The sequence below is a fragment of the Ambystoma mexicanum genome, chromosome 5p (assembly GCF_040938575.1).
Source record: "Ambystoma mexicanum isolate Mex_15411 chromosome 5p, UKY_AmexF1_1, whole genome shotgun sequence".
Classification (NCBI taxonomy): Eukaryota; Metazoa; Chordata; class Amphibia; order Caudata; family Ambystomatidae; genus Ambystoma; species Ambystoma mexicanum.
In genome coordinates this window covers 487,712,790-487,784,878 of record NC_090930.1, presented here as the reverse complement: position 1 = coordinate 487,784,878, position 72,089 = coordinate 487,712,790, and positions in this window count along the sequence as shown.

The window sequence follows — 72,089 nt, the reverse complement described above, 5'->3', positions numbered from 1 at the left end:
AAGGTTACGGACCACAGGAAAGGTCATGGGAACCGAGTGACCACGTTCATGCACCCCGATTAGTGAAGAAATTCCACCGAAATTTCCCAAACAAACCAAAACCACAGGGAAGAACGACTTTAGAGAGGCCTTGGGGGGGAGTGCTGTCATGATGCCTACCCCCGGGGACCCAGACCAAGTCCAGCAACCCCGGAAGCAGGCATCAAGTTATTCCAAGCAAGCCCAACAACCCCTGCTAGGGGCTATTTGGGTGCAGTCCTGGTGTCTATGGTGCCAGGCTCATATGGAGAGTCAGTCCTGGTGCCATAGGTGCCAGGCTCATAGATTAAAACTTACCTGATGCAGACCATGCTGCAAACCTACCTGATGCAGACCATGCTGCAAGAGATCCAAGCCAAAAGAGGCTTGGAAGGGACTACTTTACCTAGGGACTATTTTTTACTCGGGTGGGGCTGGGGAGGAATACTTACCTGGGACTACTCTGGAGGCTATTTAAACCATGCCCGAAGAGCAGCACACGCTTCTTGTTATTCTGCATCCAGCAACGTAACGCTCACTGTGCCTGCAAGTCTGCATCCAGTCTTCTGCCACGCCCGCCTCGAGTCTGGAGCTCCTAGGAAAAGGGGGAAAGAAGGAGAAAAGGTTAGAACAAGAGCAATATCTTTGATCCTTACCTGAGTTCCCAATCCACTGTGCCTTCAAGCTGGAAGAAAGAAGTTATTTTATGTGCGTCGCCTCGCCTGCTGCAGCGCCGCGCTGAACTTACCGGCCTTCGCAGCATCTTCACTATCCACCGCATCCTGCATATTCCCGCTGCACTCCGGCACCTACGGGGAACACAAGAACAACAAGGTGAGCCAAGGGAATAAACAGAGGCAATATTAGTTACCCCCATAGACTTACCTGATTTTACCGCCGCGGTACTATTCCTCTTCACGGGTCGGCGCAGCCTCCATCGCATCCTCGCCGTACCCCGACCCCCAAGGGGAAACAAAAGGACAGCAAGGTGAAACCAAGGGACAAACAAGGGGAATCCTTCTCACCACAATAGACTTACCTAATTTTACCACCAGAGGCATTATTCCCCGAGACTTCATAATTTCTCTCAGCACCTGAATAAGGGAGAAAGCAACAGGTTACATATTGACATTATTCTATCGAACTGTGTTGGATAATACAAATCCTTATCTGAATGTTACCGGCTGCCACGAGGAACTCTTCGCTAGGGTCAAGCTGCAACCTGCAAGGAATCGGACAAGAGTGAAAGTCAGACATTTAAACTCTTACAGACTACATACTTACGGCGTCTCGCCGGAAATCTCAGAGTCAATATTGTTCTGGAACTCGCCAATTCCTTCAAACCAGTGAAGCAACTGGATATCTACGTGCCCCTGCGCTCAATGCAGGATGGAGAGCTCATCTTTCCAAACCATCAGGTGAGACTATAAGAGGGGACATCAAAGGTGATCAGTGGGGAGAACAGCGGGGGTGGGGGGTTTACGGTCAACTCCACGGGTGGTTAATTCCCTTTCTCCATTTGCAGAAGAATACTCCTACGGGCCAAGCAAACGAAGCTAGGTGGGCCAGTCCAGTCCGTCATCTCGGCACTACGCGTCACATTGGTGGAGACTGCAGCTGTCCAGTTCAGATCGACGCCCCTGTGGGAGCCAGGTGAGCGTAACACTTATGGTTGGCAGTGGACAATGTATCTCCTTTCTTGTAGCTGGCAATTAGATCGGAAGTTTTCCAAGTCTCTGGGATTTTCCGGGTATTAACAACCACGGAAAACAGTATATATAAAATACATGACCATAAGGGGACGTTCTCTTTGAATATAAAGTAAGTCAATGAATTGGGGCCCCCAGTTCTCGAGGAGCTGGCCTTAGCTATTTTATCATCCACAGTATTCACTGAGAAAATCAGGGGCCACAGTTTATCAGATGCCACATAATTCGCTGTGTTCAAATGAGACCCTTCTCTGTACAATTTCCCAAGATAAGTAGCCCAAACCTCCTCATTAATGCGACTAAATTGGAGGGAACATTGAGACTTTTCTAAGTTTTTAATCAGACTACAGAAATTCAGTTAGCTCCCCTCTTCCAAGGAATATTGCATAGCCTCATTATCGTTTTGGAATAGCAAATATCTATAAGATTTGATCACATTCTTTAATTTTTGTTTTAGATTTTTAGTCTTAGCAATTTTAGCCTCCTGTCAAGCTTGTCCATACTTCTTTACCCATCTAATCTCTTTTCAAGAAGCCCTTTTCATATGTTGTACAGCATAATCAAAATTGTGAGGATGCGGTCTAACGGATGGGCACATGATGTTACCTTTCCCCATTGAGGCCATAGACCTCAAAACATAGCTATTGAAGTTCAGAGTATTATATGTATTCCATTTTCCCTCTAAAGGGGAGCTCACATAGTCCCATGAGAGGATCATATTAAACATTGCTATATTCTTATCATTCCAACCAACTCAATTGCCCTGCTGATTTACTAGTAGTGATGCCTTATATAAATCTGCACCAGCTTCAATTTTGTTCCACATAAAAGAGGCCACAAGCAAAGCGTGGTCCCTAAAGTTGTTATGTTAGACTTCAAAGGAGCAGTTCAAGTTGTAAACCTGATAGGATACAAATATATAGTCAATACATGAGAAGGAGATATACCCAAACCATTTGGCCTGCTCCTGTTCAAGCCCTTCAATGGGCACACAAAGAAGATGAAGCCCCCAGGTTTCCATAAAACCACGCCACTTCAAACCTTGTAGTCTTTTCCGTCTGGCGTTCGAGTGGCCAGATAGATAAACCCTCTACCCCCCTTTTTATAACTTGAGGCAGGGACTTCTAAGTATTGATCACGTTCGGATGCAGGGGAAATAGAGCAGTCTGTGATGAAATCACCAATCATTAACATTGGGGCCCCTGAGAATTCAGGAAGCCAAGCTTGCAGCTTTGAGTTCAGGAGGTCTAAACAGGTGTCAAGATCCCCTTCCGGGTTCCAATAGATGTTAATCACCAGTATAAAAATCACTGGCATCTCATTGACTGATTTCAAGATCGCAGCTAGAATGCCCTTACAGACAATGCATTGGCTAACAATGGAAAGACCCAATCCTTGTTTAATAGCGACCAAAAGGTCTCCAGCCAGACAACCCCTGCTTTCTTGTGTGGCTGGTGCATGTGCTAACTATAAACATTGGAACATCGGAGGATCTATCAACCAGGTGTCTTGCAAACAAAAAATGTAAGCTGAATGTAAAATTTTGCATAGTGAGACATTGGAGCATAGAGCAGAAACTCCACGTGCATTCCAGCCAATTAATAACATGTCATTATCTGTTGACTCTGTAGCAACGCTAAAGTGACCGTTGATATTTTTAAGCTGTGAGATGGTGTCGCTAAGTGTAGAAGCAAGCCATCTCCAATTTGGAGCTTCATAACCATCTAGAGAGACTTGTGGTGATCCTCCCGCAAACGTCTCCCCTCTCAACATCTTCCCGCTCCCCACTAAGGTTTCCCAAGAACTATCGACTGTACCCCCTTTGTCAGTATAGTGATAGGGCCTAAGATCATACCCCATTTATTGGATATTTTCGGCCTCACTCATTAGGATACTATTTACCATTGTTCAGGGGATCACTAGACGAACAAAGTCGTAGCGTTCTCGATGTGTGAAATCAACAAGTTTGATGTTGTTCCTTGTGATTAACCTAAGAGCTGTGATTTCCCCAAGCAGGGATAACACGGTCATCCTATTTAGGGAATTCAGTCCCCCTTTATTAAACATGTAATTGAGAGTTAAGCTCAAGTCCTGGGGGAAAACCAGGTCTCTTAAGCAGGAGTCAGCTATACTGTTCCTAACAGGATTGGCAATATGCCTCTCATATTTGTTGGCTCAGATATAATGGAGCTCTTCCTTATCGGGAACTGGCAAATTGTTAGAGTCCCAAGTTAAGGAATTATTATGCCGATTAAGAATGATTGGATTGTTTAGTGTTAAGGCCAAAGGCCACCTCATAGTATTAATCGATTCAAAATTCCCTATCCCTTGAGAAGGGGTGGGCGTAAGCTCAGTCAGCCCTGGCGTATCAAAAGCAGTCAACTGATTTTGTAAATCAAGACTTTTAGTTGTTGCCCCTAGGGCAATATTCCCCAGAGGCCCTGGGTTAATTGGAGGGTTTGATCATTTTAACCTCTCTTGTGAGTTCATTCTTAACGGAAAGGACTTTCTCAGGCCCTCATTTGCCTGTGTCATTTTTTGTGTTTCTTCTAGTACAGATTCTTTAATAAGGTCTCTGATTTCCGACACGCTCAGGGATGGTCCCTTTTTATTCTCAACAGTTAGCCCAGCCTTATGAGGGGCCCACGCGTCTGGCTGATGGGGCAACATAGCCCATGTAGGTCCTCCTCCAATCAAAGTACCCCGTTTCTTGTTCTGATTTAATATTTTGAAAGTAGAGGTTTCGGGTAAATAGCCTTTAATACTTTTCTCCATATTTCTTTTACCCTTCTGCTTGAGGACATCTGCCAATCTAATATCAGAAATTAAATACGCCCCTGTTGGGGCTGCACTGTTCCCAGCGCCCTTCTTAGATGGTTTGTCTCCCAGGGCCTCCACAAAGGGAGCTTGGCCACCTTATTTTACAGAGGAGTAACTTAAATGGGGAATCTCAAACTTCTACTGAATTGTCCTGACCATAGTCCAATATATCTGTTTGTGCTAATTTTCTCAAAAAATGTCTTTGATGATTTGTTAAGGCCTTTTTGTTATTATAAGTTAGAAGGAGTCCAGCCATTAGTCCATGATCTACTATATGAGGCAGTATAACTTTCCTCAGGTTTGGTTATGTCTAAACTCTTTCTAGCAAGTAGGGCAGGTTCCTTTGCTAAATCAATCATAGTCGACATGTGGGTGCAAATGTCCCTGAGATTAGCGATGGCTGAAACACATCTGTTTTCGTCTATCAAGACCGGGGAGCTGGCAAAACGTTGGGCATTAGATATACTATAATCTTGTTCATCCATAGGGTCTTGATGGGTTGACAAAGCCAGGAGTGAGATTACTCATGTACCAAAAATAGGAGGGGAGTTTAGGTAAGAGCCGTAATTCACATCAAAGGGATCATTCCCCCTTGTGGCTACACCCGTAATCTGGTTCTCTATCTCCTGAGGGAGAGTCCCCAGATCAATCACTGATGTAGGTTGTTCCGGTTGATTGGAGCCTATTTCAATAGTGTGCTCCTTAACCCCATTGAGGCTCCGCAACTCCCCCTGAAGGTCTAACAGTGCCATTGATTTAACCAGAGATGGGGGCAGAGGGAGTGCATGGCCCGGCCCATGGTATTCCACCGGTTCAAAAAAACAAACAGGGCAGAAAGTATATCAGCAATTGTAGGCCGCCTAGAAGGGCCAATTAGTGGAGTTATGGGAGGATCCATTGTGATTTGTTTTCTTTGTCATGGTGTTGGGAGGGAACAAGAAAGTCAAGCCTCTAGAATGCACAAGGACACGGATGTGATAAACCAATGCTAAGAAATGAACAAAACTAGTTGCTACATGCTCCCAAAACCCCCAAACAGCGAAACAGCACTCGAGGTACACTTGCTGGATGTGCATGCAGATGCGCATGCCCGGTTCACTTATACTGCTTCCGTGAACGGGGGCGGGGTTACCATGGCAACATTGGTGAAACAAAAACTGAAGCAGCATGAAGTAAAGAAAGAAAGTAACTGGGTATTATAATCAGTCCAGGGATTCTAGACACTAGGGCTGCGGCTAGCAGATGATATAGGGATCCTTAATACCTGTAAAGAAATGAGTCCAGGTTTAATAAATGCAGCAAAAGAGCCCTCCAGCGTCCTACAGCAAAGTCCAGCACAGCGAAACAGTACTCGACGTGCATATGCTGGATGCGCGCGCGCATGACTGGTTCACTTATACTGCTTCCAGGATTGTGGGCGGGGTTACTGTGGCAATGCCGGTGAAACAAAATCCGAAGCAGCCTGCTGGATAGCGCTCCATACGGATGCACACAGCATGTCAGCGTCGTTATGCCTACAATCCACAGCTTATCCTGCCAATCAGCCCACTGTCCTCGCCGTTCTACCTGACTCTCCCATAAGCTTTGTCCTGTTGAGAGGGCATACATTCATCAACTTCCATGGGAAATTACGTTTCTGTAATTGTCATGAGAGATTTGCCACGATTGGTGAACAACGTCATTGTGGACGCTATTGAAGAGATATGCACCGTTTCCTGTCACTGCATTACTATAAAAGCACCATATTGTGTCACCCGCATGACTTTAAAAGTGAGTGCTCCTAATGTCAGCTAGAATGCTTATAGTGTGAAAAGTTAAGGAACAATGAACTGTTGAATTCTCCATGAACTGCTGAACTTTAGAAACAATGAACGTCGAACTATGGCAGAACTACGACACAAAGAGCCCTATGGCAGAGGTAAGCATTGCAGATCGTTTAAAAATAAACAAATCTGAAAAAGCTATATTTTGTACTTGTTACATTGCCTACACCATGGAACCTACCCACATGCCATATTTCAGGTTTGTAGCATGTTGGGAGTATGCTGAACATTTCGAGCAGACACACACACATACCAGAGCATTACAGACTGCTTAAGAGAAAATTTGAAAAATGTATATTTTATATTTTTTACATTATCTACACCATGGAACCTACCCACATGCCAGATTTTAGGTGTGTAATATGTTGGAAAGTATGCTGAATATTTCGAATAGACACACACACATATCCAAGCATTGCAGACCGCAAAAATAAGAAAAATGTATCTTTTATACTTTTTACAATGTCTACACCATGGAACCTACCAACATGCCAAATGTCATATTTGTAGCATGCTGGGAAGTATGCTGAACATATTAAACAGACACACACGCACACATATTCTAGCATTGCAGACTGCAAAAACTTTAAAAATTGACATTTTATACTTTTTACATTGTCTACACCCAAATGCCATATTTCAGCTTTGTAGCATGTTGGGACGTATGCTGAACATTTCAAACTGGCACACACACACATATCCAAGCATTTTAGACAGCTTAAAAAAAAGAAACAATTAGAAAAATGTATATTTTATATTTTCTACATGTACACGATGGAACCTACCCTCATGCCGAATTACCGCTGTAGACACACACACATACTTATGCACACATTGCAGACTGCAACAATTAGAAACATTATATTTATACTTTTTTTTACATTGTCTACACCATGGAACCTACCCACATGCCACATTTTAGATTTGCAGCATGTTGGGAAGTATGCTGAACATTTCAACCATACATACACATGGATCCTAGCATTGCAGACCACTTAAAAAACTCGAAGTATAGCCCAAGGGTGGGATCCATAATGCAAGTATGTCCCCCATGATGAAGGGTGAAGGGGAGTTTTTAAAAAAATGGCCTTCTGTCGTCCCCTGAGAAGTGTCCTACACACGGCTGCATGCCTCATCAACGGTCAATGCAGATACGACCACATCACCCTATCCATCATCAACCTTCACTGACTCCCACTGGATGCACCAATCACCTTCGGGGGGAGTCTTGCTGCATCAACAGTTGCCCTCAAGTCATACAGCTACATCATGGAAAAAATCATCATCTCTGGCGGACAGCGCACCACCAGATGCCAGGACACATGCAGACTAGAAATCTGTAGCTGCAAAAAGGATAGGACCAGAAATCAAGCCTTCTCTGCCTATGGCCCAAGGCTCTGGAACCTCCTATTTGTCAGCATCAGACTCGCCCCCCGCTCTTACAATTCAGTAAAGAACCCATGACCCATTTCTTCAAAGAGTCTCTCCTCCTCAACACCCAGGCCATCAACACGCCCCTGTGTCACCTGACTTGCTAGATGCTGCCCGCGCCTCCTGCCACCCTGTACAGCTGTACCCGTCCTCTGTGCACCTCTGTATCCTTCCCCCCACTGTATATCTGTTCTAGTGTTCCCTCTGAAAAGGGATCTGTTATGCATCTGTACTGTTTTATACCTCTGTAAAGTGCTGTGTTGTGTATCTGTATTGTTGTATACCTCTGTAAAGCACTCTGTTGCTTCTCAAAGCCAGGTCCCTGCCCAATAAACATAATAATAATAATAATAATAATAATAATAATAATAATAATAATAATAATCTGCCTGGCGTGGTTGCTTGAAATTGGCTACTTCCCAGTAAACTTGTAGCAACGTAATGAGGAAGGAGGTTTGTGTGTTCAAAATCAGCCAGGCCATGTCTGTCAGGTGTGGCCCTGTGAAGGATTTAGTAGCATGCTCTTCCCCCCACCATACTAAGGCAATGAGCAAGGGTAGTGGGAGGAAGTGACTGTTAGAGGGTGGGGGTCAGGTAAATGGTTGATCACCTGGGCCACATCACTGTGCAGCCCCAGTGAACTCAATGGAGCGGCTTGACAGTAGGGTTCTCCACGTGGCGCTCCCTTGATGAGTGGGATGGCCGCACTGCGAGACCTGCTGGTGGCAATCACCAGGTAGTCATGCAGCTCCCTGTCTCATTGGCCAATTTGCAGACCATACGAAATGTACAAGCCATACCAGCTCCCAGGGACATAACATGAAAACATATGTACTACACATCTTTAGACAGTTTCCCAGATTAGATTGTATTTGTCCATCTCATCTTCCATCAATAATAATCTCATGCAGTTCTGTTGTTTGGCAATAAGCAATGGTTGTAAACTTTTTAAAAGACCTACCGAGTACTTTCACATTTCAAATTTGGCGCAATATATGGACCACAATTGTCCATATCTTTTGTACTTTCAGATTTAAGCATGGTCAGAGATGTGTTATAATAACTAGGTCTGAGAAAAACAAATAACACTGCATGACTAGAGTGTGGCTTGGAATATCCCTTTTATCATGTTTGCTTGATCAATTGATGGGGGATTATTTGATAATACATTTTAAAGATGGGCCTTATTACGTTATCATATTAGTGCTACAGTTTCTTCTGGATCTGTAAAATGTGCACACCAGAATGTTAGCGATGGTGGCTCTTTTGTGACAGCTGCTAGCAAACAAAGTTGAATTGACTTCTGTCAGTTTCCCGAATGTTTTAGTTTGCAAGTGTCCGTCTTCAACATATATGGTAAGGTCTTGAAAGACTATAGTATTGGCATTAATTGTTCTCATGAATTCTATACCAAATTTGTTCATGTTTAGGTATTCTGCGAATCTGTCAAAGCTTTCGTTTGAACCATTCCATATTAGGAGTATGTCGTGAATGTATCGTTTCCAGAGTTTGATGCCACTGCACAATGGATTTATATTGTAGACATGTTGATGTTCAAAGTAACCCATACATAAATTGGCCAATGAAAGAGCCTACTTGGCTCCCATGGCTACTCCTTCGTTCTGGGTATAGTAACAATACTTAAATAGGAAAGAATGGTTACATAATGTGAAATTTAAGAATGCCTTGATCATGTCAACATTCTCCCTGTTCGATGCTGAGAAATTACAATAAGTAGCACTAATATGATTTTCGAAGAAGAGTATGATCTCCTTATGCACAGATTCCAACAGCGAGGGTACTCACAGGACAGTGTGCGCATAACTAGAGATAAGGTGATTCAGACTAACAGAGAGAACATGATCACAGCCCCCTAGAGAAGGACTAAACAGCATTTAACGGGGGTTACATTTGTGAACAAATACTCACATGAGAGTAATGTGATGTATAGTATGGTACTTATGAATTGGCATCTATTACAACTAGACACAGACCTGAAGAACTGCATTGAGGACAAACCTAGCTTTATTTACACATGTGTACCTACAATTAGAAAATAAATCTGTCCATAATATCTTAATCCAAATACTTACAAGGCAGTGGCACCAATTGGCTTAAACCGATGCTCAAAGGTTTCCATAAATGTAGAAAATGCGGTATCTGAAAATGTGCTCACCATAATACTACTGTATTCACATGTAATGGGGGTATCCAAATGGACATCCATGAGTTCATTAATTGTAGATCCAAGTACATAGTCTATGGAATTATCTGTATTTGTAACAAGGTATATATTGGCAGCACCATATGAGAACTTTGCGTACAGATCAGACAGCAGTTTTCCAGCCTCAACAGCCAGAACCCCAAACTTCCGCTAGCAAACCATTGGCAAGAAAACCACCAGATGGGTAATCAAGCAGACATCCAATTCATTGGACTTCAGAAAGCTGCATGTGGAAGAAGAGGTGGTGATGTGGAGATGTGTCTCAGGCAACTAGAAACAAAGACGATTTGTAGATTATGATGTATTACACACAGTCTCAATAAGGACCATGAGCTGCATGTCTTTCTTTGATTATATTCCCCCTTATCATGTCCTTTGACACACTGGTCCTTTCAGAATCTTTTCTTCAACTTCACACCAACCTCATGAATGTGACCCATCTGTTTCAGTACACATTGTTAAGTGGATGGAACATGTGATGTGGTGGAACAGAAGAACTACGTCGAAGAAACGGGTTAAGAGGGTAAAATGGATGAAGTTGGTGGATGAACGGACGACGTATGTGGATGAACAGATGACATATGCGGATGGGACGGGCAAAACTGGGTATATGAATTGGGTCAGGAGTTGGATGGATGATGCATTGAGAACAGATAACATGGAAATGAGCAGACTGAATGATGAAGCGATAACATGTATAGATCGGACAATGTGCATTGATTAGAAGGAATACATAGAAATGATCGTACTGACTGTTTGCTTAGAACTGAGTGAGTACATACAATGGATGGAATGCATGGAATAGACAGAGAGCACGGAATGGACCCTTACAAAAATGATTCGAGAGCATGGAACGATCTGTAGTGCATAAAACAACCAAAGTACATAGAATGGTTGGAGTGCATAGAATGGTTGGAGTGCATAGAATGGTGGGAGTGCATAGAATGGTGGGAGTGCATAGACTGGTGGGAGTGCATGGAACGGCCGAAGTGCATGGAACTACTGGAGTGTGCTCGATCTCAAGATAAACTACCTTATCACATCTCCACACTTACTCTCTTCTCTAGACCACCACTCAACTAGAATACAGCGATACTATGACACCATTCGGTATAGCTGTTCTCATACCATCACTTGCCTCATACCCCCCATCATCCTATCTAAACACAGCTGGTTTCACACCCTCCAGCCTAGGCATTCTCCTCAGGCCTAACGCAGCCAGAACTGGTCTGGATAACAACCTGCCAGAACAAACACATACTATTGATCTCCCAACCACCAGACCTACCGCTAAGAAGCAGCTATCACAGGAATGCAACACCGCTGCACACATATCCGGTGCTCACACGCACCTTATGACTCTCTCTCTCTACTGACTTGAACTTCGGTTCCCGAGGGCGTTCAACCTACCAGCGTCTTGAGATCATACCAATGATACATAAGGCGCTATATAAATGCAAAATAACATAACATAACATAACATTGTCAAAATTCTGAATTGACGGAACAAATTTTGAATCTGTTATATGTATAATGTTCAACCAAACAATGTCCACAGGACTTCAGAGAAGTCTTATCAATATGGCTAATAATGGCAAGGGATAATCATGGAGCAAAATATTGATATGCAATTCAGCATTTACATTTTTGCTTTGATTGCCCTCAACACCAATGATCGAATGATTTCCAATTGTAATCGGCGTGTTATTTTGTGTCAAGATTTTGAATATCCACGGTGTCTCATGGCGGGATCATCCAAGACAGAACAGGTTGAACCAAGTGCTATACTTAGCAAGTAAAATATTGACAATTTTGGAATGTAGACCAATATTTATTTTTGCCTACCAGTATTGACCAACCGATATCATAGGTAGGACACCAATGCACTTATTAGTTCTCACATATTGATGGTGTGTAACCGTTCCGAACAATTAAAAAACTGCCAATTTACTCACTAAAATGATTTCATGCGATTCTTCCGCACATCGCGCATGACATATCTCTGTTTAGTAATTGCGTCAATAGACTAGGCTTTTCTCTGCTATTCAATTTACTTAATTCTTTCTCATTGTATAGGTGCTCCCAAAATAATGATTTCAAGTAATTCATGTGACTCCTCCGCCTAGCGCTCCTTTACATTTGCCGATTCATGAAAAGGCAGCCTCATTACTTCATGACACCAGACTTTTGATGATGACAGAGCACTGCCGTAAAGCTTTACACATAACACCTACTTTTTTGCAACATTTACCGCATTTAAGGCGCTGTCAAAATGGCGTCTGTGCTGATACGCAGACAGGCACTGGACGAATGCAGAGGCCACTACCAAGGAGGTGCAGACCGAGGATCTTAGACATCAGCATTACGCAAGGTAAACAATTCCCTCACTAATCTCACCACTTGTGTTTTCCCTTTTCTCCAGTAGGATTACCTACAACATACATTTTCCAGGATGACATCCGTATCATACCTATTTGTTCGTGCTCAAAATAAAAAATCTACCAGATAATTTCAGGGTGATTCAAATAATACTAATCATAGCAATAAGGTGTCTCTTTTTGCAAGGCATGGATTAAATTGTAGGTCTTTTCATAAACCGCATATCATTCACTTTCACAACCACTGAGGATTATCCCCAATACAATCACTTGCATATTTCTCACGCAACCAGGCACTACACCACTCGAATCAAGGGTAAGTGGCTACATACATGGGGTTCAAAAGGACTGTGAATACTATAGCACCATGTGTCTGGTAAATCCTGCTCTGAGGAACGTGGACATTCAATGTCCCGGGTGAAATGTATTGTGCCTTTAGGAAATGAGTAATTCTATGTTGCTGCATTCCAGCAAATGGACAAGTAGTAAGTCTAGTGTCCATGTAACAAGGACAAATACTACTTGGTGCAGCATACACTGTGCAATTCATTGTGTAATAATTTTAAAAAAAACTATTAAGTATCTATAAATGACGATTGTGATAGGTAACACCACGAGTACTTATAACATGTTGCATGTCCAACATGTCCAACTATCCAACTGGTGCTCGGGACATCTTGTGGAACAATCTGAGCAATAATCGACTTTTGCATAAAGGATGAGCCATGATTGGCAGTATAAAGTTGTTCTAGGATATGATGAATGCTTATGCATTTAATTGATGACCAATCAACTAATATAGTTTTAATTTTGTATTGTTTCATTTCTCTTTTCTCTTATTTTTCACTCTGTCTTACCACATGCTCCCATCCTCTTTTATTCTGATGAATAAAATGTTCCTACTATCTAATGAATGTCTTGTTTTTCTTTCTTCACAATATTGGATGACAACTGAATCTTGCATAATTTATCTTTATCTTATTATGATTGTTGTCTATATTTGAATGTGCATTCTCAGTATTCAATTAATTATTCATTCCAATATTGTTAGCATACTTAGAGAAACCATTTGCCTTGAAAAAGACCAGATAGGTTGAAACATGTGTTGCCTATTTATTAGGGCAGGACTACAAAATGCACAATAAATCAAATTGAATCAGTTAATATCTCATACGTATTGACTTATTATATCTGATAAGAATTCATTATCTACTAACTAGGTGACGCGGATGTGATACTGGCACAAATTATGTTTTATGCTTTACAGTCTTAGGCATGTGTTAGCCTAATTAGTGCCGGAATCCGCAGCTGTCTCAGGTTTGGACTTGAGGAACTATCTTTTTCTTCTAAGTGCACCCACTAATCGGTTTTGATCCCATTCTACATTTACCAATTAAAATGATATACATTGTACATCTACCACTATTCCTGAGTCTACAGCCGCCACACTCAGCATTCAAGTAATTCTTGGAAAAATATACTTCTGATGTGACAATTCCAAGCTATTTATTTGTTTCAGTGCATAGCAACCACACATTCTGTTGAAGTGGCATGTAGGCTTCAATTTAAATATTTATCATCATGATTTTTAAATTTAAATTTAAATTTTATATTTGCCTTTTACATCTTTAATATTGTTATTACTTTTATATAGGTGGAGGCTGGAACTTCAACAACACACTACTCTTTTGCAGAAACTGTTCTGGAGGATGAGGTATGACAAGTGATAATTTATTGTTATTATCTTATTATTTGATTTTTCTATTTGCAATACCATCTACAAATTGAAAAGCATTAGCAATGTTTGTGTCACAGAAACAAAGGCCACAATGAAATTATAACAGTATATTACTTTATTTATACTGAGGTCATGTATACACTGATAGTTTGGTTCAATGTGAGGCTTCTCTAAAAATGTACATTGCATCTTTTACAAAAGGTTCACATTGTTCAATGTGTTCATTAGCATGTCTGTCTTTACGTAGGTGACCATAGGTGACAACGATGGAAGTACAGACCGTTAACATGAGGAAACCCCAGACACTACCAACATCCACATGGTGAGGATGAGTGACTTGCACATAAACCTACATTCTCTCCTTGGATGCAGTTCAGTTTATAATCCAAATGTACATTGTCCATTTAACAATGGTGTTAATATATGTATCAATTAAAAGATAGAGATTGTACATGTACCAGTATTCCATAGTCAACATCAACCGCACTCAACATTCAAGTATTTTTTTGCTTACAATCCTTGGATGCGACTATTCAAGAAATGTAAGTGTTTCAGTGTATAGCAACCCTTAATTCTGTCTAAGTGTAATGTAAGCTTCAATGTAAACATTATTCATCATTATTTTAAGGTTTTTTTTATTGTTTTTTATTGTTTTTAGATTTTACCTTTACTTCTTTATTGATATTAATTTGATATAGGGTAAGGCTGGAACTTCAACAACGCACTATTCTTATACTGCAACTGTTCTGGAGGATGAGGTATGACAACATGAACTAAATTAAACTTTATTGTTAGACTGTCTGCTAGTTGCAAAGCATTATCTCAACTACCTGAGTAAGTAATGACACTAGTAAAGGTACATTCCTAAAAACATAATTTGTTACTGAATGATAGACACTTCCACTTACTATATGAATGGACTATGTTTTTGTTCATAAACATTATCAGCTTTCATAAAAATCTAATGGCTATACAGTAAATATTTAATGGATGATTTCATTAATATGTTTTGCAGGATTATCACACACCAACTCCCTGCAACATCTCTGAAGGGTATCTGGTACAGTTTCGAATCAGTCTTTTTAAAATGTTACACACACAGTGTTCTACTATATGTCCATACTAATGCAAACCTAGTAATCATCTGAGTAACCATATATTTTTATAAATTATAAACTGATATTTTTATGTGAAAAATCCTTAGATGAACTGTCTCAAGCTGTAGTTTGTGAGATCAATGATTGTTAAACATTGTAATATTAAAATAATCTCATCATTTTTGTAAATAGTATTATGTTTAAGGAATGTACTACTGAAGTGGTTGAAATTGAAGATACCCATGGCCCAGAGTTATACACAAGATATCAATACATTTGAAGTCATCAACGTGTATAACATTCACGTAATATTTTACATTTGTATAATGATTACAATAATGCAATCTGTTGTATATATGAATCTTGCAGTTCAAAAATTAAATAAGATATTTGATACAATTTCTTTTCAGCTTGGTCTTGAGGTCAGAAAATCAGAATCTAATGTTCCAAGGAAAATATAGAAAACTAGAATAAGTACATTTTTTTAAATGCTATAAAAATTAATTGTTTAGGATCTATTATTTTGAGTTTGCATTTTGATGGTGTGATTGCATATTATGTATGTCTACAAAGCAGTAAACATGTTTCCTTTCATCCATTACAAACCAAGGAAGAAGAGGAACATGAAGGCGCAGACGACAAACCAAACTAATGAAGCGGCTTGCCAAATCAATGTCAATTGTGAGCAGCTACTTTTTGATGCTCATCATGCTCCTATCAAAATTCATGGCCTTGATGCAAATGTTCAGTGTCCGAAGTTTGAAAGTTATGTCACCAGTGAACCATGTAAAGTAACTATGGATCATTGCTACAGCAAAATAAGACAATACAAAGATACAGAAATAACAGATCCTTTTTTACATCTTGCTTGCAGAACCGCTGACACAATCCACACGTTCTAAAACACTAAAGTCTAAGAAAGAGAAAAAGATCAGTCTTTCACCAATACATTTGGAAAATCCTGAAACATCACAAACCGAAATAAATCAGGCAACTTCACAAGTGATCCACAATTGTGCTCTTCATCAGGACTTCACTCTTCCGAATATTGATGACTGATCCACCACCATTGAATCTCAAACTATGGTAGTGCAGGACGACTGTCTGTTGCGGGTACCAAAATACATTGTATTTAACTGTTGCCTGATCGAAATTATTAAAATGATATGGTGTGATCATGAATTACATCGTAGGGTTTGTGGGGAGCCATTGCTTAACTTTACTTGTGTAGTTAAAGGCAGACATGTAAAGATCAAGGGAAGCTGTGTACAGAACCATAACAAATTTACATGGTCTGCTCAACCTATATTTGGAGAAATGCCTGCAGGAAATTTTCTTTGTTCAGCTGCTTTGCTGTTTAGCGGATCAAAGTTCATCAAAATGTCAAGTTTCTGTACATTTGTGGGACTTGAGTTCCTTAAAAAAAAACAATACTACATATATCAGAAGAAATTCTTGTACGCGGCTATTAGCCAGTCATGGACACAGGAACTAATATATTTTGATTATGCTTTCCTTTGAAAAAGGCTCAGGCTTGGGGGTGATGGACAGTGTGACAGTCCTGGTTTTTCAGCTAAATACTGCACTTGCCACTTCCAAGAAATGAAAACTAAACGATTGTGAGTTCACTCGTGATGCAAGTATCTGTATGTAGATCTTCGGTTGCACTGGAAAAATATGGGTTCATTAAATCCATTGAACTTCTGCAATCTCCAGGAATGCAAACAGGCCTGATAGCCACTGACAGGCACGTTTTAATAGCCAAAGCCATGCAAGAGCAGTTCCCACCCATAGAGCATCAGTATGATGTATGGCACGGTGCAAAATAAATTTCTAAAAATGTCACAGCTGCTGAAAAAAAGGGCTACAGAAAACATTTTAATTTGGTCACATTCTATCAGCAACCATCTTTGGTGAAGCTCACAAACTTGTCATGGATCATCAGATATGCTGCTGGAAAATGGCATTCATTGATGCACCATAGTTCAAATAAACACTTGTGGCAAGAAAACAAACATTTCCACGAATGTGTACATGGACCATTAAGTGAGGAGCATGAGCGTAAGAAAAGGTGGTTAGTGGCAGGCTCCCCTGCTCACACAGCACTCGAGAAGATTGTCAATGACAAAACACTTTCACGAGACATGTGGGCACTCATCGAATTCTACAGGAGATATGGAGGTGTTCCATAATATGTGCCTAAAGTACAAGCCCTAAAGGTTGCATTTTTCAATAGACGGTATGAGGGCCAGAACAAGACTAGCTGTACTTACACATAATGAGAACATTGGCAGGGAACAATCAAAAACTGCCTGAACATTCAGGGATCTTTGTTACAACAAGGAGTTTACAAAAAGAAGCAAACAATGGGTGTCAAAGCCAATCTTCCAGCCGATGGATTTCAATTTTTTAAAAGATCTGACATTGAATGTGCTGACCATACAAACGCATAGAATAGCTCCTGACTTTGTTCCCAGGGCCCAGTCTATGCCACAGAACATTGCCAAAGAGGTTTGCCCCCCCCAAACATGACCTTTTTGAAAAGATGACTACAAGATTGAAATGACGTGTGTCTCTCTTCACAATTCTTTTTTTTTCCATTAAGTTTTTATTATTTTTCAAAGGGATACATCAGTGATGAACAAAAGAATAATGTCACATGCAAAAAAGGATTGATACAATCACTTAAAGCCTTACGCTTAACAAAAAACATGTTTCTTATAGTGAATATGCCACTTAATCCCCAGGTTCCCACCCCCACCCTATCTCTTATTCCTGCAGAACCAATCATATAAAAACAACATCAAACAGCATTTTCTCTTTACATTATCGTTGCAATGTACAGGCGTACTTAACTCTATGTAGTGACACATATCAGGTGTCTTTTTGGCAAACCAACAAAATGAATCTTGTAGATAACCAGTTTAGCACACATCGTTTCAAGAAACATATTTGGAGCGAAACTCAGACCATTCTACGTCAATGGAGGTACGATCCCCATGAACAGCTGCAGTTAAATTATCCATATGGCACACATTCCGTGAGACATTGATCCATTCAGTCTTAGTTGGGAGGGTGGCCCTCTTCCAGGGGGTCATGAGACATGCCCTTGTGGCCAAGAGTAGGCTATTTATCATCTTCGGTAATTTGGAAATGCTATCATCTTTCTCCACTAAACTTAACAAAATCATAAGCGGGTCCTTCCCCCTTTCTTCCCCATCCAGCTCCTTGATCCAACTGAGGAACTTGTTCCAGTACGCCTGCACAGCCATACACTCCCACCACATATGGCAGTAATCAACTTTATTCCCACATCCCCGCCGACCGTAAGGACTACTATTTAACTACTATTTAATACATTTTGTTAAGCCTGACCGGGTTGTATTGCCATCTGTATAAAAGTTTAATACCGTGTATTACCATGTAATTTATACTGGCAGAATATGGACGTTTTCACAGTCCTCCTGCATATTTGGAGCCATAAATGTGGGGGGCGATCCCACTTCAGGTCTGTTTCCCACTTGCTTTTCAATTTGTGAGAAGGGGCTTTATTCACTTCAACTAGGGCTGTGTACATTGCTCTTATGAGACCCCTGGAATCCTCACCAGTATCTAGGATCTTTTCAAATGGAGTAAGTTCTCTTTGCAGCTCTTTCTTCATATCTTTCTTGTCATAACCTCTTTTAGTCTCAAATATTGGAATATTGGGAGCGGGCCTATTCTGAGCGCTTCTTCGAGCTCCTGTATAGTTATGAAGATGATTTTTCTCCATAGCTTCCCTGCCCTCTCCAGCCCACCTTCATACCAGGATTGAAACCCCTCCAGATTTGGGATGGCGTCCTGGATCCCCAGTACCCACAGATGCCATAGGGGAGAGGGCCATGTCGTGATCCCTTCCATTTCTTTGCCCGGTTTCCACACCACCCAAAAGCGTTCCGAAAATGGGGTGGTTTTTAATTCTGTTAAGTAGTCTTGCTCTGGGTACCCATAGCCACTCACCAACATTGGAAGGTCAGAGATGGTGATTATCTAAGCCTACCCAATGCAATTTCACTTGTTGTCTGAGATGTGGAATCAATATATGTAGTTGGGCGGCCTCGTAATACATCTGCAGGTCTGGGAGGCCGACCCCTCCATTATCTTTGCGAAGATGGAATAATGCTCTGGGGTCTCTGGGCTTCTTATTTTGCCATAAAAAGTTCAGGAGGGTCTTTCTGATATCTGTGAAGTATGCTCTGGGGAGCTGAATGGGGATCATTTGGAACAAATAGAGTATTTTCGGTAGGATCGTCATTTTGATGGCATTCAGGCGGCCCATCCACGAGATAGTGAGTCTGGACCATCTCTCAATATCTCTCTCCATGGTCAATGTCATCGGGGGGAAGTTGGCCTCATATAGGTCCTTGAGCTCTCTAGTAACATTGATACCCATGTATCGAAGTGTGGTCAGGCTAATTCTCATACCTAGTGGTGCAAAACACTCCACTTCAGCATCTCTGCTTTTATTGATTGGGAGGAGAACAGATTTCCCTGTGTTGATCTTAAGGCCCGCCAGTCAGCCATATGTTTCAATTATGTTTATTGCTACGGGGATGGACGCCAGGGGATTCATGACGTGTAGGAGTATATCATCTGCATACAGGCCTAGTTTGTATTCACATGCACCTATGGTAATTCCCCCACCCTTCTTTCCATCTGTAGTTTCTGGGCAAGCGGTTTGAGTGACAAGACAAAGAGGATTGCTGACAGTGGGCAGCCCTGCCTTGTACCTCTCCTCAGCTCAAACCATCTGGAATAGACACATCATTCACCACTACTGAGGTCTTCAGGGAGGAGTACAATGCCCAAATACCTCAACAGAGTCTTGATCCCAGGACTATCATTGTGAGAACCCTCTCCAGGAAACCCAAGCAACCCTGTCAAATGCTTTCTCGGCGTCTATTGATAAAAGCGTTGGGTCGCATCCCCCCTTCTGTGCCTCATGTATCAGATGGAGTGTCTTTCTCATTGTGTCCACTCCCTGTCTCCCCACTACAAAGCCAACCTGGTCGGGGTGCATCAGTATTGGTAGGTGCGTTTCTACCCGAGACGCTATGATTCCCGCATATATTTTGACATCAATGTTAAGGAGTGAGATGGGGCGATACGATCCACAATACTTGGGATCTCTACCTTCCTTTGGGATGACTGTGAGGAGGGCTTGGGAAAAGGTCGGGGGTGCCCGTCCTGTTTCAAGAATGTCATTGAAAAGGAAAACTAGAAAAGGGGCGAGGAGCCTTGAGAACGTTTAAAAAAATCCTTGAGTGAAGCCATCATCTCCCAGGGCTTTCCCTGTCTTGAGGCGTTTGATAGCGTCTAGTACTTCATCCCCAGTGATGGGCATGTCAAGGGCCTCTGCTTCCGCATTGGACAGCGAGGGGAGATGCGACTCATGGAGATAGGTGTCTATGTCCTGTATTGGGGGGGTGGGTCATTAGTATACAGGTGTTCATGGAAGGCAGCAAATGCCTCCTGGGTTCCTTCAGGGGAAGTTTCGGTTATGGGTGTGTGGGTTTGATCTATGCTTTCTATCATGTCCACCCACCTCTCCGATATCTGTGTGCATAGACGAGCTGCTAGGATAGCGTCGGCTTTATCACCTTTTTCATAATATTTTTGTTTAAAAAACTGTAGGGTCAGGGCAGTTTTCCCCAGTTCAAGCGCTTTCAGCTCCTCCATGAGCGCTCTAGCCTTAGAAAGATGTCCGTACCTCCCATTTGGAGATACCTGCGCAAGTTTCTCCTCCAGGCCTATTTTCTCCCTGAGGTCCCTTTCCCAGAGGGCACGCTCCCTTTTCTTACGGGTCTCCTCCATGATGAGGATGCCCCTCCATGTGACCTTGGCTGCCTCCCATACCGGCACCTTTGAAACTTCACCTGAGTCGTTGCTATTGAAAAACTGCTTGATTTCATTTTCCATCTCCTCCCTAAAGACTGTATCGGCCCACAAGGATTCATTACATCTCCACTTTGAGTTCTGGGGTGTGAGGTTGTCCAGTTCAGGTCCACCGAGACCATGTTGTGGTCCGACCACGCAATGGGGTGACTTTCAGAGGTGTGGAGTATCTCCGAAAAAAACGGCTGGGATGAATATATAAACGATTCTCGTGAGTGTGTCGTGTGTCGTGTGGGATGGAGTGAAAGGTGATGCCCCTGCTCTCTTGGGTGTTGTTCCCTTCAACTATCGCGAAGGCCATGCAACTCCAGGGTCATTTTGATTTCAGCCTCCACCAGTGCCTGGGGAGGGTTCTGTGCCTCATTCTTTTTTGCCCGTCTAGTATATTATTCATCCAGGTATTAAAGTCAACCCCTATGACAAGATGGCCCTGTGACATACAAAGTATCTTCTCAGCAGTTCTCTGAAGAAATCTCTTCTGCCCCTTATTAGGAGCATAAACCGTAGCTAGTATGATAATCGGATTTATAATGGACCCCATGACCAGAAGTGCTCTACGCTCCGTGTCAACCCAAGAATTCATAACCGTCATGTGGAGTCCCTTCCGGATTAGAATCCCCACTCCCGCCTTCTTGCAAATACCAGAACTCCAGAAAGTGCCCCCTATAGTACCACTTGGAATTGCTTTCTCACTGCCTCTTTGATACTGTGTCTCTTGAAGGAAAAGAATATCAATGTTGGACCTCCGAAATTCGCTAGCAACCATGGATCTCTTAGTGGGTGAATTAAAGCCTTTAATGTTGAGTGTGCATACGCAAAGTGTGTTTGCTCTGTGTTTCCCTTTTATTTCTGCCATTTAATGTGTATTTGTGAGGTATACATGCCTATGTGCCCAGCTTGTGTACCTGGCTCTGCCTGTGTTTTCCGACATTGCTTTACAAAATGATCCATGACAGATTATGGTAGGGTTAATGTCAGGTTTCTGTCAAGCCTCTCAGTACGTTCCCCATGTGCCCTCCCTCCTCCCTCCACTATTCAAAAACCCGAATACCTTGAGGCGCCCAGTCTCTCCCAGTTCTCTTCACCAGGGTAGTTTGAGTCACCAGCGGGATCCTCACGCCTGATCCCTTCATTTCAAAGTGCTTTTTCGGGTGCCCCATATATTCACGCTTAATCATATACATTTGTACCACAACAATATTAGATGGCTGCTCAATTGTTATGAGCAGCCAGTAGAGGCCCTAGCGTCCTATTCTGTCAATGCCCTGATTGGCTCAACACTCCATCTACTACCGGCAACAAGACCAGAGGCGGAAGCCGGCTGCATCCCCTAGCCGCGACCTCAAGGGCCTATCTGAGGCTGTCCCCCATTTTACATCACATCCAGGAATGGCAGGAGCCCAGCGCCGCCAGCCCCAGCCCTCACCATGAGCACCAGACGCAACGCGCAGAGCGCTTACTGATACCTTCGCCCAGGCAGGCTGAAACATCCAGTAAGGAGAGATCATCAATAATACTCAGTTTGTCGGCATTTCGCTTGCTATTGCTTCTAGCAAATATAGTATTTGCAAGTGCTGGATGTCCCTGAGCCGCATCACACACTCCGTGTGCATATTCAAAGATGGCCGCTCAATTCGTAGCAGCCAGTAGAGGCTCTAGCGTCCTATTCTGAGAACGCCCTGATTGGCTCAACACTCCATCTACTACCGGCAACATGACCGGAGGCGGAAGCCGGCCGTGACCTCAAGGGCCTGTCTGCTCCTTATTCTTCCCGTCCAAGTAAGTTCGATCTAAACCATCCCGCCCCTCCTCACCACCGTCCTCTCGGCATAGCTAACGACCAGAGACTAATATCATAATTGCCAGGCATCAGGACTATGAGTAATATAACTACATATTAAGAAAATGTATTGATGCTGCCGCTCGATCCCAACTGAACTATCCACCTCAGCCATCACGCCACTCACTGTTTCCTCTGATCGTTGTCTTAATAGCTCAGTGACTCAGATCTCCTGCAGACGGTACGCCTTTAGCACTGCATAACACTCTGCTACAGTCAATGATTATTTGCATGTCATTTTAGGGTCTGCCTTATCCTGTTGTAGTGCAAACCGCATTAGCAACCTAGTATAGCAGTTCGAATGACAACTAGTCACCTATTAGACAATGGGTTTTATGCATTAAATGCCTTCTTTACTAACTAAAGCACATAAATTGTCGCACAGCACATTGCCAGTTGCCCATGTTCCTCTCACCATGCGCCCTGATATCAACCATTTGGTATAGATATGATTATTTGTACCCTATCATCTACTGTTAGTTAACATTCTGCCTACATCTGCCAAAGTTTCTTTCTCCAGAAATACACACCCTATTGACTTACAGTGCCTAACACTATCACTAGGGCACAATTATGCGTGATTGGCTATCCCTCATCATGTTCCCTTTCACCATCATTGCAAACCATATACCTTGCACAGAGAAATATTATGTGAATTATAAAGATGGCCTCACTAAACTAGCATGTCCTCGCCATCACCCCATCCCTTGCCCTACCCCCTTCCTGCCCACACAAACACCCTTCCCTCACCACTCTAATGGCGAAAATACCAGAAGCCCCATTTCTTGGGGACTCTGCCAAATAAGTCCTCTAGTACACTTCAAACAAGAATGCCCACAGACTCACGAATCTGCAGTGGAAAACCCTTCCACTATTCCCATTCTGGGGATTACTAGAAATAATCGCCTAAGATCGCGTACTAGATACCATGATCAGAGATACCCACCTAACATAAACACACTCAGCAAATTATCGCCTATTGTAATCACTCGCCTTAGAAAAATTATTACCAATGACCTACCATGCCCAACTACAACAGTTACTGTTACACCACCTACTCCCAGACAGAAACCTCTCTCGAACTATAATGGCGCTCTCGTTAATGCACGGTCCCTAGGAGTACATGCCATTGAAATACACAACCTCATTATTGATCTTAATTTAGACTTCCTGGTAATCACAGAATCCTGGCTCCACCAAGCCTTCGGACCATTACTTTCCCCAGCAATCCCTCCAGACAACACCATATTTAGGACAGACAGATCCCACTCACATGGCAGCGGAGTAGCTATCATATCCAAAAAAGACCTCAATTTCAGACACTGTCCTTTTGAAGACATCACTGTCTACGAATTACTACTAGTCAAATTCGCCCCCAATGACAAAACTACTATCAACATTATAGTAACCTATAGAGCCCTCAACTTGAATAGTAGCCCAGAAATAGATCTACTGCTATTACTAACCCCAATTATTAAACCTAAAACCAAATGCATCCTCTTAGGAGACTTCAATTTAGGATTTATGGACCCTCTAGACACCAAAGCAGAAGCTCTACACTCGGCATTAAAGGACATGAACTTTATGCAAATAGTGGATGCCTGACTCACGTCAAAGGAAGAACTCTGGATTGGATCGTAACCTTGAACACTAACATAACCATAGATTCCGTTACCCCCCTCATCTGGACAGACCATCATAATATTAAATTTACAATTAATGTCAATGAACCTCCCCTCCCCACAATCACTACTACTCAATCCTATGAAACTAGGAACCGTCGTAAGCTTACACCGGACAACCTCATGCCACTGCTTAATGAAGACTTTAAGACCATATCAATTACCAGTGAAAATCCTTGCCACTTGGCTGATACCTACCACAACTGCCTCACCTTGACTGTGAACGCAGTAGCCCCCCTCACTAAAAGAATGGAAAAACGTTTGTGCTCTTGGTTTAATGATGACATAGCGACCCTCAGAAGAACCAAACGTGCGTTAGAACATGCACACATAAAACACCCTACAATAGACTATGGAAATGCCTTCCAACTGGCTAACACCACCTACAAAAAAGCCATTGTCACACAGAAAGCTAATGCCTACAATACCCGAATCAGCAACGCTGCCTCTGATTCCAAAGAACTCTTTTCCATTTTGAGAAAATTGGAAAATCCAACACCCATTATTAATGCCACCAACTCCCTCAAAGAATGGTGCACCACCATTCAAGATGCACTGACCGCTAAGACCTATCTCCTGCAAAATTAAATCACTACCAAAAGACAACTATTATCAGATAACCTCTACCCACCAACCTTAATCCAACCACTAAAACCAACTCCAATCCCATATTCCACTTCTCTCCTGTCTCCCAAGAGTTGGTGCTTAATACTATAACCAAACCCAAAGCATCTAATTGCAAAGGAGACTCTGTCCCAGCACTTGTAGTCAAATCATGTGCCCTATCCCTCACACCCATCATAACCAATTTTGTTAACGCCTCATTCAAAACAAATATGGTACAAGCCAGTATCAACGAAGCATGGATTACACCATTGTTAAAAAAAAACACCCTGGATCCTACGGTACCCACTAACTACCGACCAATAACAACGGTACCTTTCTTGCTCAAAATCATAGATAAAATAGCCTATAAGCAAGTCCAAGCACATCTAGAAGACAACCAACTTCTTGGCACCAGACAATCAGGCTTTAGACCAAACCACAGCATGGAAACGGCGCTCTTAGATTTAAAAATCCAGATGGATACCATTAGAGATACAGGCAAACTTTGCATTCTCCTGCTCTTGGACCTATCTGCAGCGTTTGATCTTGCAGACCATGACAAACTCTGTTCCACCTTATCAAAAGACTTCAATATTTCCACTGATGCCACTATGTGGAATAAATCTTTCCTGGCAGAACGAACTACTAGAGTCGTCATAGGTAAAGAAGCAGCAGGCCCTATCCCAGTCCCCATTGGAGTACCTCAAGGGTCATGCCTCTCTCCTACACTCTATAATGCTTATACTAAGCTCCTCTTTGCAGCTCTAGATTATATGGGTGTCATTTATACCAACTTTGCTGATGACACTCAGATCCTTATACCACTTTCAGGTAATTACTCTCAAGACACCTTAACCATCAACAATATCTATGCCATAATTCAGAACTGGATGGCATTAAACAGCCTGTGCCTCAATGATGAGAAGACAAAGATTCTCATTGTGGGCTCCCAATCTAAATTAAGCACACTCCACCCAGACTACTCGACCATTAACATTGATGGTACAATGATCCCTGTCTCTAAGCAAGTTAAAATATTAGGATTGTACCTGGATGCCAACCTTACAATGACTAAACACATCAAACTAATAGCCCTAAGCCGCCAATTTCTGACCACAACTAACTGCATTACTTTGGCCAGAGCATTAATATTATCCAAACTAGACTACTGTAATGTACTGTGACTCGGGACCTCGACCACTAATCTTAACAAATTGCAACTAATCCAGAACAAAGCCTTAAGAGCTGCCCTAGGATTGAAAAAATCTGATCACATCTCTAAAACCAGAAGAGATGCTCACTGGCTTCCCATCAAGGCTAGAATCCTCTTCAAGACTCTGTGTATCATATTCAAATGCCACCATAACAAAGCTCCCACTTATCTGAACAACTCCATTGCCAAAAAAGAATCAGTCAGAACACTAAGATCAAATAACCAACTCCTACTAGGGCTGCCCCGCTTCAAGAATACTAGAGCAGGAGGGAGTAGTTTCCAATACTTAGCGCCGAAACACTGGAACACCATCCCGCTTAGTATCAAAATGAAGAAACACTATCTGGTTTTAAAAAACTGTTAAAATCCTGGTTATTTAACCAGTATTGATAGATCAGATACAGCCCGCCTTTCTGAACAGTGTGATTAATCTGTGATTAGTAATCTCTCCTCATGAATGCAATTGTACATGTGTGTTTGAAAAAGTTGTCTGTAACCTCGCCGTGATACCTCAGGGTCCTGGGTGAGTAATAAATGTAATAAATAAATAAATAAATAAATAAATAAATAAATAAATACCTCAAGCAATATAGTCATTTAGAACAGAAACAATGGATACCATTCCCGATGTGGTACCCCTTTCACCGGTGGTGGGCGCTCGCCCATTCCACCGTCGAAGCTCATCTCGCCCAAAGTTGGCACGGTTTGCAGGCGTTATATCATCACGATGTGTTGGGCGAAGGCGTGTTGAGCTTGAGAAACTTTCTAGCTCCTGGCACTCTCCTCCTTCTCGACCTGTTAGTCTGCCAACCTTCACTCTTTCCTGATTGGGATGGGTCATCAGGGGCAGCTTCCTCACATCTCACTAACTCCCTTATGGCGTTATCAATTTGTGAGTCCATTATGAGTTTTTGTCTCTGGCCGTCAACCTCGAACATGATCGAAAATGGGTAGCCCCATCTATACCGCACTCCTTTCTCCTTCAGCCATGTGGAGAGGGGTGAGCACCGCCGTCTCTTTGCAAGGGTTAGTGCTGAGAGGTATTGAAATTGAAATATATTGACTCGGGCTGCGTCCAGCGATAACGTACCACTCGTTTTGACTTTTTCCAGGATTTTTTGCCTGTCAGGGTAGTTGTGAAAGCAGACCAATATGGATCTTGAACCTCCCGCCGGTCCCCCGGCCCTGTGAAGCCTTTCGATTTTAGTGGCTTCGATGGAGTTGTCTTTAAAGAGTTACTTCAGGACTTGATGGACAGTATTCTTCAAGCCTCCTTCGGTCTCTCCTTCTCTCTCAGGTATCCCAAAGAACCGAAAGTTATTCCTCCTTTCCCTATTTTCGAAGTTGTCCATCTTCAACACAAGATCTGCTTCACGACGTTCTATTTCACCCAGGCGGACATCTATCTGTATTTCATGGGTGTCAAGGGACGACTGATTATGCTCCACCTCTGTGAGCCGATCTTCCATCTTATCCAGTCGATTGGTGATCTTATCTACCTTATTGCCAATGTCAGTGGGCATGCCTCTTATTCCCTCCAGGAGCACTGCAACGTCTCCTTTAGTGGCCGTCGAATTTTGATTATCGGCCGCCATTAGTAAAACAGATATAGGGAGATTGTTGATGCTACCACCAAGAAATGCAAACCTGTGCATCTTATTCTTGTACTCCATACGCTGCCACTATTTCCTTAGACGTGGATGTCCTAGTGTGCCCACTGCAGGTCTGAAGCACAGTGGATATATTGATTGTCAGGAGAAGGAGACTGTAAGCAATACTGAGTGACTAGAACTTTTCGTGGAGTTGGTCCTGTTGTTGTCCACGTAGCGCCCAGGATGCTGCATTTAGAGGGGCTAGGTGTGTGTTCTCAGATTCAAATCACGGTATTCCTCGATTTGGCAGCTTCTATGCGTGGTCTCTGAGAGCAGTCAGCAACTTCCCCCAGGTTGGGAGTCGCACACCTGCCACATATGCCTCAGAGTCTTTCAGGCCCAGGCTATCAGTGCACCACATTGTCCATGCTGCGCTATTGTGTTGGGTCGTGGATGGTGGTATTCGTTGCCCCACTAAGATGCTTCCAAGATTCAGGATTGCTTGTTCATTCATACACCTACTGTGTATCCGCGATTAGATGACAGGGGGGAGGAAGATCTCCTATGCCTCAGCTGGGTGTGTCGCCTTGATTTGTGAAAAGCAGTCGCCGTTGTCCACTCGACCTGCGTTCAAGCGTGCTCGAGGGGGTAGGGGTGAGTCTAGGGGTGAATTGGTACACGTGGGGCCATACACCCTCCCTTCACTTTCTGGGCACTATGAGGTACCAGCTGTTATTCCGTGTCGCTGAATGTTTTAACCCCAGTTGGAGTGAGAAGCAGCCCTTTGGCTGCCTGCGTGGTACTCTCATATTTATCAGATCCAGTGCACACCTTTATTTAGAGCTCAAACTGTCCAAGCACAAACTCCTGGGCTGTAGACCAATAGTTTGAATGGACCGCAATCTGAAATTTCCTCCCAGGGCAGCCGTGCATTCACCTAAGCAGACACCAAGCATACCTGAAAAAAGGGGGAGGCAACTGAGCACTGAGGACCACATGAAGCACCATCCAGGGCTGGCTGGGGCCCACTGTCCCAAACTCCTGAACCAGGGACTGGTCGCAGTGGCTGATACAGTTCTGCTTCTATTTTCTCCCCCCGGCTAGTCTTCAGGCCAAGTTTAATGCAGCCGGTATGGTGCCGGCAGTGGCCATCATTGCCGCAGCGCAGCGCTACGTAAAATAGACCTCAGGAGGGCCGTGCTGTTTGGAGGAAGCTGAGGCACTGTGGAGGTAGGGGGGACCACGGTGCTGGCTCCGAATGTCTCAACCAGATTGGGGGGACTCGGTGGGGACATTAGTGGAGCCGCAAGAGGCAATGATAGTTCGGGCAGAGGAGGCGTCATCACTATTTGCCTGTGTCTTTCATCCATATTAGCCCCGCCAGTTGGCCCGGATCTCGATCCAGGCGATCAAGACTTGCCTTAAAAGCTCTCTCCGTGTTCTGTCACTCGCTCCTTTTCACCTCTGTCCCGCCGTAATGTGGCCGACAGGCACCCGCTGAGTCCGATCTCCAAGGCTGACGAGTACGCACTACTCGCTACCAGACAGGGCCGGCCAGTGCAGGCAGTCAATCTCAGACCAGGAGAGGCTGATATTGTCCAGATTTTCGGCCAGTCAACCCACCACAGTGTCAACAGCTCAGGGGGGTTGAGGTGGTCATCAACTTTTGGGTAGGTGGGGGGCACAATCACCAAAACTGGGGTCAGGGGCACGGAGAGACTCTAACACATGTCTCTCATCCGTGCACCCCCTGGTGGCCAATCCACAATTCTTTTTTTAATGTAAATAAAGCCTGTTTGAACCATTTACACATTGTTTGGAAAAATATGTAGTCTACCAAGTTGCACAGAGGTGGTGGCGGCTCTCTCTCTTCGAATGGTTCCTCCCTTTGTAAGTGCCTCATGGCCACCATCAGGCTTCAGCTGCACCTCCTTTAATTCCAGAATGTGCGCAAACCGTTTCTCAGCTCTACCACTTTACGTCTTTCCCTTAGCTGCAAATCAACCCACTGCCTCTGTGACTGGTGGCCTGACCCCTTGGGAATGTTACATCATCCCAGGCTCTTCCTCCCAGTCAATTCCAGCACTCCTCCACCGCCTACTGCACTGCCCTGTGGGTCCTTGCTTGGTGGATCCACATCTCACTCTTGTCAGTCACTTGTACTTGCAATTAACCTGAGGTTCTCCGCATTGGCTCCCCTTAGTACTTCCCTCCCAGACCCCCCTCCAGCACTTGTTCACTACTGTGCTCCTCCTTCCATTCCCATCCACTGCACTACTCCTAATTGCACTTCCAAGTCTGAATACAACAAGATACAGTCATGGTGGACCTCTAATGATCTCTGTTTTATTGCTACGAAGACTGAGATCATTCCTATCGGGACTGATTACACCCTGCGGTCGGGCCACTCTCAATGTGTTATTCTACCTTTCCTTCCTCTGAAGCCAGAAGTCTTGGGGTGTTGTTCCACTCTTCTCTTTCCTTCACCCCTCATACCACTTTCACCTTAATAACCTCATTAGAGGGATTCTCACCTTTCCTCAACTTTCCCCAGAAGCTCAATGTCTCTATAGCTCTAGCCCTCTCCTGGCTGGACTACTGCTGCAACCTATTACTTAATCTACCCTCTAGCTCTCTATTACCCCTCAAACTAATCTGGAATAGGGCTGCATGACTTATCCTTGGCCTCAAGCACACAGACTGTATCTCTCCAGCCCTTGAATCTCTACGCTGTCTTGAGGTTGCTGCAAGGATCAAGTTCACATCCCTCTGCATAATACCCAAGGCTGTCTAGGGTATGGGGCCTGTGGTCTGGGGACACAATACCTGTCACTGGCCCTTACTAAATACTCTCCTTCCATATCCCTTCGATCCTCTGACTCCAACTCCAACTCTCTGCTGGTCAAATGCTTCTCCAAGCATAGAGCTGGTGGCAGATTTCTTTCCTCTGTTAGCACCTTCCTTTGAAACAGCCCCCCTCTCCCATCTTGAGCCAGATCTCCTCATGGCCCACAAACTTCTCAAGAATATCCTCTCCTCTTTCTTCCCTCTCTCCCTTACATGCTAACTCCCCTCATTCGCTGAGATTGGCGACCAGGTACCTTATGAGTCCTACCTGGTCCTGGCCTTCTGCCCAATCAACTCCAGCATCCGCCACCCCTGCACTTGCATTTGAGCCCTCACCTGCCTGTATAGCTGTATCAGGTCATGTTTGCACCTACTGGTCTGGTGGCTGGCATACCCTCCTTGGGCTGTTACAGCCTTACAACTTGCATGTTGTCTCCTAAACAGGCTCCATTGCATGTCCCCCTTTGGGTTGCCCTATCAATTCACCCCCAACCCTTTTCTTTTCCCTCCATCTATGCACTTGTATGTTCCAAATGTTGCAAGGAGTAGCAGGAGCAGTGTTGTCTTGTTTAATTTATTGTCAATTTCCTTCCTTTGTTGTCCTGATTGGTCCTTTGCTACCATGCCTGCTTGACTTGTGGTGCTTTGAAACAATATTCTAGCTGTATAAGCACCTTACAAATGCACAATAAATAAATGTCTCAATAAAGAGTATGCCTAAGATTGCATATTTACAGTTTTGTACATTGTTGTTCTTATTTCCCCTGTTCCCATCCTGTTTGTCCTTGTGCGCTTTTCAACACAATTCCATTGTTTGAAGCACCTTACAAATGATAAATACAAATATCGATGGTGGTGCAAACCGTCTTTTCAGATACAGAGTCTATCCTTGCCCGCAAGTAGGAATCTTGTAAAGATGCTGCTGAATGAAAGAGAACAAAGGTTTATGTGTCAACTGACATCCTCCTTCTGCACTCATTTTCAGTGCTATGCTGATGACACACAACTTTCCTTCTAGCTTCCCTCTACTATCTCCTCTTCCACCTCTCTCTTTCCCAATTCTTTTACCACAATCTATGCTTGGTGCGCAGCCAATGATCTGTTTCTTGATGCCAGTAAACAGAGATCCTTCTGATTGGGGACCCTGCACCATGTTTTCCTCCAGCACTCTGTTTGCCCTACTTGGGCAGTCTACTATCACAATTAAAGTCTTTTGGTGATCTAAGACTCCTCTCACTCATTCACCCCTGACATCTTGGACATTTCCAAGAAGACATAATTCCTTCAATGAATTCTCCCTTTCCTCATCTTCCCTTCCCCCAGTAGGTCAATGTCTTCAGAGCTCTGGCCTTTCCAGGGTGGACTAGTGCAAGAGCCTCTTACACAATCTTGCTCTTTCCTCCCTTCGCCCCCGTCAATGATTAGAGAATAGGGCTGCAAGACTTATCCTTGCCCTGAAGTCCACAGACAACATCTCTACCGCTATAAAATCCCTCCACTGGCTCTTGGTCGCCCACAGCAGCTGTGACAAGCAGCCTGGTCAATCATGAATCTTACAGGCTACCAAGCCCTCTGCCCAGTCGACACCAGCACCCACCACCATCAACACTTGCCTCGGGTCCCCCTGCATTACTTCAGGGAGGCTGGGCATCCACCCTTGAGACACCTCAGCACAAGCACTTAGCCAGTAGCCTCCTCCCATGGCACACCATGGCACTTAACATACTGGTGTCTCCCACCAGCACTTGCCAATACATTGGTTCACCATCCACCCCTTCCCTCTCCACTTCACTGCTAACATAACTTGCACAATACGAATTTGACAGGGACTAGTAGTAAAATTTGTGTTTATTTATGGCTATTGTTTAGTTACTCCACTTGTTTACCTACACATTTTATTTTTGACGCCACTATTTGTTGTATAGGCGCATTCCAAATACTCATCAAATAAAAGTGAAATTGATGCAGAAATGAAGATGATTGCTGAAATAGATGCACACATAAGCCAAGTAAGCCATTCAAAAATGAACTCACACTAGACATGCATTAATTTTAGTGATGTAATATATTATTTTTCAATTTGCTCATTGCACACGTGGCCATGAGTGCAACATTACATGCGTCCTGGTGTGAAATAGCACATTTGTCCAAACGTTCATACCCTTCCAGGTCTACCATGTCCTGTCTGCACCTGGACTTGGCACATCTGTGAAACAATCCATAAATGTGTCACCAGGTGCATTTTTATGGTAAAATTTCTAGTAAATATTTTTGTATGAGGAATACTGGAAATATTTCATTGAATTTCAGTACAAAGCTTCCCAAGAATATTTTTCATTTTTGTGGGATGCATACCCGGATAAACAAAGCTCGCTGAAAACATTGCATGAAGGGTCTCATTGTTATTTTTGCCTTGAATCCACCACACTAGCAACTTCAAGGACACAATGCTGCAAATAACCACAAAGAATTGATAAGATTCACTATATTAAAAGCAAACACAGAAAAGTTTGGTTTCTATTTCTGAAACCTGTATTTTGAAGCATGTGTCTCCCGTAACAGAGAGAATGGACGCTCAAAGCAAATTGTAAGTAATTATGCAATTGTGGATGGGCAGTGTGATGTATGCTCTATGATTAACCATGTCACGGATGAATGTTCAATTTGACACAAAGAATCACCATTGTACATGTTAACTGAACTTGCTGCTTGCTCCTTCACCACCTAAAACCTGTTTTTCCTACCACGTCTCGAACGCGCAGCTCCCGGACTTTTTGTACATGCCCCGAGCACTATCTCCTACCGTCATTATTAGCCTTCGCAGCATTCTTCCCATGTAGCCCCCTGTCATTCAGGTTAAGGCTTTCCGGTTTATGCTCGTTGACTCATTGCACCACAGTTGCTATTTATGTCTTAAGCGCCCTGCACGCTGGCCAGCCACATATGTCTAAGGGCTGTGTGCCTCCATCTGGGAGCTCTCTCTGGTCCGTAAAGCCAGAAAACACTTTCCAATGGCTTCTGAGCGGGGCTGTGTTTAGTTCTCGAGTAAGTGTCACTGCATCCACTGTCTCTCGGTATTTGACTGCCTTCTGTTCTGTACTGACCAGTTTAGCCCTTTCCTCTCCACAAATGGCTAATAGCACTGTACATGTAATCTATTTACAATGCACCTGTTTTGTTGATTCTACAGCTTTGTACTGCTTAACCCGTGCACCTGCATTACCTACAACTGCATAGTGGATGTTATATTTGCCCTATCAGCAATTGGATGCCTGATGTAGCCAGTCTGTGTACCCACAACTATTTCGACATGCCTGATGTAGCTCCCGTAACATGTACTCACACTGATTCTGTCTGTAACCATATATGTACTCGTGCACTTCACTAATGTGCTTTGCACTTTCTATAACTAGCACCTCTGGGCTTTGTGCGCTGAAATAAGTGAAAATAAAGAAATAAATAAATACAAATAAATAAATAAGTATAACTTGAAATCATAAATGTATTTATTTACTGTGTCTATTATAATAAAAAATGAGTACTGAGAATTTTTTTTATTCTCTATTTTACAGTTACATTGTCCATATGTGCGCATGTCATGGAGTGAAGCCTCCTGCAGACGGCTTATTCAATCGAAATTGGACAATACTAATGAACAGCGCATCGTTAATTACAATTATCTGGGACGATCGCCCAACAACCATCTGTCCTTTTGCCCTTGCAGTAACAAGGAGCAATATGGCAGCCTATAGATTATGAAAACGTGCTGATGTGAACCTTTTGTATTTCGAACTGAAACCACTCAATCCTTCTCACTAACGCATTGTAATGTACGTCGATTGAAAAATACTTTCTGTGAAGACTGTGATTAATCGATCTAAGAGAATCGGCATTGGAAGATGTTTTCATGGACACCATCTCCTCTTGTCAGCATTTCAACAAAAATAAAAGTACTTGATACCATTCCGGTTATCACAGTTTTATTCTACATATACGTTTTTCAACCTTTTAGTGACAAGACAGAAAAGTCTTGCCAACGAGGGCAACGTGTCTGTTTATGTACCATGTTCTGCGTTGGATAACGTTGTGACTTTGGTGATGACAGGGTACATTTGGTGATGCTGCCCACCAATGTAATTAAAATAGGTGAAGCTTATTGTTCTGATGAGTGATGTCAGCTTGATGGGCGAGTGATATGATTTAGTGCTTTGACTTGGGGCGATGGATCAACAGATAAGATTTCCACAAGATGGCAGTGCCCAGGCAGGCATATTTGCCGGTATGAAAGTGAGGAAAATTAAGGTAAGGTGCATAGGACGTTTTTTAAAGATGGGTCCATATTTGCTCAAAAAACACATGCCCGATCGCTTGGGACAATAACATTTCTGTAATGTGTTGAATTTCAGGAGGGACTGGGCTGAGCTGAGACTTGTGGAATAGGCTAGAGAGTTTATTGAGAAATAAGTAATGCCTGTGATGATGGGTGGTTACACGTCAGGGAGGCGTTTCCTATGGTTGAAGTAGCATACTATTTTGGCAAGCCATTTGAGAGTGTCTAGCGCACACCCAATCAATATACAGTTGGATGTTTTTTTCTGGAGGGGCACGAACTGATAGACAGCCAATCTATGAGGTGACAATGCTTGGTGTGCAGGTTGATGAAAGGACTGTAGAAGCAGACATTACCATGAATCACAATAAGTTATCTATTCACCCCTGTGAGTCTAGGGAGGTGAGCCAGGTCCACAATACCTTCCCTAAGATTAGGGGCGAGTGTGAACTCACCAGAAGAGAATCCCCCTTTGGGCACAAATCTCCCGTTCTAATGAGGAACTCCCTAGAAACCCTCTTCATAATACCTCTGTGACCCTCTACTGTAGAACCATGCATGAGGAAGAAACCAGTTTCTGCATATTGTCATGCAGAAACCATACAATTATCTTTGAATGGAATATCCCATTCCACTAACGCGAAGAAACTAATTGAGGGTAATAACGAAAAGGCCTAGACATATGCCAGGCATACATCACAACGATGGAAGGAGAGGACCAGGAAAAGAAAAACCCAGAGACTGACACAGCACAGTGGATGCCGGTTACTAGGAGAGAAACAGACGCGCACAATTTTACTTGGGAAAGAGAGAACAAAGCAGATGCACAGCGGAAGGAAGAGGGAGAATTAGATGCAAGGCATTTCACCTACTTGAGAGAGAGAGAGCTGGACTGGTATTTTCTGCGATCCAAAACGGAAAAACAAAGTCATGATAGACGTGCAGCGTCTCAACTGGCGGAGAGCCAAAGAAACAGATGGACACAAAGCATCCAAAAGTAACGAGAGAGAGAGAGAGAGGCACCGAAGGTGGTTGCATGACCACGAACGACTCATGGTGGGACCAGGAGCCCAGCAACTAATCGCGAAACCATCCCGCAGGCAGAACAGAATTATATGGAAAGTACCCTATGAACATCCTCACCAACGGCATGAGAAAGAAAAAGAGAGCAGCCTGACAATGCAGACAATCAACCCCGAACCACAAGAAGCCCCAGTGACGTTGTCCCAGTAATGAGGAGAATGGGAGACCCATGAGGGAAAGTAGGAATCGTTATGGGATTGATCATACTCATCCCAATCAAAGTAAACCGACTGTGATACTTCAACCAAGAAGAGTGAATGATAATCATTATGGGATTGATCATACTCGTCCCAGTCAAAGTAAAGAGACTTTGATGCTTGAACTAAGAAGAGTGATTGAAAATCGTTATGAGACCAATTCTACTCGTCTTAGTCAAACAAATAAATCCAAATAGTGGAACCTTAAGAAGTGAATAGGAATCAATATTGGAATATACAGTTTTATATGAGTAAAGCCCAAGAAAACGAGGTTGAAGATGAAACCTGTACATGGTGGAGAAGTTCGCCTGAGGAAGAGAGAAAAACAAATATCAGAGGAGAGTAATATTCCACACAAGGAGAAACATCTAAGAAAGAATAAGGCACGGCACATCATATATGAACTGTATGTACTAATCAGAACAGTGACCAGAGACTACCTAAGGATTACATATTAAAACTACAGTTTTTGAGGAGCAAAACTCACAACAGGAGAAAGGAGTCCTTCTCCTGCATTTAGTTGTTATTATAGCGGTACGGTCAGTTAGGTTAGTTCTGGATGCTGGACTGTTTCTGTTTAAACCCTCACTAATGACTGATGAGCCCCTCAGCCAGTTGTGTTGGGTAGGGATGGCTTGTAGAATAGAGAAAGCTAGGCCTTTTTCCTTGTCTTTAATAAATCACAAAGGGAAATAGTTTATCAGAGTCTGCGTCCTTCTAACTCACCACACACAAATGCAATGGTATGAAAGACTCTGGGATGTGAAGGTGGTGCAGAGGATATGCTGGCTGGCCATAAAATGAGGTGTTGGATTTCAAGAGGCTGACATGGAAGTTGAGGATGTTGATGTGTCTAGTTTCATTCAGGAGAGTGTTGGAAGTCAGAGCCCTGGGTGTGAATATCAGGTGTTATTAGGCTGCATGTTTCATTAACCAGTGCCACGCTAAAATAATCTAATAGACCATATTTTATCAGGCACTGCATGCGGGATGAAGGCTATACATGGACCAATGACTACAGATGCATGAGGAGAGGACTGCAGATCTGAGAAGAGAGGAGGAAGACCAGTTGTTTGTTTCACAGTAACATCTCCATCAGCGGTGGACCGGGAATTGAAAGAGGCCCTGAAAATAATGTTCAGAGTGGCACCCCATTAGACATTTTCAAGAAGCCCAATCCTTTTGTTATGACCAAATTTAACAATATCATAAGTTACAACACAAAAGTAGCCCATGGTGCAGGGGCATGCTGGGAAATCTCTATAGGACTTGACACAGCTGTTTTGGGGGCACATTCCTACAGGGGTGCAATGGTCCCTTAACTATATACGACCGGGTGGTTGGAAGTGATGCTGAGATCCCTAAATTCCATAAATGAGTAATGTAGACTAGAAATATCCCACTCATGCTGTGCCATTCTGTTAACTGTCTTTCATTTCTTGCTATTGCAGGGCCGTCGGGAGGATCGGGAATGGGGGACAATAAAGCAAGGATGCTGGGCATGCGCAGGAAGCAGAACTGCAATTGGGGAAGCAGGAGATTGCAGGTGGACACACAAGGGCTGTTCCGAGGCACGGGTTTTTAAAGAATGCTTGAATTCTAGGGGCTCTGCGCAAAATAAAATTAGCGAGGATTTGTGATATGTTAGCCTTCGTGTCTCTTTACAAATCATGATTTGCATTTCATTTGTTTTATTTTTATAAGCCTTAGACCATAGAACTTCATCAGGCATACAAACATCAATAATTCGTACAAATAAATAACATGCCGTAAAGGTCATCGGTGCAAAGCGCTACTAACAATAAAACTGCTATTGCAACAATGCGAACATGAACACACACAAACTGCATATGATAATTATAAAACTCTATTTCGCCCCACCCAGGCTCTATATAACTATTTTGCAACCGCATATATTGCTACCTCATCGTGAGTCAGGCCACACAAATGTATTGCTTGGGAACTTGTTCTAACTTTGATATTCCCGATACAATGGACACTTCAACAAGAAAAGTATGTCGTTTTCTGTGTGAATGCTACAAAAAGAGCATGTATTAGAGTGCCTGTCGTTCCATCTATTGCTCTGATAAGCAAGGGGTAAGGAGCCAATTCTAAATTTTACATAAAGGGAGCACATGAACTTAGGTTCCATGATATCTAGGTACCTTTCATAAACCGGTTTTATTTTGGACGTCTAATAGGACACCAAAGATGGTGTATTATGAATTAAAGAGATTTGATGCTGCTCTTCTTTAGCGGGGAAACTCCTCTTTACATTACCTTTGATCCTTGCATTTACCTAATTATACTTCGCCTACACATCACTCTGGCCAAGCCTATTTAGAGTGAGTTTCAACTGAGTTACACCAGGGTGTGGCCTCCACCAGTTCTTATGTTGGGAAGTCTTTAATTCATCCCTATATTTGGTCAAAGCCAGTGTGCTCCAGATTCTCACCCAGTACAGAATCGGTTTAATGGCAATAACCCGGCTCACCTGGGGTAGATTTAATTTCATATACGGTGGAACAGTCGGTAGGCCCAGGATATTCTTTAAAAAACATTCTCCACAGTATTTAAAAAACATTCTCCACAGTATCAACCAATTTACAATCTGCATAGACCCATTGCTCTGATGCAAATAAATCTGCCTGCCAAGCTTGCACGCCTTAAGGGAGATTATTACTGCCCATTTTCTATGAAAATGTGTAAATCCTGCAATAGCTCTGGTATCTTTTGACAGGGTTGTCCCAGCTTTCTCCAGTTGGTACTGACTTGCTCAATAACCTCTTCACCCATAAGTCTCCTTTTTTCTCTGATGTTCAACCCACTGTGCTGTGAAGAATCTGTATTCTGTACTTACTGCTATAGTACAGATGTTTAAGCAATGTGACAGAGCAAATGTTATTGGCAACAAATGGAACAAGCTTCAGATGCTGTTATATGGTGAAGGCTTTTTTCAGGATTATTGTTGAGCATTATGAGTTGATTCACAATGTAGGAACAGCTATTATACAATTTACCATGATTGCACCTCTTAATCCCATGAATTAATTTCTGCATACCGCACAATTCTCACAATCTGGCACTGTTCTCTGAATATGCAAACACACTTTAAATGGCTGCCTTCTGTACCAATCCTTTTTGAAAATCCAAATAGGTGGAAAAATAAAGGTGCTGCACTCTCTTTGTGCTAAAGGGTGGTGCAGCCAGTGTTGTGGGGCAGTTCAAGGAATCCTCACTCCACCTGCTTCCTTGTCTGCTACTCATTTCATCGTGTAGAATCCCCTGAAGGGTTACAGGGTCCTCCTGGCACTAAAGTTCTGGTGCTACCTCAACACCTGGTGGGAGGTGGCACGTGAAGGTGGAACATTCCATTCTGACCTGTGGCAGTGTAAGAGGAGCCTGAAGCTTGTTGGAGTCAGGAGGCTACACATTTTGAAGAAATTAGCATATATTCTGGCTCACAGACCAACTGATGCCTGACCAACGACTTCCACTGTCCTCGATGGGAAAAGCTCCCAGCAGGTCACTGAGCACACTGAGGTTTGAGGCATTTCTCATCCTGCCAAATATGAAACTGAGGAAGATGAAATGGGGGCCTTTGGTACTCAAATTTCAGGCAGACTTTTCTCTCAATCAGAGTTTCTTGCCTCGCATAACCCTAAACATGTAGCTGATGGTAATGAGTGGAATTTCCACACTGCTTCCTGTCCCTCATCTGCCAATTTGTGGATACTCGTGTTGTTGCAGGTGAGTACAGTGTGTCTATTTGAGAAAGAGGCAGTGAGCAAAAGAGAGAGAGAAAGGGAGAGAAACATGGAGAGAGAGGGAGAGAGAAAGCGAGAGAGTGCGATGATAAACAGTGGCAATGTGAGAAAGTGAAATGGGCCCTGTCTGAAAGAGGCCAGTGGTAGGAGTGCAAGGTTGCTAGATACTTTGCTTAGTAAGGCCTACTTTCCTCTTCCCTAGACTAACCGACTCCCCTATATGATCTCCTACTATCTTAGAGTACACACACAAATCTCCTACAGATGGCAGCTGCAGGCCTATCCATATGCACAGCAACACAAATCGAGAACAGTTTATGCCCTCCTGTTTGACCCTATCTCACTCTCCCACATCAGTGACTAAACAGACCAAACGCAGTTTTGTCTATCTGATTTTTGGGCTCTTCTTTTCAGATAGCATACACCTGATTGTCTCCAAAAATCATTAGAAATCAGATGGCCTCAAACATTTTTGGGAAGGAGAAATATAGCATAGACAGAGGGTAAAACACAATTGGGCTACCATTATCGACCCCACCAATTCAATTTGTGAGGCAACCATTTATCTTTCCAGTTCTATTCTCAAGTATTTACATTTCTCTCATTGACAGAATAATCACACGTCACTTTCATACTGGAGAAACCCTCTTCCTATTGAAGGTTTGATTTATAACCAGATATTCTTTAAAATCCCTTTTTGGGTTTGATAAGAAAATGATCACATCAGCTGCAAATAGTCTGACCTTAAATTCTGCTGAACCTAGTTTAATCCCTTTCAAATCTTTGAGTTTTGGCATTTTGTATAGATTGGTTCCATCAGTGGAGAACAAGGACAGCCTCTTCCGTTTTTGGGAGAAGAACATTTAAAAGGTTGCCATGAATTTCTCGTTGAGCATGACAGGCATCTGCCCAATGTTGTACCCAGTCTTATTGACAGCAGTACTGACAATGAATGCATGGAAGATAAGGTGACCTTAATAGGGCCCCATTTCATGTCCAAGGACGGAAGCTCAAATTTAGAGACACTAATCTGCGAGCCAGAGTGTAGAATATAGAAAATGACAGAATATGCAATGCCATAATGCTGTGTATAATAGGCGAACCTGAACAAAAAGATGGCTATTTAGGCTCATCTGATTCTGAACAATGATTGCATTATGGTTTGGAGAGGGCCACAGTCGAGTTTAATCTATAAACTAACTAGAGGCTGTTCTATGATAGTTTGCCTGAAATAAATTAAGATATAGAACCGTATTACCTTAAGGAAACTCTGGTGCCACAAACCCACATATCCACCATGAACCAATCCCTGTTTAGAAAGGGAAGTGTTGCAAAATTCCAATGGTGACCAAAGTAGTCACATCATTAGTCTGCGATATGCCTTCTACTCGACATCTTTAAGGCAGACTCCTTCCCCTCCTTTGCCTATACCAATTAAGGTTCTGCAAGGCACTATGATATTACAGGGTTAGCAGAGGGAGATGGCACGACAATGAACAGAACATGTGGCCATCCTTAGCTCTACCTCATGATATTATCCAGGTACAGCCACTCAATCAGCTTTGTAAAGGATATCACACAGGCTTATTATGGCCTCACATCCCGAAGACAGGACATACACATGGACTCCAAATGGAATGAGTAAGAGGAACAACTGTAATTCACTCTGTCAAGCAAGCCATTGGAATCTTTATGTTTGTCCAACAGGAGAGCCTGAGACTGTTTCTGATGAGCAAAGGAGCTCCAGGGACCACAGTGTAGCCGCCACCCTGCCAATCTCCACCACCACTACCTCTGCTGCCACTATCACTTCTGTGGCCTCCACCACCCCTAATACCTACATCAACAATACTGCAAGTTCTGTCTCTGTGCCTACTGGGGTTTTCAATTTTAAAATATTCAGAATACGGCCAGGTAGGAAAACGGCACCCAAGATATTAGCACCGATATCTACAACCGTACCTCCAGTTGATGCTGCTGCCAGCACTATCCAAGTGTCGGATGAGATAGTGGAAATGCTGGAATTGGCAGATGTCAGCCAACTGCATAATATGGAGGTGCAAGTCACTGCTGCACCTGAGACAATCAATGCCAACCTTTCAATTGCCAGCATTAGCCTGAGTGCTCCCGGGTACTGATGATGGCCAGGGAGATGATCCTGTGGCTCTCCTGGACCAACGCAAACGTCAACCTGACTGTAAGCATTTCTGACACTTTCAACAGTGCCATGACCTGGGGGACTGTAACAAGACTTTGACTCTGGGGCAGCCCATGCCATTGTCATTTTCTGGCTTTGTGAAATAGAGAGGCACCAGGACGCACAGAAGGCAATAACAGAATATCCGGTGTAATAATCCATAGGATGGGCCGCAAAATTAGACATTACTGGGTATCAAGGGCGACATTCCTGCCAGTTGCTGGCAGGCAGTATTGCCACCATCACTCTACAGGCATAACAGTCAACAGAGGCCATATACTCAATGGGGCATGGCTTTGGACTGCTCTGCAGCATCCTGGAGTGGTTGTAGAGAGGTGAATTGACAAAAATGCTCAAGCAAGAGGAGTCTTTGGCTTGACCACCAACACCACCTCAGACACTGCTATGGCTGCTGGGAACCCCTCCATCTCTCAAGGTTCAGGCCTAGAGGAAGCAGAGAAAGTGAGGGTTCGCACAAGAGTTATTTTTCTGTAATTAAGGAAGGGATCTAGCCTGTCATCAGGGCAGGCTGCATAACACTGGGATTGGGGCTAGGGAGGGGAAGCATCCGTCATCAGAGCAGGTGTGGCAATGTGAAATGTGTTAGGGATGGCCGCTACTGATATTAGAAGGGGAATAGGGGAATACATTGGTTTGCTACACATTCTTAATGGTCCTGATGTTCAGTCTGTTCAACATGCAGGTGAAACCTATGAGTGTGAGGTATATTGAAAGTCATGCATTGACAATTTCTGTAGTTGACTCAGGAAGAACATGTTCATTCACTTCGTCCAACAAAAGGTACAGCACATTATTATTGTTTGCCAAACTGTAAAGGCCCCTAATCCATGTGTTTTGTAGCATACAGCTGTCTACGATGACTTTCGGACTGACTCAGGTCTGCACATATGTGACCTCCAACCTTGGTGATGGCTCATGGCCTTTGCCTTCAGGAGGACCAATCTCCTTTGAATGAATCATCCTCTATTTACATGGGCCTCACTCTGTTGATGTCCCTGTCACTTAAGAAGGTCCTGGATGGTGACCAGAGGGCCTGACAGAAGTCGGTATTCTGGGTCATGAGACAACTGCACTCTGGAATCATCAGATTACCCTTCTGGCATTGTAATTTACAGAAGGTATCAAAGGGTTGTTGGCTGTTGTCTGCATATGCCTCAATGTCACTGGCACACCCAAATGCAGTAATGGTCTGCAGCTGCAGGCGAAATCTCTGTCAACCTATACTTTCAAGTGACACAGCACTACAACTCCGAGAGGGCTATTGTGGTGTGAATGTAAGATCAGTACTGTGATATGGTGTCTCTTGTGGCATTAATTCATCTGAGAACCTTAGTGGCGAGGTCATGGATGGAGGACTTCAGGTGGTAAGGGGAACATAGTGTGTAAAGGATGCTGCGTTGTCGCCTGGTGACAGGGGCTCTATGCGTGCAGGGAATATGGTGTGCTGGATACCAACTTGCCTAGGAGACATTAATGCTATGACCCTCCAAAGGTTGTAGTCATCCAGAACCATAGCAACAAGGGTTAAACCAGGAAATCACCCATAGCAGCAGTATACTCCAATGGGTCTGTGATGCTTCCCCAGTTATGGTGGCACAGAGTGATGAGTTGTTGGTTAGTGAGGGTACAGGGTGAGAGGTTTGCCTGGGATCTATTGGGATACATCTTGTGACTTCTCCTGTTTGTCCTGCGGGATGGTTCCTACAACATGCGAACTGAGCTGCTACATGTGCTGGTTCTGCACTTTGAACCCCACGTTGACATCTGATGTGCCTCTACGCCCTGAGTGCCTCGCCTCAGGGATAGCCTGGCCCTGTGGCTGATTAGGCTGTAGATTGCAGTTCTTCATGTTGCTCCTGCTGGCCAGATACAGCCACTTGTGCAAGGTATTTACAGCTGCCGTTAACTTTGATACATTACGCAAGAATTAGTTTGTGTTTAGCTAAGATATTGGCAGCTGCCCAAAGTACAGTACAGGGCAGGGCAGCAATTTGACATTTTTCAGGTGTGGTACATGTTTTATGGTCTGGACAGGTAATTTGGAGGCAGTGTTATGCTCAGGTTTGTTATCGGACTTCCACTGACAGCTTCTTTTGGCTCGAAATATTTCTGGAGGACATTTGACTGCAATCATATTCTAACTTGTATTCTAACTTGTATTATGGCAGAAATGATCTCCAGGGTTATTTCAGAAATGACAATGTCAATGTTATTGAGATTACTGCTTGCAGAGTTTTGTGTATTCTTCACCGGTGCATTTGTAGTTCTTACCTTACCTGTAAGCAGACAGTGATATTGCTTGATATTGTTGGATACACCATTACGACACACCCCATAATGAGCCCCATAATTTGGGCTAGCATTTTTGTTCCTCGGTAGTGAAGGATGCTGCAATGTGCAGAACACTGAGATATCAGGACTCAGATTATTGAATTGGAAATTGGTTAAACCTTTGACAGATTGCAATCACATAATGTATGGTCATGCACCCTGAATATGTCCCACTCTGTTAGCATGTTTCAATCCTTGTCTTGACCTGGCTGAAAAAATCATCATGATTCCTAAATGTTTATTTGTAGCTGAATTGAGGGCTCCCCTTTGAACTTCTTCACAGCGAGATTCATTTGTGTCCTGAAGTAATCTGTCTAACTTTTGAGCAGGTATCTCCATATTTGGCCTGGCGTTCACAGTCCGCTTGCTGAGGGTGAGGCGGCTTTAACATGGAGGCGCACCATTGCTTTCAGCAGGACCAGGCGGAGGTGCCATATGGCAGGATTTATTTCCTCCTAATGGGAACATCTGCCCAACACTGCCTGACATATTTAATGAGGCTCCTAAAGACTAAGAGCCTCATCACGAGTTGGGCGGTAGCCATTAAATCCGGCGGTAAAAGTATTAGGACCGCCAATACCACTCCGCTGGATCACAACTGTAATCCAACCGGCGCTATTACAGTCGGGCGCTATTACAAGTGTAATAGCGCCGGCAGTAATAGCACCGACAACCAAGCGCACTATTAGAGACCTATCACAAGTACAGCGTTGGCGCTCCTAGCGCTGGAAAACCAGAGCTAATACTGCTGAAAATACCCCCAGCCAAATGCTGGAGGTAAAAGAAAACATTTGACAGTAACAATGTCCCAGGTGGAAATAATGCACACAAGAGGCCTACAAAAGGCCCACCCATGCCCCCACACCATGTAGCCATTCATAGCACGGAGGAGACAGCAATCAAGGCCCAGGTGGAAACAATGCACACAAGATGCACACAAAAACCCACCCATGCCCGACACACAATGTTGCAATTACGAGCAAGGAGGAGACAGCAATAAAGGTCCAGGTGGAAACAATGCACACTAGAGGCCTACAAAAGACACACCCATGCCCCACACACCCTCCCCACCACCATGTTGCAATTAGGAGCAGGGAGAAGACAGCAATAAAGGCCCAGGTGGGAACAATGCAACAAGATGCCTACAAAAGACCCACCCATGCCCCACACACCATTCCCCACACCATGTTTCCATTTTGAGCACTGAGCCGTGATGTGGACCTCTACATGTTGCGCCAGGAGCTACAGAGGCCTGAAAACCTGACAACGGCACAGGAGCACAGGGGGGAGGAGGGGAGAGGAGAAAGAGGAGGAGGCGGAGGACACCAGCCCCAGGAAGGCAGCCAGCCATCCCCAGGGTTAGGCCAACACCCTGGGCCCTGACTGATGATCAGTTGGTATCTGAGTACAGGCTGGACAGGGCAACCATCACCCAGTTGCTGGACACAATCCAAGGTGCCTGTAGTCTGAACTGCATGTATTTATATATCCTGTATGTATATAATTGCCTGTGTGTAACCAAACTGCATTTTATAAGTGAACATTATCATTTGTAACCAAGCTGTGAGTGAACTTATGCAATGCGCCCTGATACCTACGGGTCTGGAGCGCAATACAAGTAATAAAACAAACTGTCATGGCCACTGGGCACAGACCACTAGTTCCATCATATAAAGGGTCCAATGGACCCAGTCCTGGCTCCTTTAGCGCAAGGCTCATGAGAAAGTGTACTCTGCACACTTTATTTCTGGTGCACGTGTTCTTTCCGCCCCTGCTGGGTCCCCACATGCATCCAGGTCGGGCGAGGCCATAGGAAAATATTGGGCTGCACATGCAACATCCTCTGGTTGCAGGAAGGTGGGGCCACAAGGCGGAGCCAAGGGGGCGTGGCTGGTACCATGCTATTTAAGCCTGCCCCGCCCGCATGAAGGCGCTTCGCGTTAGTCCTCTTATAGCAGCGTAAAGCTCACCACAGCCTGAAGCGCTCTTACCTGATTTCAGCAATACCATCGCTTGAAGCGCAGCTTGCCTGACGCCAGCAAAACCATCGCCTGAGCGCATCTTACCTGATTTCAGCAATGCCATTGCTTGAAGCGCAGCTTACCTGACACCAGCAATACCATCGCCTGAGCACATTTTACCTGATTCCAGCAAAACCATCACCTGAAGCGCATCTTACCTGATTCCAGCAGTCACCACAGTCGGAGCTCATCCTCACCTGTTCCTGGCGTCTAAGCTACGCGGGAGCTCGTCTCATTCAGCATCCTCGCGAATCCATCCATCCAGCAACTGCCGGCAGGCCTTCGGATAGCTGCCTCTCGTCAGATGTCGCCAGGCCATCCCTGCAGGAGAAAAGGTCAAAATAGGTTAGAACCAACATAAAGACTTTACGCTAAGGTCGCGCGCAGCACATTCCTCGCGCATGACCACCAAACTTACCTTCTACTTAGGACATCGTAAACTCCTCTGGCCCCCATTTGAACTGACTTCCAACACTGTGACTCCGCTGGGTCCTTCATCACCTATTGGGGAGAAGGAAAGACATTACAAGGATTACAGACAATAATCACGTCAAAAAGACATTGCAAAAGGATACACACAATAATCATTATTAAGAAACATTTACCTTAGAAGTGGTCAGCAATAGCCAGTCTGGGCTGCCATGCCCATGGACCAGTGAAGAAGCTAGGTTCATTAAAGGCGCCCCTGCATTTGAGAAGCAGGGCGGAGAGCTCATCCTCATAAATAAACAGGTGAGACTATATGGGTAAACGCATGCTCATCTCGTTCTGGGAAGAAGGGTTCGAGGGAAATCACAGTCCGACCACAGCATTCTCAAGGCCTCTTGTACTCTCTCAGGGGCAGTGTCATCAATCAGCACAGTCCACACTACCAGAGCAGAGGAAGAAGCCTGATCCAGGGGAGCCAAGTCCAGGGAGGGCTGCAACCGTGCCCCAATGCCCCCGCAGAGACCAGGTGAGCATAACAGTGACATAGCTAGCAGGATTGCCATCAGAACCGCTGTTCTCCCATTCGTGAAGCTTGTGTTAGTCCTACAATACCTTGGAACTGGCAGCTTACAACACACAGTTGCCATGATGCATGGTATAACCCAGTCCACATTCAGTGCCAAGCTGGGACAGGTGCTGGATACACTGCTATGCCATGTGAATGAACACATAGCATTGCTCGATACCCAGGCACAGGTAAATGATTTGAAGTCACAGTTCTGCGCCATTGCCCAAGTCCTGAACATGATTTCAGCCCTAGACTGCACACATGTTGCACGCTGGGACCATGAATCAGCCTACAGGTATCGAAAGCGTTTCCATTCTCTCAATGTGCAGATGACATGTATCCCTGACCTGACTATCATACACTGCTGCGCCCGCTTCCCAGGATCCACCCACGACTCCATGGTGCTGCACAACAGCACACTGCCAGCCTACATGGAGAGGCATAGAGGCCATGGCTAGTGGGTGAGTACAAATCCTGCCAGAAATGCATGCCAAAGTACAACAAATGTAGGAGGGGTAGACACACAGGAATCCTTGCATGCCCCCAGGAGACACAGCCAGCACCATCAGAGCACATGTTCCATGCATGTGTGGCACACATGGACACCTGCCCCCATCCCCCACACCAGAACCCACAGAAGGTGATGGGCACACACTTGTGAATTCTCTGTTACATATGGAAACACAACAACCACAATCCACCTTGTCTATGTAGCAGTGCTGCTTCTCACCCTGATACACAAGAGCAACCTCACCCAGGGCACTACACAAGATTGCTAAGTGAGATCAATGCAAAACCCATCCACAAAACCACTGTAGATGAGCTGGAAATAAACATCCCAGCGTGAGTGATCTCTGAATGCCCATTTTAATGCATGCTGCATCGAAAGCAATGTGCGATGTAGCAAAGGCCACACCAGCCACAGAGACAGCCACAACCCATTACTAATAAACATTGTCTGTGAACAGACAGACATGATGAGAGCCTCATCCTGATGTCCCGGTAGCAGCACTGTGTCAATCAAACCCTGGGGGTGTAGCGTGTTGATAGTTGTCCACAAGGGGCATGTTGCACATTGCAGAGTAAACCCGGGGCACGTGAAGACACCATAATCCAAGTCCAAGTGGAAACATTATGTTACTTGTTCAGCATGAGTGTTACACACATATCCATATACCTATTCCATCATACACTGCTGCAAGTCCATTCACACCAAGTGCATGCAAATGTAACCTGCCGCAGAACACCTTACTCATGGACTCCGGCTGCATGTAGGTGTCTGATCACGCATGTCCCTAAAGATGATGGATGTATACCAATATGCCAATGACATAGCATGTACACATTGCACACATAGATGACCATAGTGCATAGTGAATTAATGCATATCCCTTGCACACCCAGTGAAGCACCCTAGGCTTAATGTACACATTTCATCCCATCCAGGTTATTCCGGATACCCATAGTTCATATGGCTGATGACCCCTGTGCAGAATGCTCAAACTCCTTCGGAGCTGGCATATAACAATGCCCACAGTCGTACCCGCATATGTGTGGAAAGGACATTTGGTTTGTTGAAGGCACGTTTCCGGTGCCTAGACCATATCAGAGGGGCACAGATGTATGCGCCAGATGAACTAGGGAACATTTTACTCACCTGTGCCATGCTGCACAACATATGCTGCCATAGGCATGTGCCACTACACCCTGATGCGGACGCGAAACAGTCAAGGGATGGGAGTGACGATGACCATGTGCTCGTTGCTGGGGCCAATGCACACAGGTATGGGGTGGGGAGGGGAGGCTGGCTAGACAGGCGTTGATTGACAATTTCTTTTGATTTGGTGGATGGTTACATGTCACGAAGATCACTTGGCATAAACTGTACTTGAACACAATCATGAATGTCCACACTTTATGTCAATTTTCAACAGGCTTTAATTTGCGTGGAACAAACCCCTTGCCCCCACCAACTCCCCAGCACACATTACCCCCTGCCTCCACCAACTCCACAGCACACATTCCCCCAACCAACTCCCCAGCACACATTCCCCCCTTCCCCCACCAACTCCCCATCACACATTACCCCCTCCCCAACACAGTGCATACGGGTCCATGTGCCTGGCACTCAGGCCAACAGTGCATAGTCCATCTAGGAAGGACGTTGTAGCTTTCCACGTCCTCCACCCTCAGGTGAGCACTTTTGAGAATGGCCAGGGAACAACGACTTGTTGAACCCTGTAGGGAGCCCTCAGTGGGGGCTGTAGAGGTTGATGGCAGTGATGAAGCCAACTGCAGGTGCTGGTGGAGGAGGTTGCTGGCCACACACATTTGCTCTGCATGCGCTGATTGCACCTTGTATAGTTCGCGGACTCTCTGCCCAAACCCTGTGAGAGCCACAGTGCATCCTCCACCACTTTGTGGGTGCGGGCATTGTCCCGTGCCATAGTTCTTGCTGCCCCCCCGAATCGCATCACTGATTGCCTTGATGTGCCGGTTGTGTTGTACTGCCATGCCCTCAATACAAATCTGACATGCCTCAATCATGTTCAGGCATGCCATGAGTGCTGTGGCTCTGTTACGTGTCGGGCTGATAGGCCTTGCAGGTCTATGCAGGGTCATTGGGGTGCTGTTGCTTGTCGTGGTGGCCTGTCTGGTGAGCTCCCGTGGATGGAGGGGCTGCCAGCAGGTGACCCATATGAGGGGGTGTCCTCATCCGCTACTGGTTTGTGTGCGTTATGGCGGCATGTAGAAACATGTGGTCTGTGGCCTGGAATATGCACATGCTTGGGAGTTCCTTGGGGTGTGGCCATTTGGTGCTCCGGACTGTGAATTGGTGAAAACACAGGTACACCATGCTGCTCCTCGCAGAATGAGTTGCCGTCCTCGGTGGTGGTTGCACTGATGGCAACCTCTACATCCTGTGACCCCCTGGTGGGTTGGGGCCGTTGAGGTGGTGACCCCCCTGGTGGCTTGGGGCCGTTGGGGTGGTGAGACCCTGCTGCAGTGGGTTGTGTCCTCTGCCTTGGCGTATCAGGCTGGGCCCGTCACGGGTTGGTGGTTCTGATGGAGGCGCGTCTGGGTGGACGTCGAGATGGGCCTGCCTCCTCTTCATCCACGTTGCCCTCCGATGAGGCCTGCATGCCTGTAGGGTACATAGGGTATGGTATGAGGACAGGCTAACTAAAATTAGTTTAAAGCATTTCATGGTTTACTGGGGGTGAGAGGATAGTTTCAATCATGCTTGCACATAACCTGTTTGGTATTCACAGTGTTGGTGTTGCTGGGGCATACTACGTGGGGGGATCACAGTTCTGACTTGTTGGGATGGCATTTTCATGTATCTGATGTGAATGCACATCTGGCATGATGCTGTCAGTGAGTGGTGGTTGGTAATACACAAGCTCACCTGACGTTGCTGTGCCCAGGCCATCGATGTGTGTGACATGGTGCTTACATTTGTAAATTGGATGCACTACTGACTGTTCTGGATACCTGGGGTCGTTTGGATTCACTGGTACAAGGGTCCAGTCGTGGGTGGCTGTGGTACGTCACACGCACTGCACCCACTCACAGTGCACAGATGTCAGACATTAACACAAGGAATGGACCAGTGGACCAGTCACAATGCTATTTGTAAGGGAGGGTGACTCACCTGCAACCTCCTGGGTGCCAGTGCCTGCCTCAGGTCCTCTCACTCCCTCAAAGTCATGTTGATGAGGATGCTGCACTCTCCTCCCATGTTGTCAGCTCCGGTGGAGGTGGTGGTGGCTCTCCATGGACTCACTCCTGTGCTGGGCCAGGAGGCCCCAGAGACACGGACCCGCAGGTCATTGAAGCGCTTGTGGCAGTCCCTCTTCATCCCTGGGGACACAGACCCGCCGCTGTCACCTTCTCGCTGATGTATGTCCAGATCTGGGTGCGCCGCTGTGGGCCATAGAGTTCATCCTGGTGGGCAATTACCTCCTCCACCAGTATTCCCAGTTCAGAGTCTGAAAACTTGGGTTTACACACACTGTCCAGGGCAGACTTGCTCCAGACACACTCCTGAGACATTTTCCTGGCTTTTCGGTGTGTGGATGGCTCCCAGGGGCTGTGATTTTTGGCAGATTGTCATTTCCAAAATGGCTGTCACTTTCTTTCCCTTTCTGGCAGTGATGCATTTCCCGCAGGGCTATTCGAATGCGTTGCTAATAGCGCGGGACACCAACGGTAACGCAATGTACACTGCGTTTTTGGGTTTGCAGCCACTGTTACCGCCAGATGCTATTTGCGTTAACGCCAGGTCCGTGTGCGTGTGCCCGCCAACTCATGTTGGGGCGTGGTTTGCACCACTAAACACAGCGTAAACGCAAATACCGCACAGCGGCAAGACCGACGGGGTACCGCCAAACTCGTGATGAGGCCCTAAGTAAAATAAATGTTATTTGGGTTACAATATGTGGCACAGGATTTTCTGGCTATGGGATTAGGATGTGATGGGTACATGCAAGGAGACTAGGGGCATCCAGATCTAGGTATTGACTGAATAGTAAGGTATTGAGTACATTCCTGAACTTCAGGAGTAATGGTTATTGTTGTGGATATGAGCATACAAACTGAAAACGTTTCAGCATTCGAGCATCCTACTGTAATAGATTATCATTACACATTTGACAACTAACTGGTAATGTCTAAATCATATCAATTATAATAGGAGATTAAATAATCTTTGCTGTGTGTGTAGAGAGCCGCTCCATCCTGAAATTTGTTTAAGTTTGTAGTTTGTTTGAACTCACTTGAGACTTATTTGAACCTTGTTTTAAGCAATAATATCCGGATATCATAACTCAGATCTCTACCATTAACAGTAACTGTGCCTCTAATAGCTTGTTTTCCAAATTTGAGATATGATTCAGCGATATTCTAACATTAGCCACAACAGTATGTTAGCTACTTAGTAAGAATCTTTGAGAGCCTATCAAATTCTCCTGTAGGGATTTTTTAGTATAAGAGTATGTGAAAAAGCCCTAGTGTCCCTTTGCATTCATATTCTATTAATTCAGGATTCTTCCAGTCATGTTAACTGAGATTGAACACCCCCAAAATGCTTTATTTTTCCCTTGCCACAGCCTTTCTAATTCTATAAACTGATATCTATACCAGATTAATTTTGTATTCAAAACTAAACTTGTTTGTATGAATTCATATGTATTAAGCAATAGAGTCACATATCATTCAACACTCTTCATGAAAAATAAAGAAACTGCATTACAAATCTATTGTAAAACTATGAACCATTAATAAAGATTTTTGCTTATCTGTGCCTTTAACCTGCTATATTGCACTTTTTTAGGCTATTGGTTCTATTATTATAATCACTGTGATTGTATCATGTTATCTCAAATTTTAGAGGATTTAGGAAAACCGCGGTGTTTTATTTTGAATTGCTTATATTATCAGCTTGAATGTGTTTTTAAATTTCTGCTGCCTCCAATCCGCCATTACATGCTTCGAGCTACAATACCCAGGAGTACTGTAATTCCTGTGCTGTATTTGCTTGCTGACCAGCGAGAAACCGCTAGCACTTTGTCAACAAGCCCGGTCTGTGCCGGCATAAGAGGAAGATTATTTTCAAGTGAGCACCATTTGGTTATCTGTGCCTTTGACTTGCTATATTTGACTTTTTAGACTCTTGGTTTTATTATTATAATTACTGTGATTTTACAATCATTTTATCTTAAATTGTAGAGGAATTGGTATTTGTTAGTAAGACCACTGTGTTTTATTTTAAATTACCTTTTTTATCAGCTGCAACGTGTTTCTAAGATTCTGCTGCCTCCAATCCATCATTACACGCTTAAAACTACAATACCCAGGAGTATTGTAGTTGATGTGCTTTATTTGTTTGATGACTGGCACGTGAGCACCGGAGCGTGACGACAATCCCGGTCTGTGCCGGCATAAAAGTAAGATTAGTTTCATGCAAGCACCATTTGCTTTGCCTTTAACTTGCTATATTGCACTTTTTTAGACTCTTGGTTTTATTATTATAATTACTGTGATTTTACAACCATTTTATCTTAAATTTTAGAGGACTAGGTTTCTGTTAGTAAACCACTGTGTTTTATTTTAAATTACCTATTTTATCAGCTTGAATGTGTTTCTAAGTCTCTGCTGCCTCCAATCCGCCATTACACGTTTCGACCTACAATACCCAGGAGTATTGTAGTTTGCATGCTTTCTTTGTTTGATGACCGGTGCGTGAACGGTGGCGCATGACGACAAGCCTGGTCTGTGCCAGTCTGGTTGCGTCTGGTAGCTCTGGTACTTGCTTGCCCAACTCGTAAGGCCTCGCTGCATTTTTATTGTAATCTTATTACTTCAAAGTCTAATATCCATCCTTTAGACTCCATTGCTGATGCTAGAAATTAATTTACCACACAGCCCACTCTGAAAACATCACTAAAAGCCCACAACCACTACATCAAGCTACTGAGTCGCTCTTCTTTACCTCCCAATGCCACGCTGAAGTTGGGCATAGCACATAACACTAATGTGCTAGATATTGTCCCATCCATTAATGACCTCATATCTGCACCCAGCCCTACATAATGGGACCATTCCATTCCATGTAAAATTGAGATCCTTCACATTGGGACCCCTGTTCCCTCCTTCTTCCCTTCACTCTGGCCTTCCTCCTTAGGCTTTCCCCCTGTGCCTTCAAATGAAGCCAGACACTTTGGAGTCATCTTCGACTACTCTCTTTCCTTCGTCCCTTACACTCAGGACACTGCCAAGAAGTCCAACTATCAGATCCTCCTTCTCAAAGGAATTCTACCTTATCTTACTTTCCCTCAGCGGAACAATGTAACTCAAGCCCTTTTTCTCTCTAGACTTGACTACTACATCAGCCTCCTCCTGAACCTTCCTTCTTCCACTCTGCGACCCCTCCAGCTTATCCAAAATATGACAGAGAGTTATCCTTGGCCTTAAACCCAGGAACTGCATCTCTCCTGCACTAAAAAGTCTTCACTGGCTCCCGGTTGCTGCACGGATTAAATTCAAATCCATGTGCATCATCCTCAAGGCTGTCTGAGCCTGGAGACGACACTATCTTCAACTTTATCTCTCTAAATACTCTCCCCCTAGACCACTTTGCTCCTCTGGCACAAACTCCTTGTGTGTAAAGTGTTTTGCTAAGCAGAGGGCAGGAGGTCGCTCACTTTTCTCTGTGGGCTCCCTCCTTTGGAATAGCCTCCCCATCCCCCTGCACCTTGAGCAGGATCTTCTCACATTCCAGAAGCTCCTTAGGACTTTCCTCTTTTCCTCCTCCTTCCCTCCTTCTCACCTCTGCTAATCTCCCTTATGCATCTTAGGTGTCTTGACCTCCCACATCAATTCTTCCCAACTCCTGTCTTTCCACAGCACTGTACATCTGCATATCCTCCACTCTGCAGACTGGCACTTACTCCTCTCGGGCCCAGGTAATATAGCACTCAACATTCTAGCACTTCGTCCATGGCTCACCCACGAGCTTGGACTCCCCAGCACTTACCCCCTCTTCCCTCTTCCTCTCTGCACTTCCACGTTCTGAATACTCACAAGGCATAGTATGTTCATCCCCCTACCTCTTCCCCCTCTGCTCTTAAATATTTGGTTGTAATGTTGTAATGTACTTCCCATTATCCCTCTCTCCCTGCCCTGTGGGTGCTTTGAAACAGTATTTTCTTATTGTATAAGGGCCTAACAGAAGGATTCTATTACACATGGCTGCCTACTATCTGGCACACTGGATACATCTTCTAATGTTTTACCCATCCTATCCGCTAAACGTGATAAAACTGACATGTTGAAGGTTGTTCTCCTCAACACTCGATCAGCTGTCAGACACGCCACTGAACTGGCCGATTTAATCCTCTCACATGACTTGGATATGTGGTGCTTGGCAGAAACATGGTTCTCGAGCTTCACCAATCAAGCAGCCCAGCTAGCTACCCTGCCTGGTTATAATATCACTCACACTGCCCGGGAGGGAGGTAGGGAAGGTGGTGTTGCAATCATTCTAAAAAGTTGCTTCACCATTCACTCTCTCATCCCTAACACTCTGGCCAATTGTGAATAATTATCAATAAAATGACAGATTGATCATAATACCTCCATTAATATGTTAACTCTCTATCACCAACCATCCGCCACCCTCATTCCCTGCTATTGCCTTGGGAGATTTCAGACTTTGGGATAATAATAGCAAGGACCATATTGCTCCTTCCCTGTATTCCCCGATCCAGGTCATTGGATTCAATCAAATCATTACTGAACATACTCATAATGCAGGCAACATACCCGATTGGATATTGATTTGGAATTTGGAAACTTCCACTCACAACATCTCTTTATGTCCCTGGTCAGATCACCGTCTTATAACTTTTGAACTGCTACCTCCTGCTCCCTACAAAAAGGTTAATACAAAACAAAGACAAAAAATCAGAACCAGAAATATACCTAGAGTCACTCCTGAGGCTTTCAAACAACTTGTCACTGCTATGTTAACCAATGTTACCCAAACCAACTACACAAATATTCTCATTCATACTTTTCTGTAAATTATTGCTTCAAATATTGACAAACTCGCTCCATTAGTAGTTAAAACACTTAAAACTGAAGGGCATAATAAATCCTAGTTCTCATTAGACATCTTAAATTGTAGAAAAAATAGGAGGTTGCAAGAGAGGACTTGGAGAAAAAATCCTTGCCCTTCCACTCATGCCAAATATAAAGCTGCCGCCTTGGACTTCAAACAGGCCATCTTGTCTGAAAAAAGGGTTTGTTTTAATGCCAGAATATCTGAGGCAAAATTTGACAAGAAAGAGCTTTTCTTAATTCTTAAAGAATTGGAGAGTAAAACAACTCCTTATGCCGCAATGTAATTTAGTGATACTTGGTGTAAGAGAATCCAAGATGGCTTCTCCACTAAGATCAAATCCCACCAGGATATTATCAGTGCTCAGAATCAAGATCTTGCTAACCATGACATGTTTACCTCTGTGAACAATGACATGCCTACCACTGACTCCCTCAATGTCTCTGTCTCTGTTCCTTTCTTCTCTCTCAGCCCCATTACTAACAATGCCCTTCTTGACATCATTTCTGGGGAAAAACGTACCATCTGTCCCAGTGATAACTGCCCAGGCACCATTGTCAAGGACTGCATTCAGTGCTTTGCCCCTCTAGTCATGAACATTATTAACTCCTCGTTTGAAAAAAACTGTGCTTCCACAATGCCTCAGGAAGTCTGGATCACTCCCGTTCTTAAGAAGACAACTCATGACCGTGACGTTATAGGGAATTACCACCTTATTATGACCAGTGGAGTAATTTTGACCCTCTAGCAGAACAATTTGGATGGCCTGAAAATCTAAAAATGTGTTACCTGGGACCATTGCTGAAAGGGGAATTACAAACTACCTACCATTTACTCAATCTCCCAGTACGGCCACCTTTACCTCGATTAAAGAGGGATTTCTTAAAAGAGTAGGTCAGACCAGCAACTTCTATAGACAAAAATTAAGAAGTATCCGACTGAATCCGGAGATACCCCATTAGAATTAGGAGAACAAATTGAAAATACATTGAAAATAAATAATTGAATATATGAATATATAAATAATTGAAAATAATTCAATCAATCAAAATACAATAACTTTATGGGTGGCTAAAAACCAATCTGGATGAACTGATAGAAATGATAACCCTGGAACAATTTGTTAACTCTTTACCTCCATATTTACGAAAGGCAGTGTTGCAGCTAACAAGACTAAGGGGGTCATTCCGAGTTTGGAGGTAAGTAACGTCCCTTACCGGCATGGCGCAAATAGCGTGTCCGTGCTGGCACCAGTCCGCTAATAGAGGACTATTACGACTTTGCGGGCACGAGCTTTACGCCATGCCGGTAACGTATCTAGCGACATGCCGTTAAAGGCTCCCAAAAAGCACTTACCAGCATCAAGCGCAGCGCAGATAACAATACCGACATTGTTCAATGCGTCATTTGCGGTGACTGTAAATAGCGGTAACCATAATTAGCGGTCACCGCTATTTACGGTCACTGCTAATAAGCGGAACCGGAAGTAGCGTCATCACACAGGAACGGGAAGGAGCACGGCAGCCATCTTAAAAAACAAAATCCATTGCCATCCTCACCACAGAGGCCCCCTGGGAGACTGCTGATTGTTTGAAAACATCCACCTCCAAGATTACAATGCCCAAGGCCCTGAAGAAGGGAGCTGCCCGCCTGAGAAAAGAACATTTCAACGAGGATGAGCTCCAGATGCTGGTGGACACACTGCATGAGCATGCTGCCACAGTTTTCTCTAGCAACATGAGGAGAGAGGTAGTGCTAAGGAAGAAAGAGATCTGGGCACTTGTTGCCCAGACGGTGAGTGCTGTGGGGAACACACCACGCACAGTAAAAGACTGTTGCAAGCAATGGGACGACCTGCGACTAAGGGTGCGCAACATCCTCTCTGTCAATCGCAGCCAGGCCATGGGAACAGGAGGTGGTCCCAGTTCCCTGATAAAGCTCCCCCCATGGGAGGACATATGCACAAGCATGATTGGGACAGAATCCATCGAAGTTGTAGGCGAGATGGAGTGTGACGCCACAACATCGGGCGATGGAGGTGAGTGTCCAAAGTAAACATTGCTATGCCAAATCTGATGAAAGTCAACCCCAATGTCAGTTCGAAGAATCAAACTATGGTCGCCCACACACACACACTCCCCGCAAAGTAGGCCGATGCATCACAGACACATGCAGATGCCTGGTGCAAGGCAATATCGTACATGACACATACCACACAAAGTAGGAAATTCCACGAGTCACACAGCATGCATTTCCAAAATAGTATGGATGTCAGGCAGCACTCTTCCTCGCCAACATGAGTGACACCGACATATGCCTGCATTAATCACCCATGTATCAAATAAGGTGCCCTTCCAAACACAAATGCCTATTACCCCCAATTGTGTGGATGAGAAATTGTCCCAATGTATGCAGGGACGTCATTTCACCAAAATGCCAGGGGTAGCGGAAGTGACATCACATGACCTGTGACCTATGGTGACATCACAGGAAGTGATGTCATTTGACAACCTTTCGCTCCTTGACAAAACAGGAAGTGGCATCACATAACACTGTTCCTCAGTACACTAAGAAATATATGGTTATATCACTGTAATATGATATACATTTCATACAAGAATGGATCACCATATGCAGCATTAATATCAGTGTGTATAGGCCCATATTACCAAATTATTGTGAATGTAAGCATTTACACTTACCTTGGCTTGCATGCAGTTACGGTAAGCTCGAGGTTCTGGACAAGGCAATAGGAGCAGCTCCTGCTTGGTGCTGGTGTGCTCCGGCCGTCCTGCTACCAGTCCTGTGCCAGAGGATGCAGAAACCTGGCATAGAAGAAAATGGCAACGCATGGTCATGGTGCACAATTACACTTAAACTAATGCAACATGCATCTAACCAAAAAAAGAGGCAAAGCGGCATGCAGCAAAGTACCCCAGCAGTGAGCACTTAACCCACTGAGCTATCTTACCAGCTATCTACCCTTAAATGTGCATACCACATCATTTGGTAATGTGTTGGCTATGGGGGTACCGTTTCTTATTAACATAACAATTATTATTCGAGTGCTTAGAAGCAGCAGGAATATGTCATGCTGCATTAGTAAACCTGATCATTGCAGTGCTAGATTGTTTGTAAAGAACTCGTAAAGTTGGTGGGTAGAGATATCCTCATAAATGTTTATTTTGAACTGCACAATTGATTCCTCTTTGTGCCTACTTGCTGGAAACAGTGCATCCTCAGAGCTCTCCTGGGAGATCGCACACTTGCTGCTGCAGTCTCAGGAGTAAGGGTCTGCCGCCAGAACTACAAGTTTGACTGTACTGTTCCAGAGGGCAAGATGACTGTCCTGGATTACACCAAGGTCCAATTCAGTCTGCTGCCCCCAAGGAATCGCCCCCGGCCCACACCCCGATGTATTCGGAACACAATAAAGCTGTTTTCAGCCTTTTCTGGGGTCATAATTTCTTTACATACCTCAGCGCCCTTTGACTTTCATTGGGCCTAAAACCCTTAAGTTAAAAGTAGCCCTGAGCTATGTAGCCTAGGTCAAGGGTCCCCTGGGCCTGGGAACTAGTAGGCTATGCCCTCACATTAACTGGAAGACTACCGAACACCTTGCAAAAGGGACCTTTTAAAGAAACCAGGCCAACATGATCAGCAGTCTGCAGATGAAGTCAGCCTCAGGTGCATTGGGAATCTGACTTTTGTGGATTGTGCAAAGTTGTAGTGTGTGCACATCTGGATCCTAGGTGAGTAGTGGGGATGTAGGGGAATATTGCAAACAGTTAATGCACTGTGAGTGCATGCAGTTACAGTCTGGGCAAGATCCAGCTTGCTTCTCCATTTTGTGTTGGGGAAGGTTGCTCCTTCCTATGGTCAAAATCGTCATTCAAATGCTCTTCAGAACAGTTTTGTCAGCAGAGGTTTCCCGAGGAGCAGCAGTCCACCAGGCTGAGATAAGAGTGTGCCAGGGTTTAAGGCTCTGTATTCTCAGCAATATGCCACTGTGCCTCTCTTAAAACAAACGTGTTGCCCTCCTGAGCTATCATTCCCCCCCCAACAAACATTAATACAGAAGTAGATAAAGCCCACCTTCCGACCTCCCTGATTGACTGGGAGATCCATGACATCCTCTACCTCCGGCCCTGTCCTATAACGGTGTCCTTCACCTTTAACAATGGGCGAGGTGGGCTGCATCCCTTCTCAAGGCAGTATTCATGAGCTAAACCGCGGATTTGACAAATGCATTATAATGCAGGCACCGGGTAGCGATAAAAAAAGCGATACAAAAATAAAATGAAAAAAGGGCTCACCTTCACGTGACACAGGCCCGGCGCTACAACGCCCTCCATTTTAGTATTTCACGCTTTCTAGGGCCATTTCTTCATTGATGCAATGCTAATTGGCCTTGGCCTCAATTATAACGTACCTAGTAGGAGCATAATCCTAATTATAGGGAGGTTGGGGGAGGAGAGTGTTTAATATTTCTCTTTTGGCCCAGGTTACAAATTAAGTTTATGGGCTCAGTCTGTATGCATTAAAAGGGGATTCCCACCTCACCCTACATCGCACATGAATAATAGCAAACCAAGATAACAATGATAACAGTGGCCACTTATGCAGCACACACCAAATTGAATGGGATCTTGGCATTTAAATAAACAGTGGAAGGATGGGTGGCTGAAAGGGGACTGACAGACTTTGAAATGTCCACCAGCAGGTGACCGTCACGTCTCTGCAGTGAATGTTCAACTCGCTGAGCTATCATTGGCCTTCAGTAGGGGTATGCGGAGTACAGAAGAAGTGACTGCTAGTGAGCACATACAATAGATGTATTACCACGTACTACGGGTAGTTAAACCTCCTGATGTGAGAGATAAGGGATCCGAGGTTAAGGTCTTTGCCCACGATCACACAACGTGTCAGCGTTAAGACCAACATGATAATCGGAACTCTTTCCGACCTCCAGTGCATCTGCTGTGAAAGGCAGCGTTGCTGTCCTGGCTATTGAGACACTTGCTTCAAATTTATGCTTACCGTGGCTTTTCGGCACCTGAGTAAACACGCACTGCACCGTTTCCCCGAGTTCTGCTCTTTTATTTTGCCAAAAATTAGCAGAATGCATACGTGTCACAAAAAACACCCAGCTCATAAACACTCCATTAGCTGGCATAGTCTTGTTCAGATGAGTGTTTGGAAGCTTAGAGGGGCACATAGCAGTCTACTCCATAGAACAGCATGGCACAATGTTTAAATGTGAGGCCGTACCATAAACATAATAATAAGTCTGTGTTTTCATATAGCGCCTGTGACCACAGTGTATGACATTTGTTAAATAGCAGGTGTTGCTGTTACTTTTTTAAATGTATTTAATTCTGTACACAGCAGAAGCAGGCATTCAAAAACAATAACGTCGTACGATACACGGTGAGTGCAGAAGTACATGCCATCGCATTACAACATCAAGGGTAGGAGGAATTTGCATATGCTTCAACAGTGTAGAGAACCCCCTAGCGTAACCTGCTTGGTTCTAACACGGGAGTTCTGGCAAAGTTATAGCCGTCTTACCGCTCGGAGCCAGTTTTGCAGCAACTCTCAAGAACTGATTTAGACCCGCGGCCCGACTCTCCTTCCTCTGAGGTCCTATTAACATAACGACTGTTCACCAGTCTCTTGGCAACATTAAACCCCCTCTCCCTGCACCGTGGCCGTGAACACAGCAGCGCCAAACTCGCTGGGCTGGTCCCTGTACATAGACACCAGAGACAGCGTGAGGACGGTGGCCTCAGCAGTGCAGACCAGCCCTCAAGCTCTGCTGCCAGCTGCAGTCACAAAAAGCCCAGCAATGATCTGTGTCCCGGTGCGGGTGCCCTGAATATGCAGGAAACATAACGAGGTCGGACAAAGTTCATGGTTGCCAGGCAACCATGACCTCGAGTCTCCCAAAGCTCCAGCCAGACCTAGTGGAGCCGCGCCCGCCCCCAGGCAGGCATCATGGAGCTTGCCTTGCAAGTTCCCGTGCGCGCGAATCAGCCTGCCAGTGCCTTGCTGCATAATTCTTTTAAAAATATAGTTTTCAAATCAGAGGTCGCAAAAAGATTACAGAGGTCGCAAGGGAATCACCAGAGGTCGCTATCGCGACCTCTGGCGACCCCCAAATGACGTCCCTGAATGTATGTATGATGCCTATCAAAACATCACTCATGCTGTCCCTCTCTTCCACCCACACAGGCACAGACCATGACAGCGATGAGCAGGATGCAACCTCTGCACAGGCCACACCCAGGAAGAGGTCCCAGGGTGACAGCAACCAGCCGTCAACCTTGAGGGGACAACCCAGGGGGAGCCGTGTACCAGCATCCAAGCCACCCCAGGTACCCAATGCACCTGCGCCACCAAGGCCCGTGGAGGGCACAGCAGCACCACCACCTCCACCCACTGGTTAGCCTGATGACACATGCGTGGCACCACATTCACAGGAGTCGAGTTTGGCTGGGGAGGTGGCAGCCACGGCACCCCTGACTGTGGATGACACACAGGAGGACATCTGGGGCACCATGGAGGACAACCTTTAGGATGTGGTCCATACCCCCACTCAACTTGCATTCCCCGAAGTATCATCGTTCGATATGGGGAACGCCACCACCCCAGAGCAGTCCGGTCATGAGCACACAGAGGGACACTTTAGTCCAGTTTTCAGTGCTGGGGAGGCTGAGCAGGCTGGCATGACACCCAGGGGCCCAATACCTCCACAGGTGCACCCGCAGGGCAGCAGCTGGCTAACCTGCTAACTGCCCTTGTGTGTGAGTTCGTCCAGGACAACAGGCTGGCCAGAGAGGGGTGGCATACGGAGTTAGTTGCACTAGGCCGGCCCATTACGGACCACACTGCCTCCATGGTGAGATCTTTCTCAGACAACACCAGCCGCCTCTGCAAGGAGGTCTCGGCCCTCCGGCAGATGTTAGGCCGCATCACGGATGTCATGGAAGCAGGGCATCCCACCACACTACAACAGCAGGCGGCCACACCGTTGTCCTGCAGTTCCACCCAAACAAGCCCGCTCCGCAGGTCGGCCTATACACAGCACCGACAAGACATGCCGCCTTCTGGGCCAGGGAGTGTCGAGTAATTGTCATGGCAGCCTCATGTTGGCTTCGGGGACTCAATGGGACTTGTGTGGGGGAGTTGTGTGGGGAGCGGGCAGGGGGTGTGGGTGTGTAGGAGAGTTGTGGGGGGGGGGTGGTTGAGGGTTTTGTCACTTACGTTTACTTTGTTACATTTAATATACCTGTTGTGTGAAAAACAAGACCTGAGTGGACATTCATCATTGCGCATGTGTCAATTATTCAGATACAGTGCATGGTGTAGTTCTACCCCCACACCCAGTGCCCTCTGTCCAACCATCATGTCACCCTCTGCTGCCATGTGTGTCACAAATATTGTGCAATCCCTGACTTGCGCACAGTACGGCCCTCCTGTGCATCGCCACTGCAATGATGTCCAACCACATGTTCTTCCTGCCCTTCATCATCACCAGGTGGTAGCAGTTCAATGTCAGGGGGCAGGGGCACGTTCCGGCGGATGCACATATCGTGCAGCTTGACACATGCTATGATGATCTTGGCCACCTTCTCATGCCTGTAGCGGAGTGCCCCAACTGACCGGCGGAGGCAGTGAAATCGTGCCTTCAACAGGCCAAAGGTCTGCTCAATGTCCACACGGGTACGGGAATGGGAACAATTGCAGTCCTCCTCGTGCCTGTTCTGTGGGTTTTCGGACGAGCCACGGCTTCAAGGGATAGCCACTATCACCTGCATGCGAGGCAATTAGAGGTAAATGTCATGCGAATAATGAAGGACAGCTGTACTAGTCACACATGCCGGCAGATTATCGTTGGTCACATGCACATGCCCCTGGTTGTATGCAAGCTATTTTTTGGCCCTCAATGTGTCCTGTGCCATGGAAAGATGGTGTGGGTTGCATCTTCAAGATGATACACGGTGTGCTCTTCCTTATTGTAGCTCATGCATTGTGTATGCATATTGCTGTGTTTGTGTGAATTTGGTGATTTGTTGTGTTGAGTAGGATTTTCAGATGGTGAGCGGTGGCAGTAGCCTCTGCAATTTTTGGCATTCTGCGCTGATTTTTCCCATGGTGACATGCAGCATTCCTGTGGTTGATCCAGGATAATGGACACCACAATGTGTGAAGGTCTTGCTTGCGTCACCTTCCATCTCCACCTGTTTGTGTTGGTATAGTTTGTGATTGCGTTAAACCACCTCCATGGCATGGAGGCCACCTTTTGTTTCTAGTATGTCCTGGGGAGTCCGTGGTAGAGCTATGTTTTCTGTTGTGTACTTGAGATGGAGCACCAACACTACCTTCAGTGGAGGGGGGATGGCGGTGCATATTTCAATGAGACTGACAGTCGCATATCATGTCCACAATGGTGTTGATGGTGTCACGATCCAGACGGTATGGGGTGTGCTTGTGCTGCAGGGTTGAGTTGGAGGGACTGGCTCTGATGTTTGGGATTGGGGGCTGCATGCGTGGTTAAGCTGGCTGCACCGGTGGGGCATGCAGGGCCTGTCTCACCCTCCTTCTCCTGCTGCGTCTCCTCTGTGGTGCCTGCTGTTGTCGTTGGTGTTGTTGCTGGTGTTGCAATGCATGCATGTCCTCCAGCTGAAATGTTGATGCTGCTATTGTATTGATCTTGATTTGGTAAGGGGTGTGGTGTGCGGGTGTGCTCATTTTGTAGTGGGGCAAACTCCATTGCCTCCACCTGTGCTGATTGTGTGCACCTGTGGCATTTGGGATCACTGCACATGGCATTTTACGGTAGGTCTGCGATGCCGGTATTTACGGCATGCCGGTAGCCAATTTTAACGCCTTCATGAAGCTGTAATTTGCATGTCCGCTTACCTTGTGATCTACTCCAGTTTATGGCATGCTGCTATTGCCGGCATGGTGGGTCGCGTGCCCGCGCCCAGACCGCTATTAACGGCACCGTACTTTGTGATGGCGTCAATAGCAGTCAGGCTGGTCAGCATAGCCCATAGCAGTATTCGATGCCGGTATTCCCTTACCAGCATCGTTGTACCCTTAGCACCAACCTCGAAATGACCCCCAAAGTCTTGCGCTAGCCATTGAAACGGACCAATCCAATTTGGAGGCAGTAAAATACTTCCATACCCTACATAGATGTGAGGATAGAAAATATCAAAAACCATTGTACCGCTCTATGCCAAATACATCAGAGCGAGGGGGAAACCTTTTTAAACCAAAAGAATGGATGATGAAAGAGAGTGTGGAGTTAAAAAAACTAGAACCTAAACTTTGAGAGTGTTAGGCAGAATCCTGTGCAGTTTCCTTAGGGAGCACTACAGAAGATTAAGACTACAGGTATATGCAATAAATCCCCTATGGTATCAGTCTGTACCACAAAGATTTAGTTGGTAGCTGTGGCTAAGCAGTCAGACTTATCTCAAGAGGGAGATGAGCAGTATTCAGGGTTTACACATTAGTACTACAATACTATGGAACAAGGAAACACTGACTAAAGATGTGTATCAAAAAGAATATATATATTTATTTTACACACTCTGATGTTCAAACATAAATCACTATTACTAAAGCAAGTGAAATCAGTCCAGAAAAGTATACACCACTCCCTAATCAAATTGTAGACAAGTTTGAGCAAGAGTGAAAACTGAGCAAAACGGCACAGTGAAAACCAAGCAGAAATGGCACTCTAACAATTTCTCAACAGGGAGGGAAAGGACAAGTTATACAGGTTTAGACTCTTTAACACACCAGCAGCACTTCCCAAGTAGATTGTGAAAAAGTTAGGTAAGGCAGTACTTTAGCATATGCGATACTGAGGTGAAAATCGAGCAAAATGGCACTTCACAAGTTTAAAAAAGGGGAAGCAAAAAGGTGGTTATAAGAGTTAGGTGCACCAGCACATTTCTAGGTGAGAAGCAATCTAGAGAAGGCAGTTGTAACAGATTTGGCCAGAGTCAATAGGCCTGTGCCAGTGTCAATGGTACAAGGCAATGTGCCCATGATCAAACTGTTCTAGTAGCTCCAGTCAATTCTTTGTTTAACGATTCGAAAAGGCGGTTGCAGAAGGTGAACGACAATGTTAGATGATAGGGGCGGCCAACCCAGGAGGTAAGTAAAGGATTTAAAATACCTCTAGCGATACCCAACGAAACGGGAGGCCTGGCAGAACAATGTACCTTTAAAGTAGAAGAGGCTCCTGCAGTGGCGGTAGTTCCTGGCAGTTCCTGCAGTTCGGGAGATCCAGCAGAGGAAGAGAGGCCAAAACGAATAAAAGGTACGCTCCTTTAAATCACGGTCCGAGTGGACAGGTGCCTGGCTATCCGGTCTCCGAGTGCAGGGCACTCCCTAACACTCGCCCCCCCCCCCAGACTAAGGGACAGGAGGATCTAATCCACTCCTGGATGAGTCTCTTACCTCTAGTCGGTTAAAAACATCCTAGAGAGACCATCCCATCAGCATTTTGGTGGTGACATCCTGACCTGTGCTCAATGGTAAAATCAAACCCTTGGAGGCAGATTGACCATCTTAACACTTTTGGGTTCTCCCCTTTCATTTGCATCAACCATCTCAAGCGTTGTTGGTCAGTCTGAATGGTGAAAGTAGAACCATACAAGTATGGCCTAAACTTCTTCAGAGACCACACAATGGCAAAACATTCTCTCTCAGTAGTCCCCACCTTGTCTCAGGTTCCTTCAGTTTCCTACTGATGAAGCAAATGGGGCAATCCCTTCCTTTCTCATACAGTTGACTAAGGACTACACCTATACCTGTATTGGAAGCATCTGTTTGCACAATGAAGGGTTGGTGGTAGTCAGGAGCTCTTAGGACTGGAGCTTGACAAAGGGCTCTTTTTAGGCTTTCAAAGGCCTGGTTGCACTCCTCATTCCATTTGACCTTTTTAGGAAACATAGGAGAATAGATTACATTCAGTGGAGAAGCTATGGTCCCATAGTTCTCAATGAAATTCCTGTAATACCCAGTGAGACCTAGGAAGGGTCTCACCTGGGTTTGAGTATTAGGTGTTGTCCAATTTTGCATAGCTTCTATCTTGCTGAGCAAAGGCCTTATTTCACCACCTCCTACCTCATGTACAAGGTAGACCACTTTACTCTGACCAATTTGACATTTGCTTGCCTTTATGGTCAGTTTGGCCTTCCCAAGGGCCTGCAAAACATATCCTAAGTGCTCAACATGTTCTTTCCAAGTTGGGCTGAACACTTCAATGTCATCCAAGTATGCCATGCAGAAGTCCTCCATCCCATTCAGAACCTGGTTAACCATCCTTTGGAATGTAGCAGGTGCATTCTTTAAGCCAAAAGGCATAACCTTAAACTGGTATAAGCCAACTGGGGTGGATAATGCACTATTCTCCTTGGCATGGTCTGTCAGGGCTATTTGCCAATAGCCTGACGTGAGACCAAATGTGCTGAGGAACTTGACTGAACCAAGTCTATCCACCAGCTCATCTGTCCTTGGCAAAGGATGGGCATCAGTCTTAGTGACTGCATTTAGAGCTCTATAGTCCACACAGAATATCAACTCATTGGATCCTGCCTTTGGTACTAACACAACTGGGCTAGACCATGGACTAGTAGAGGGTTCTATTACCCCGAGATCAAGCATCTTGTTGACCTCTCCTTTGATGTGGGTCCTTACATTTTCTGACATTCTTTAACCCCTGCTTTTGACAGGTAAACAGTTACCAATGTTTATGTCATGCCGGCCCCAGGGAGTCAAGCCTGGTGAAAGTGAAAACAAGGGGGGCAAATTGATTTAACAAAACCTTGCACTCTTCCTGTTGTTCAGAAGTCAGATTAGAAGAGAGGTTAACTCCTTCTATTTGCTCATCTAAAGGCTTGCCTCTGAGAAGGTCAGGCAGAGGTTCACTCTCCTCCTCCTCTTGAGCTGAAGCTAGAAGCAAAGCTCCCAGTTCTGGTCTCGAGACATAAGCTTTTACACGGTTGCTGTGAAAGACTCTGGGAGCCTCCTTAGGATTGCCTAAATCCACCAGATAGTTCACCTCTCCAAGTTTTCCCACAATCATGAAGGGTCCTATCCACTTGTCCTGCAAGGCCCTCTGCCTTGTTGACACCATAACAAGTACTAGCTGGTCTTGAGTGAACTCAACCATGTTGGCCTTCTGGTCATGTCAATGCTTAACCAGAGCCTGACCTGCTTTCAAGTTATCACTTGCCTCAGCCATCATGTGTGACATTCTCCTCCTTTGGTATCAGTCTGTACCACAAAGATTTAGTTGGTAGCTGTGGCTAAGCAGTAAGACTTATCTCAAGAGGGAGATGAGCAGTATTCAGGGTTTACACATTAGGACTACAATACTATGGAACAAGGAAACACTGACCAAAGCTTTGTATTAAAAAGAATATATATACTTATTTTACACACTCTGATGTTCACACACAAATCACTATTATAAAAGCAAGTTAAATCAGTCAAGAAAAGTATACACAACTCCCTATTTGAATTGTAGACAAGTTTGAGCAAGAGTGAAAACTGAGCAAAACGGCACAGTGAAAACCAAGCAGAAATGGCACTCTAACAATTTCTCAAAAGGGAGGGAAAGGCGACGTTATACAGGAATATACTCTTAAACACACCAGCAACACTTCCCAATAAGTTTGTGAACAAGTTAGGCAAGGCAGTACTTTAGCATGTATAATACTGAGGTGAAAACCGAGCAAAATGGCACTTCACAAGTTTAAAAAGAGGGAAGGAAAAGGTGGTTATAAGAATTAGGTGCACCAACACATTTCTAGGTGAGAAGCAATCTAGAGAAGGCAGTTGTAACAGATTTAGCCAGAGTCAATAGGCCTGTACCAAAATCATTGGTACACAGCAAAGTGCACAGGAGCAAAATGTTCTTGTAGCTGCAGTCAAGTCTTTGTTAAACGATTCGAAAAGGTGGTTGCAGAAGGTGAAAGACAATGTTAGATGATAGGGGCGGCCAACCCAGTAGGTAAGCAAAGGATTTAAAACAACTTTAGAAGTACCCAACGAAAATGGAGGCCTGGCGGAACAATGTACCTTAAAAGTGGAAGAGACTCCTGCGGTGGCAGTAGGCCCCTGATTTAGACCAACATTTTACAGATACACTTGAAGGAGCTATTAACTCCTTAGCCCCCCCTCATAAGCAAATGCACGAGAATGGTGTAAGAACCCTTCGCCTGCCATGCTAGCCTCCTATGAACTCCTTGTTAAAGAATTCAAAGCCACCATCATACAGGCCAAAGCTTCTTCCTACAACACCAGATTGTGCAGGCTAAATCAAGCTCCAAGGAGCTGAACTCCATTTTGAAGGAGTTTAGGGGGAAGTCCAGCCTGCTGACCGCCCCCACAAACAACTCTAATTGGTGCCAAGAAATTCATAACTCCTTTGTCACCAAAGTGGCTGCTTATCAACAGGCCATTGATGACATCAAAAGCTCCCCCAAATCTGTGGAGGACATGATTGTTAAGCAACCTCAGCCCAACCCGCCATAGCAGTGGACAGACCTGTCTTTCAGTTCACCCAAAGCATAGTGACTGAGGTCTCCCAGATCATTGCCAGTCTGAAACCCAATACATGATATGATATGATATGATATAGCATTTGTAACGTACCTATACACAAGTGTTTCAAGGCGTGACGAGGCAAGGAAGGGGGAACAGAGGGAGGACAGAGACAGCGATTTTACTAGGCCAAGTGACATTGAGATTGTGCAGTGCAGGGAAGGGGGAGGGGAAAGGGTCAGGGATAAAGGGAGGGACCAGCGCTGTACATGGTATCAAAACAATAACAAGAAGTGCGGCCAGCAGGCGGCAGGTGCAGGGGTAAGTGCAGACAGCAGGTGTCCAAAAGTGCAGGTAGAGGGACTGTAGGTTACAGACCCAAGTGCAAGGGTTGCTGGGAGGCAGTGCGGTTGTGCAACTGGGTTGGCAGAGACATGGGCCCAAAATCAGAGGGTAGCCAGGTGACCAGTGCAGTGGTTGTAGGTCAAAGGATCGACAACCAAAGGGTCGAATGGCCAAAGGATCGACACCAAAGGACCGAAAACCAAATGATCAAACTTTTAATTTTTTTTTTATTACTTTTTTTTTGGGGGGGGTCCCCCCCCCGACCCCTGTTTTTTTGCTAAAAACATTTTTTTACCTATACAAAAACCTAAAAAAAATATATAATTTAAAAAAAAAATGTGATCCTTTGTCCTGTCGACCCTTTGGTGTCGATCCTTTGTCCTGTCGACCCTTTTTTTTTATCCTTTGACTAGACACCCAGTGCAGTATCGGACAGGAAACCAGCAGGGGAGAGGATGAGAGAAGGCAGAAGCAAAGAGGAAGGTCTTAAGGTACTACCAGAAACAGAGATAGTTCTCCTCAAGTTTCAGACGGGCAGGGAGGCTGTTCCAGGTGGAGGCCCCAGCCCAAGAAAGGGATCTACCGCCAACTTGTTGCTTGGAAAATTGACTGACCCTGAGGTAGTTGGAGCTGGAGGAGCGAAAAGCTCGAGTAGGAAGCTATTTACAAAGAGAGAGTTGGAGGTATTGAGGACCCATGCCCGAGAAGGCCTTGTGGACAATGCAAAGGCTCTAGAACTTAATCCTTGCTACACTATGAGCCAATGCAGAGATTTCAGTGCTGAAGAGATACGATTCTTGGACTTGAGGTCAAGGACAAGTCTCGCAGTCCTGTCCTGGCTGAGTTCAAGAGGGCGGAGACTAGAAGCAGGCAGATTTAGAAAGAGGCTGTTGCAGTAGTCCAGCCTAGAGAGAACCAGAGCTCTAGAGACAGTGAGCTGGGACCGCATGTAAGGCCGGGAGGGACTGGAGCCCAGTGTCTTTCCAGACCCCCTGCCTGAACACCTCCCCACCCTAAAACATCATGGCTAGCTCAGAGCAGGTAGGACCTCAAGGGGATTGCTGACTAGGGTACCCTTAGAATAGGAAATTTGAGGAAATGTGTAAATATGTTTGAATTTGTTTCCGCATATTTCTAGGTGTTAGTTGGTAAATGCTGTTGGATGTTTTATTTACTGTTCTAAATGTAAATTAGTATACCTAGATACCTAAGGGTTTGGAGCGCCATATAAATGAATAAACAACAACAATGCGCTATTTGTCCTCAAAATTCTGGATAGGGTGACACATCTTCAATTCCAGGAATTCATTGAGGACAACAATATCTTTGGAGAACGTCAATCTAGCTTCAGAGCCAGACAGGGCACCGAAACCGCCATGCCAGAAATCCAGCCTGTCCAGTATCGTCCACCAAGGTCAGCCGGCCCTCCTGATGTGACTTGACCTGAAACTGCATTTGACCTGGTTGATCATGCGTTATTGGTGGGCAGGTTAGAATATCTGGTGGGCTGTTCGAGCCTAGCCGCACAATCAGTGGCCTCCTTTCTCGGCCCCCAAAATGAGAGTAGCCACCAACGATGCCAGTTCCACACCGGCACTCATCACTTGTGGAGTACCGCAGGGATCTTGTATGTCACCATCCCTATTCAAT